The sequence below is a fragment of the Procambarus clarkii genome, chromosome 53 (assembly GCF_040958095.1).
Source record: "Procambarus clarkii isolate CNS0578487 chromosome 53, FALCON_Pclarkii_2.0, whole genome shotgun sequence".
Taxonomy (NCBI): Eukaryota; Metazoa; Arthropoda; class Malacostraca; order Decapoda; family Cambaridae; genus Procambarus; species Procambarus clarkii.
The window spans coordinates 15,468,345-15,539,330 of record NC_091202.1 but is presented as its reverse complement, the minus strand read 5'-3'; the positions used below and the strand labels follow the sequence as shown (position 1 = coordinate 15,539,330).

General features: G+C 48.1%; 1 protein-coding gene across 1 annotated transcript; it reads right to left on the bottom strand.

Annotated features, from left to right (window-relative positions):
* Positions 1 to 14,822: 14,822 nt before the first annotated feature.
* LOC138352394 (filaggrin-2-like) lies at positions 14,823 to 69,349 on the bottom strand. Its single transcript, XM_069304879.1, has 5 exons — positions 69,238 to 69,349; positions 64,315 to 65,288; positions 61,410 to 63,954; positions 17,859 to 18,097; positions 14,823 to 15,728 (listed from the first exon to the last, which is right to left on the bottom strand). Exons 1-5 carry the CDS (start codon positions 69,347 to 69,349, stop codon positions 14,823 to 14,825), a joined length of 4,776 nt encoding a protein of 1,591 aa, XP_069160980.1.
* Positions 69,350 to 70,986: the final 1,637 nt, after the last annotated feature.

Genomic DNA, 70,986 nt, shown 5'->3' with positions numbered 1-70,986 from the left:
AGAGGATTCGAACATTGCTTCTATATCTACTTTGTCAATCCCCAAAGAATCTTGAACATTGTTATCATGTCTGCCATATTCTTTCAACCAGTATAATGAGGGCCATTTCCCTCAATCTTTCTTCATAGCTAATTGCGCTTTTAAGTTTAATATCAAACAAACCTCACGTGAAATGGGACTCACGTGAAATGGGACTTGCATAGTGTTATGATCTCAGCCTGCAGGAGAAACGAGTCTCCCTCCTTGAGAATTATTCATCAAGCCTGACCTGATTAGAAGGTCTAGCAAATATTGAGGTGATAACCCATATGTAAAATAGTTGCTTGGATATATATAACAATTTAAGATTATGGGCAGTGAAGAAGGAAACAGATAAATGACTGGCTAGGAGATGTGGACATTTTGCTTGAGGCGTGAGGCTCGTTTCTGGAGGGCTGTGACCTCACTTGAGTGCCAGACATCGCAGGGGAAAGCCGCGCTCCGTTGAGCTCCCGTCAGAAGGGAACCCCTAGTGATATATCTCGAAGAGAAGAGAAGTGTGCAGACGTAGCAGCTGTGGAATCGAGCTGGGGACGTGTGGTCTCAAGTCCCAGGCGATGAGAAGTGTTTATTAAATCGCCCAGAGGTATTATCGTGGGCCGTGGCAGCGCCCTGACCAACTTCGTCAGAGGAAGGAGCGCCCTCGACCAGACAATCTGTGGTTTGTCTTTGGGGAAGAAGTTGCTGCGAACTTCGAAGCCAGCACAGATGAAGTAGTTGATGAGACTCCAAGGTAATGTAGCAGAGGACCTCGAGCTGTGAGGAGAAGTAGTGAAGAGGAGTGTCACGTGCTTCTGTAGAGGTGCTGAAGCACCATAGTTGCTCGAGGAAACTTCATGGTGTAGCAGCCAAGAGAGCTGTGGAGGAACCTAGCAGAAGTAGTAGAGCACCATAGTTGCTCAAGGAAAACTTCATGGTAGCAGCCTGGAGGAGCTGCAGAGGATCCTGGTAGTTAAACCCAGAAGAACCTGAAGATATCAGGGTAGTGAACTTCCAGAGGTGGAAGGGAAGTTCTGGTGGATTACTTGTAGGGAGTTGATAGTGTTTGGTTGTCATTAGCGTGCAAGACGCAGTGAGAGGTGAGTGACTGTTTGCCTTCTTATGTCAAGGAGTGTTTTACACTGAAGTTTAGAGATACAGTCGTAGGCTGGATTACCTACAGATATATGCGTTCTAGGACTGATAGAGTGATCGATTGATCATTGTTGTGTATCAAGGAACATTTATACTGATATATGTTATTGCATGCACATGCTGATTTTCTTTGTACACATTTATAGATACATATATATATTCTCTTGCTGATGGTGCAACAGTGTATGTAGACTTGATCTACTTGAGGAGGTTGATAGTATCAGGTGGTGAACCAAGAGATAGGATACCACTTGGTAAACTGATAATAGAGTTCTGATGGTGTTGGAGAGCAACCTGATTGTAATATTATAGAGTATAGGATTCATTATTATTATATGTGTGTATGTATCGTGTATGTGCTTTGTCCAGTAAATGTATTCAAATTTGCTGGTATTTGACCTTGTCCTAGTGAGGCTTCCCAGGAAATAGTAAAGAAAGAGAGAGAGAGAGAAAGAACCAAGAACCATCGCTGTGGACAGGGTAGGATGGAAGATTAGTAAGTTAAAGGGGATTAAGGAGATTATATCACATAAGGAGAGAGTGGGGAGTCACAGCGGCTCAAGTGGGTGTGTGCACGTGACAACGAGGCTGAGTGTTGGAGCCGCATTCCCTAAACGTGTGACGTTGAGCCCCTCTCCAGGAGCCAGAAGCGCCTAGTGTGATCTCCTAGTGAAGTATAAGCACTCTACCGAGTTGTGGGTTGGGTTGTCCGTAAAGGAGGAACACGACAACACCACCAACACACAATCTATAATAAATTGGGGGCCTGTCCGGGATAGTGAACTGACACACCCACACTCTGTCCAAGAGTGGATTTTTACACCCTTGTTGAAATAGATAAACTGTGTGACCGCAGGTGTATATTCTCTCTCTTGGGAAGACTCACAGGACAAGATGGATAAGGTGCAAGCGTTTGTGGAGTCAGGCAACCCTGAGGACTTGGAAGGTTGCACGAGGGATCAATTGAAACAAATAGCAGAAAAATGTGGCATCAGGTTGAGAGCATCTAAAGTAGCTGGGATGAAGGATGAGATCCTGAGGCAGTTAAGAGACAAAAATGAAGCGGCAGAACAAGGAGCCCAGAAAGGAACTGAAAGTGGAAAGGAGGATGATGGGCAGGATGAAGTGAGATCCCAGGGATCGAGTAGGAGCAGCAAGAGTAGGAGTAGCCGAAATAGGAGCTTGGAGAGATTCCAGTTAGAGCTCCAGATGCAGCAACAACGAGAGGACAAGGAGAGACAGTTCCAGCTGGAAAAGATGAAATTGGAACTCCAGATGAAAAATGAAGCCGAGAAGGAAAAAGAGAAAACCAGACTGGAAATAGAAAAAGAGAAAACCAGAGTAAGAGAACTGGAGTTGGAACAGGAGAAAGAAAAAGAAAAAGCCCAGGTCGAAAAAGAAAAAGCCCAGGTCGAAAAAGAAAAAGAGAGAACAAAACAAATGCAGATAGAAGCGAATAGAACCTTGGCTGAGCAAAGGATTGAACATGGGTTGCCAGAGAGCACCACCCAGGTATCACACCCACCAGATGTTAGGGTTAGGGAGAAGGACATTCCCTTGTTTGTTCCCGAAGAGGCGGAGAGCTTCTTCGAGCATTTTCAAAAAGTTGCCAGCATCAAGAAGTGGCCACAGGAGGAATGGGCCCAGCTGGTCCAGTTGAGATTGACCGGTGCAGCCAGGGAGGCGTACACCCAATTGTCACTGCAAGAGTGCCAGGATTATGCCACGGTAAAGAGCAGCATATTGCGCTCGTTTCAGTTAACCCCAGAAGCTTATAGAAAGCGCTTTAGAGAGATGATCAAAGTTGGAGCGTGTACGTTTGCTGAGACAGCAAGAGATCTGGAAAGACGATTCCAGAAGTGGATTGAGGCTGCTGGAGTTGGATCTTACGCTGACCTGAAGCAACTGATGGTCATGGAGAAGTTCTTGGAGATGATGCATCCCGAAACAAAGTTCAAGATCCAAGAAGCAGGGATAAAGGAGGTGAAAGATGCCGCAGATAGGGCGGATATGATTACCGAAGCATACAAGAGCTTGAGGGAGAACAGAGTGAGAAGCGAGGCGAGATGCAGCAATGGCAGATCCAGTGGAGTCTGGGGAGGAATAAATTATGAAAGACCCAGTGGAGTCTGGGGTGAGAAGAATTTTGAAAAATGGGCAGATAAAAATAAGTACCCTAAAACTCAGAAGAGTAGGTCGCGCACTTGATCTGAAAGTGAAGATGGAGGAGCTAAACAAGAAACTAATCGTTATCCAGGGAATCAAGAGTCCAGTAAAGCTCCACAGAGTACGAGTAGTACGTCTGGCCCGAGGAACTCCAATACGAGTGGGCAGAGTCAGAGCTACTCTGGTACATATAGAAGAGACTTTTCCCAGGTGAGGTGTTACAATTGTAACGGATTGGGTCACGTGATGCGAGATTGTCGGCAGGGCAAGAGAGTTGTGACCCTGGTCATGTGTGACCCCCGAGGTAAATATGCCAATGTGTTCCAAGACAAACCACAGAGAGCGAACTTAGTGAATGAGAGGTATAGGCCGTTCATGAGCAAAGGTTGGATCAGTATAGGAGGCCAACCTGAGGTAGAAGTTGGTATCTTAAGAGATACCGGAGCTAATCAGAGCTTGATTACGAGAAGCCTGATTGGGAATGGTCGACGATTAGCTGGCAGGAGTAAGATGAGGGTATATGGGTTATTGTCTGAGAGTGTCATGCCCGTATGTACTGTCCAGCTAAAGTCGGAATATGTGTCGGCAAAGGTGATGTTGGGAGTATGCCCCGACATACCTATTCCAGGAGTCGAAGTGATCCTGGGGAATGACTTGTGCGGGACAAAGGTGTTGCCAAGAGTCAGGGCAGAGACTGTGCCAGAGGAGTGCCCAGAAGGCCACGGCACGGGTGGGACACCTGAGAGTGTGAACCTGACTGACATCCGAGGAGATGAATCAGGAGACCGCCAAGCCATTGAGTACCCTGTCTCGGTAGTGACGAAGGCAGAGGTGGCCGACGAGGAAGACACTGGAGAAGGTGAGACAGTGTCGATTCAGCTGGTGGAAGATATCGACGTAGATATAGCATGGCTGTTTGATGAAGGTCCAGCCCAGGAAAATGAAGTCTCGGTGAGGTCAAAAGTGAAAATGGCCCAGCCGAAGAAGAATCATGTGAAGAGAGCGGACCTGAGTAGAGCCCAGACTGCTGAAATTAAGAGTCGGAAGGCGAATGCAACTGTGCTGAGTAGGAATGAGGAAGGATGTGGACATACTGAGGGTGGGAGTAGAGCGTCAAGTTGTCCACGAGCACAGAGGCATTTGGATAGTAGAGTTAAGTTGTTTGAGATGTCGAGAGTTGACATGTTTCACAGAAAACGTGGAGGAGAGATAGTGAAGAAGAGTGATAGCCGAGAAAATGAAAGGAGAAGAGACAGTATGTGTGGAGAGATGCTTACGAGCACTCTAGGAGAGGTAAAGAGGGAACGAAGAAGAGTTGACGGAGAAGAAATGGAGTTGTATAGAGGTGAAAAGTGTGGGAAGAGGAAGATGATACAAGCATGGAGGAATAGAGGGAAGCCGAGGACTTGGTGGGAGTCGAACAGGATGAGGTCTCAGATAAATGAGGAGACGAAAGGGAGGAGCGTCGGTGAAGACGAGGGAGTGAAGTATGATGACAGGAGACGAAAGTATAATGGCAGTAGATGGAAGTGTGAAGACGACAGAGGAGGTACAGAGAGTAGACGTCTGACTCTGGACGTGAAGAGAAGAAGACGAGGAAACGGAGGGTGGAGACAATAAGTAGAGTGGACCAATGGAGTGCAGGCGTCCAAGGAGGACAGCCTAGCTAAGAGGTGTCAGAGAGGTCAGATCGTGTATGAGAAGATCATGTTCTGGAGAGTTGTGAGCCAGATGTTGCAAGGAGCAACGAACTAGTTGTAGACTCCTAAGGGAGTATGTAAACAGACTAACCGGTCGAACCAATCGGTTGAAGAACGAGACAGTGTGGTGGCGGATGTATTATCCCGAGCTTTGCCACTGGAATAACTCTCAAAAATAAGGGGAGGGGAGTGTTATGATCTCAGCCTGCAGGAGAAACGAGTCTCCCTCCTTGAGAGTTATTCAACAAGCCTGACCTGATTAGAAGGTCTAGCAAATATTGAGGTGATAACCCATATGTAAAATAAGTGCTTGGATATATATAACAATTTAAGATTATGGGCAGTGAAGAAGGAAACAGATAAATGACTGGCTAGGAGATGTGGACATTTTGCTGGAGGCGTGAGGCTCGTTTCTGGAGGGCTGTGACCTCACTTGAGTGCCAGACATCGCAGGGGAAAGCCGCGCTCCGTTGAGCTCCCATCAGAAGGGAACCCCTAGTGATATATCTCGAAGAGAAGAGAAGTGTGCAGACGTACCAGCTGTGGAATCGAGCTGGGGACGTGTGGTCTCAAGTCCCAGGCGATGAGAAGTGTTTATTAAATCGCCCAGAGGTATTATCGTGGGCCGTGGCAGCGCCCTGACCAACTTCGTCAGAGGAAGGAGCGCCCTCGACCAGACAATCTGTGGTTTGTCTTTGGGGAAGAAGTTGCTGAGAACTTCGAAGCCAGCACAGATGAAGTAGTTGATGAGACTCCAAGGTAATGTAGCAGAGGACCTCGAGCTGTGAGGAGAAGCAGTGAAGAGGAGTGTCATGTGCTTCTGTAGAGGTGGTGAAGCACCATAGTTGCTCGAGGAAACTTCATGGTGTAGCAGCCAAGAGAGCTGTGGAGGAACCTAGCAGAAGTAGTAGAGCACCATAGTTGCTCAAGGAAAACTTCATGGTAGCAGCCTGGAGGAGCTGCAGAGGATCCTGGTAGTTAAACCCAGAAGAACCTGAAGATATCAGGGTAGTGAACTTCCAGAGGTGGAAGGGAAGTTCTGGTGGATTACTTGTAGGGAGTTGATAATGTTTGGTTGTCATTAGCGTGCAAGACGCAGTGAGAGGTGAGTGACTGTTTGCATTCTTATGTCAAGGAGTGTTTTACACTGAAGTTTAGAGTTACAGTCGTAGGCTGGATTACCTACAGATGTATGCGTTCTAGGACTGATAGAGTGATCGATTGATCATTGTTGTGTATCAAGGAACATTTATACTGATATATGTTATTGCATGCACATGCTGATTTTCTTTGTACACATTTATAGATACATATATATACTCTCTTGCTGATGGTGCAACAGTGTATGTAGACTTGATCTACTTGAGGAGGTTGATAGTATCAGGTGGTGAACCAGGAGATAGGATACCACTTGGTAAACTGATAATAGAGTTCTGATGGTGTTCGAGAGCAACCTGATTGTAATATTATAGAGTATAGGATTCATTATTATTATATGTGTGTATGTATCGTGTATGTGCTTTGTCCAGTAAATGTATTCAAATTTGCTGGTATTTGACCTTGTCCTAGTGAGGCTTCCCAGGAAATAGTAAAGAAAGAGAGAGAGAGAAAGAACCAAGAACCATCGCTGTGGACAGGGTAGGATGGAAGATTAGTAAGTTAAAGGGGATTAAGGAGATTATATCACATAAGGAGAGAGTGAGGAGTCACAGCGGCTCGAGTGGGTGTGTGCACGTGACAACGAGGCTAAGTGTTGGAGCGTCATTCCCTAAACGTGTGACGTTGAGCTCCTCTCCAGGAGCCAGAAGCGCCTAGTGTGATCTCCTAGTGAAGTATAAGCACTCTACCGAGTTGTGGGTTGGGTTGTCCGTAAAGGAGGAACACGACAACACCACCAACGCACAATCTATAATAATAGACAGTGAAAATAGTAACGCCACAGGAGGGAAGTGAATTCTATTATTTCTTTTGATTGTGAAATCAGACAAAATGTCTGATATGTCTTCTCGGTGTATATTCACTGAAAGTGCACAAATGATCCTGATCATAGTCCAATCACTTGGGCTGGACGGTAGACCGACGGCCTCGCTTCATGCAGGTCGGCATTCAATTCCCGACCGTCCAAAGGGTTGGGCAGCATTTCTTCAGTCTCATCCCAAAAACCTTATCCTGACCCTTTCACTGTGCTATATAGTCTAAATGGCATGGCGCTTCCTCCTGATAGTTCCCCTTCTTCATAGCTCTGGAAGGAGCCATGATGCATGCATATTTTCAGACCATTTCTCGTTTTTTGTCCTTTAGGTTGCGGGTTCCATGTTGGGATCTTCCTGAAATCTTTAACTGGGGGTTTCGCACCTTGTAAAAACTATTTTCTATAGACTAGTATTTAGTCTACAGATATGGATATATATTCTATAGATTTAGTTATATATATAATATATATATATTGTTTATATAGTTTCAATAGACTATAGATCTCTGTGTGGTCTATATTTTGAATCTTGTTTGTGGGTGGGTGTAAGAGAGTGAGGGTGAAGTGTTCTCAGTATGAGAGTGACGGTGAAGTGTTCTCAGTATGAGAGTGAGGGTGAAGTGTTCTCAGTGTGAGAGTGACTGAAGTGTTAGGTGTTCTCAGTGTCAAAGTGAGAGTCCAAGTGTATTGTACTCTCACACAGCGTGAGAGTGAGGGTGAAATGTTCTCATCGTAAGAGTGAGAGTGAAGTGTTCTCAGTGTGAGAGTGAGACACACACGTCACGCTCGTCCATTACCAGCGTAGCGCAAAACGTGACCTTCCTGGACGGGTTCCACTCTACCGCGGGTGTGAGGGGTAATTCATATGGATATAAATGCAATTGGAGTGTCGTTCTCCACGGGGAAACCATTAGTGTAGATAGTGATCCTGGTGATGGATAGCAGTGCCGAGTGCCACTTTCTGTTCAGTGCCAAATTTTACACCATGGCTGGTAACGTGAAATGGAACTTACATAGACAGTGAAAATAGTAACGCCACAGGAGGGAAGTGAATTCTATTATTTCTTTTGATAGTGAAATCAGATAAATCTCATGGGGAGAGTTAACACCAAATGGCACTTCCTATGGATGAGTGCATTTTACGACGGCCGAGTGCATTGTACAGCGGCTGAGTGTGTATATTGTATAACGGCTGAGAGCGTATAGGCAGACGTCTTCCGTGGGCAGGAATAACACGGCTGGCAGGGCGAGGAGTGACGCAGGGACCGGCTTGGTGGCAACAATATCGCGCTCTCACTTCCCTCTTTGGCTTCCCTCACGTTGAATTTTAATATATGGAGTCGGTATTGACAAGAGAATATACCATACGTGTGTGGCAGTGGACACATAGATGGGGGGTGAGGGAGTGGACACCGATAGGGAGAGGCGAGGGAGTGCAACCCATCCCCAAGGTATGTTCGCGCAAGCAGCAACCGACCGAGGTTGGGCTGCCCGAGCGGAGAGAATATAGATGCTAGCTCCAAGCTTTTTTAAATGAGAATCCAGCCCACTTCTATCAAGGGTCAGAACAGAGGTACGCTCCGCTTCTCGGTGTATATTCACTGTAAGTGTACAAGTGATCCTGATCATAGTTCATGACTAAACTCTAGGTGTGTATACACCGAGATGCTGGGTGTTCCTCTCGGTGAATATTCTGGGAACTTAGGTAGGCCATCACCCAGCAAAGAGAAAGGCGTAGCCTACTGCTAGTTTACCACACTAACGTGATTAACCTCCCCCCCCCATCCCCCATAATTTCTACACATGACCTAGAAAATGAATTATTCATGGAGCATTTTGGTGTCCACCAGCGAAACCTGTTCATCTTTTGTCTGTCATGGAGACTTACTCTGTACTTATGAAACAGTTACGGCATTCGAAACGCTGCGAGGTCATCAATATTGTGATGGACAGTTTCGTGGTTCATAGAATCATGGCCTATGATTCTACGAGAAATAGAATTTTCGTTGAATCATGGCACAGGGCCAGAGCAGTCATTATCTGGAGTGGTGACTAGTTGAAAAGTACTGAGTGTTTGTGTCATTGAATCTGCACCATTAGCCTAATCCCGCGGATTGCTTCCGTGACCGCTACCAAGAAAACATAATTCCTTTTTATGCTTAATGTATTCATAAAATGCCAGTGTAAAGCTTCTTAGTGCAAAGCTGAACACTGGCATGAACCGTAGCCTCATGGGAGTCTATATCGCTGCGCAAAAATTGCTTGTACATTATTAAGCGTAAGCTCAACAAAAGCATGAAGGCTTTGTTGACAGTATATTTGAAGTATATTTGTAATATAATTTAATATTTCTAATGCCATTCATGTGCTGGTGAACAGATTGACAAAAATTATTAGCTGTGAATTGATCACACATGTCACAATTCAGATTTAAGGTCTCAGTATCTGGAATATGAACGATAGGCTTCTATATGTATTGTCAAGGTAAGATTGACTGGGTTGCTTGACACCACTCCGCTGTTTCTTGGCACGTAGTTATGAAAAATGGTTTGGCTGGAGAGTGAATAATTGGCGTTGCCTCAGTGACGGTAGTAATCCAAAAGTATGATGGACAGAAGTTCTTTAGAAACTGAAGCGACATTCATAAAACATCTACCTTTAACTACACTGAGCAACGACACCCCCCACACCTCTGCCTATTAACCCCCCTGCCCTTTTGCCCCTTAACCCCCTACACCTCTTCCCCTTAACCCCCTACCCCTCTGCCCATTAACCCCTACCCATCCCCATCGCTCTACCCCTTCTCACCCACACAACAACCAACCACTGCTGCCCCAACCTATCACCAGTTGCAGAATCACCCATATCCCCATAAATCTTTCCTTTTCCCTATCCATCTACGCTCCTCACAATCCCCCTTGTTCCTTCCCTCTCACCAACCCCCCCCCCTTCCTTCCGTCTACACAACCCTTCCCTATTGCAGTAGGATACAAACTCCGCCAGCGAGCGACTGAACCATAAAAGAAAAAATGTCAACGCCCAGAGAAATACGCAGGTTGACATTTCGTCTCTTATAAAGGCCACGCGTTTGAAGATCATCACACCTCGTGGAAATGATATTTGACATGAAAAGGCAGTGATTGAATCGGTAAAAACTAAGTAATGGTAAAAAATAGCCTGCTCAAATTACTAATGGATCTTGCTCTCCAATCCAATCTGACAATCGCGATCAAATTTGAACTGACTTATAAGGTTCGTTTTATTGACGATGAGAAGAAATGGACTCATCAAATATAGAAAGAGAGAAGCGTCCCTTTTATGGCCGAGACATAAATATCATGGTCTAATGCCCTGAAAGATTTGACACAAACAAATATATTCGGTAGGAAAGTTATGTTCCTGAAGAAGGCGGCAATTTTACGGGCCCAAACGAATTAGACCACCACGTAGCCGAGACGCATTTCAATGTGTGTAAACAGCTTTTAATGAAACTAACTCGACAAACTCCCTGATGAAAAGCTTCAGCTGGGGGAAGAAAACACAGCAGGCCTCGGCGGTGCCAGAGGCTGAGGCACCATGATAGTGCCACAGTATGAAGACGGAGGCACCGTGACAGTGTCAGGTGACAGTGCTAACATGACACTGCCTCGCGATAAGAGGCTGGGGACACTACGACAGTACATTATGGAGGCGCCAGAGGAAAGGTACCGGAAGAAGGGGAATGAATGATACGGAAGGAGAGCCCGGGGGATTTGGGTGAAGTAAAAGAGATTAGGAAGGGGAGTGAGAGAGGGGGTAGAGAAGTTAGAGGGAGGAGGAGACTAGCACCAGGCAATAGAGGCAGTGTAGGCCATCAGCACCCTCGTCAGGTGAGCACATCGATTATGAATCAATCTTCACGGCTGGAGACTGCCACGACGACGCTTCGGCTAAATTGGTCATTCTTCCAGCTATACATTATTGCCACCTGCCTTCAGTCCAGCCCTAACGGCGCGTAAATGATGCTTCTTACTTGCTGCATTTGTTGCGTGATCGTATGGAGAGGATCGAGGAAAATGTTTGGGTCTTGATGGGAGACAAATGTTTCCGAGAAGCTGTTGGGAATCAGTGTTGGGATGGTGAGTAGCACCCCAGGTTGCCGCACCACACCGCGCGAGGGTTTGGAAGACTGAGGACAGACTGTTGCCGTGCCAAGCCACTGCCACACCCTAGTACCCTTGGCCACTCCATCTACCATAGCCACACCCCGGTACCCATGACCGCAAATGTGTCGAGGAAACGTAAGGAAATGCTCGTACTCTATATATGAGTTGTCAACAAGAGGAATGTACTTAAGAGAAGTTGTTGTAGAAGCCACCTCTATTCACAACTTTAAAGATAGGTTCGACAAAAAAATGTTGAACGTTAGAATAGTGAAGGGTTAACGCAACGGGAACAGGGAGTAATGTGGTATAAATAGCCTAAGCTACTGTATCCTTTTGAGGTGTATTTTACTGTCTCAATAAACGTACTTGAACTAATATATAGTAGGCGGAGCATAAAGAGGTAGACCTCACTCCACGTAGTCACTATTAAATATCCGGTAGTCTAGACTCACCGTACATAGTATTAGTTTACTCGAAGAGACAAATATGGTGCAGACGTCGAGTCACAATAACGTGGCTGATATAATGACTAAATCACACACCAGACAATGGAGAAACGATGACATTTCCGTCCGTCCTGAATGATTATAAAGTCGTATAATCGACTTGATAATGGTTCAGGGCGGACCGAAAACGTTGTTGTTTCTCCATTGTCTGATGTGTGGTTTGGTCAACACAAAAGTGTGGTGCGTTAATTATTATACCGCATTCAGTGTCCTCTTGCATGGGGGACGCAAATTACAGTATCACACTGAATCAAAATTTTCAACTCTTAAATAAAATCGTGAAATTTGTTCATATTAATCTGACTTTATAACAACCATTTCTAGGTAATATTTCCAGAATATTTTAATATTATTGTTAGAGATTCTGGCCAAAGAATTTAATATTGCTTGTTGTTAATGTGAATGGCTTGCTCTTGAGAGGTTCCGCGTGACAGCTCTCCGACCCTGGCCTGACTGGTAGTGAAGGTCGCCCCTGGCCTGACTGGTAGTGAAGGTCGACCCTGGCCTGACTGGTAGTGAAGGTCGCCCCTGCCTGACTGGTAGTGAAGGTCGACCCTGGCCTGACTGGTAGTGAAGGTCGCCCCTGGCCTGACTGGTAGTGAAGGTCGACCCTGGCCTGACTGAGTAGTGAAGGTCGCCCCTGGCCTGACTGGTAGTGAAGGTCGACCCTGGCCTGACTGGTAGTGAAGGTCGCCCCTGGCCTGACTGGTAGTGAAGGTCGACCCTGGCCTGACTGGTAAGTGAAGGTCGACCCTGGCCTGACTGGTAGTGAAGGTCGACCCTGGCCTGACTGGTAGTGAAGGTCGACCCTGTGCCTGACTGGTAGTGAAGGTCGCCCACCACTGGGGACGTTCACTCGCAAATTAATTAATTTATTTAGTACATACTAAGGAAATTTGTGTGCTCTTGTGTTTGTACATTAAAGGTGACGTTGTGTTTTTGTGTTCGGTCGGCCTGTCTGCCTGCCTGCCTGCCTGCCTGCCTGCCTGCCTGAACCCGCCCCGCCCGCCTGCCTGCCTGCCTGCCTGCCTGCCTGCCTGCCTGCCTGCCCGCCTGCCTGCCCGCCTGCCTGCCTGCCTGCCCGCCTGCCCGCCTGCCTGCCTGCCTGCCTGCCTGCCTGCCTGCCTGCCTGCCTGCCTGCCTGCCTGCCTGCCTGCCTTCCTGCCCGCCCCGCCCGCCCGCCCGCCCGCCCGCCCGCCCGCCCGCCTGCCTGCCTGCCCTGCCTGCCCGCCCGCCCGCCCGCCCGCCCGCCTGCCTGCCTGCCTGCCTGCTGCCTGCCTGCCTGCCCGCCCGCCCGCCCGCCCAACCTGCCTGCCTGCCTGCCTGCCTGCCTGCCTGCCTGCCTGCCTGCCCGCCGCCCATCCTGCCTGCCTGCCTGGCTGCCTGCCTGCCTGCCTGCCTGCCCGCCGCCGCCCGCCCGCCTGCCTGCCTGCCTGCCTGCCTGCCTGCCTGCCTGCCTGCCTGCCTGCCTGCCTGCCCGCCCGCCCAGCCTGCCTGCCTGCCTGCTGCCTGCCTGCCTGCCTTCCTGCCCGCCCGCCCGCCCGCCCGCCCGCCCGCCTGCCTGCCTGCCTGCCTGCCTGCCTGTCTGCCTACCTGCTTTTGTCGCTGCCCCCTGCCTTGCTGAGCCTGTCTGCCTTGCCTGCCAGCCTTGTCTGCCTTGTCTGCCTTGCCTGCTGGCCTTGTCTGCCAGCATTGTGTGATTGTGCCCAACCTGCTCTCCTACCTATGTATAGCCCCCTGAAGTACACTACACTAAATAGCCCAACACTAAGGATTATACAGAAAAAGGAACAAGGTATGACGCCATATAATCTACAAAGACATCAGTCGTTCATCAAAATAATTATGATAGTTTTCGTTTTTCCTTTAATCGTATAATTTGAATACAGACGTAACTATAACACTATCTTACGAGATCATTGTGTATACTGTTCTAGACGACTCAGTGGTCATTAAGGGCGTAATACTTTAGATGTCTCAAGACTTGGAAATATTATTTGCTCATGGTTAAAAGTGCCGTTTAAGGAGATATTCGAATGTGTATTATACATAGAGGGATGACCTTGGGCCAGATTCATGAAGGAGTTACGCAAGTACTTACGAACGTGTACATCTTCCTCAATCCTTGACGGCTTTGGTTACATTGATTAATCAGTTTACAAGCAGGAAAAGTTCCCAATCAACTGTTGGTATGGTTATAAACCGCCTCTTGGTGTTTCCGAACTCATTAACTGTTTAATAATTGTAACAAAGCTGCCAAAGATTGAGAAAAGATGTACATGTTCGTACAGTGCTTACGTAAGTACTTCGTGAATCTAGCCCCTTGTTAGCAGATCTAGGGTTGTTTATACATGCAGGAGTAGACTGAGCTGTTGTTTTAAGATTCGCTACCTGGAACAAAACGTTTCCAAGTAGCACAGGCTATGGTGAGCCCGTAGTAATTGTAGGACTGAGCATCTTGGAGACGCTGTCTTGGGGCGTGGGAAGCTCTTGCCTTTCTCTTCTTGTACCCTGCTCTTGTTTTCTGTCTTGCTCTATTTACCTTTTTTTTTTAATTCCCATCTGGGTCTCTTTCCTATTTCTTTTCTCCTTCTCTCACTCTCATCTCTCTTCCTTCCCCCCCCCTCTTTCTCAATCCGTAACCCCTCTGCTTTCCTCTCCCTTCCTCCCTCCCTTTTCCAGACAAGTAGAACATCCTTTGTTCTGAGCTTCTCTTTCTCTCCCTCCTCTCCTCCTCCTCTATCTCTCTCTCTTCCTCCCTCTCTTCTCCCCCTTCCCGTGTATTCAGGTATCCGGAAGCAGCAGCAGAAGACGGTGGTGTGGGGCTGCCACCAGTGTTATTGTATTCGTCACCTTTTGACTTGATTGGCCTCTGATGTACACATGACTTCGTCCGGATAGGAGGACGAGGGGGATTGTGGCCTTGGTCAAGAAAGATAATCAAGATAATTGGGTGACAAATGACGGGGAAAAATGACGCGTCTTTTCCCGAACGCAGTTTTGCTTGCCCTGGACGCAGTTTTGCTTGCCCTAGACGCAGTTTTGCATGCCCTAGACGCAGTTTGGCTTGCCCTGGACGCAGTTTTGCTTGCCCTGGGACGCAGTTTTGCTTGCCCTAGACGCAGTTTGTTGCTTGCACCTGGACGCAGTTTTGCTTGCCCTAGTACGCAGTTTTGCTTGCCCTGGACGCAGTTTTGCTTGCCCTAGACGCAGTTTGCTTGCCCTCGGACGCAGTTTTGCTTGCCTGGACGCAGTTTTTTGCTTGCCTCTGGACGCAGTTTTTGCTTGCCCTGGACGCAGTTTTGCTGCCCTGGACGCAGTTTTTGCTTGCCTTGGACGCAGTTTTGCTTTGCCCTGGACGCAGTTTTAGTTGCCTTGGACGCAGTTTTTGCTTGCTCTGGACGCAGTTTTGCTTGCCCTGGACGCAGTTTTGCTTGCCCTGACGCAGTTTTGCTTGCCCTGGACGCAGTTTTGCTTGCCTGGACGCAGTTTTGCTTGCCCTGGACGCAGTTTTGCTTGCCTTGGACGCGTTTTGCTTGCCCTGGACGCAGTTTTGCTTGCCCTGGACGCAGTTTTGCTTGCCCTGGACGCAGTTTTGCTTGCCCTGGACGCAGTTTTGCTTGCCCTGGACGCAGTTTTGCTTGCCTTGGACGCAGTATTGCTTGCCCTGGACGCAGTTTTGCTTGGCCCTGGACGCAGTTTTGCTTCCCCTGGACGCAGTTTTGCTTGCCTGGACGCAGTTTTGCTTGCCTTGGACGCAGTATTGCTTGCCCCTGGACGAAGTTTTGCTTGCCCTGGACGCAGTTTTGCTTGCCTTGGACGCAGTATTGCGTGCCCTGGACGCAGTTTTGCTTGCCCTGGACGCAGTTTTGCTTGCCCTGGACGCAGTTTTGCTTGCCTTGGACGCAGTATTGCGTGCCCTGGAGCAGTATTGCGTGCCCTGGACGCAGTTTTGCTTGCCTGGACGCAGTTTTGGCTTGCCCTGGGCGCAGTTTTGCTTGCCCTGGACGCAGTTTTGCTTGCCTTGGACGCAGTATTGCTTGCCCTGGACGCAGTTTTGCTTGCCCTAGACGCAGTTTTGCTTGCCCTGGACGCAGTTTGCTTGCCTGGACGCAGTTTTGCGTGCCTTGGACGCAGTATTGCGTGCCTTGGACGCAGTATTGCGTGCCTTGGACGTAGTATTGCGTTGTCATCTGCTTGTGTTTTGGCTCGCATATTTATTGCTTCTAGTTTTTTATTATTTTTAATATCTTCCCAATGTTTTTGTTCTTTGCCATTTTCCCTTTGCTTTTTCTCCCCGTGTGGCTAAAAATCGGGTCACCTTCTCCAGGTTTCCATTGTATTGATTCTTCCATATTGATCTGCCTATTGATCTGCTTTATTGATCTTCCTTATTGATCTGCCTTATTGATCTGCCTTATTGATCTGCCTTATTGATCATCCTTATTGATACTTCCTTATTGATCTGCCTTATTGATCTGCCTTATGATCTGCCTTATTGATCTGCCTTCTTGAGCTGCCTTATTGATCTGCCTTATTGACCTTCCTTATAGATCTGCCTTATTGATCTGCCTATTGATCTTCCTTATTGTATCTTCCTTATAGATCTGCCTTATTGATCTGCCTTATGATCTTCCTTATTGATCTGCCATATTTGTCAGCTTTATTTAGTTTGTCTTGTCTGTTTTGTACTTTTTATTTGACAAATATCCGGATATATTTCTCTAAGATATTAATATCTATATTTTTTTCTGCCATATTTTCCTTGTTCTCTCTGCCAAATTTTTATAAAATTCTTTTAATTGTTTTGTGTGTTTACCTGTCCATTGGCCTTGGTCTGCCTTCCTGTTTTGTTATACATGTATTTGTCCATTCCTATCTCCCGTCTCTTACGTTGCCTGATTGGTCCTGTTCATCTTTTGTTGTGTGTCCTCTCATTTAGCGCCGCTTCCCGTGACTATACAAGTTGTTTGTACTCACCTCCCTGGAAACACAAACCGAAACTGTCTCTATTTTCCGCTTGTTACAACTTGTAGTAAAGTTGTTTCATCTTGGCTTAACGTGTTTATGACGTATTAGAACGTTGTTACAACTTGCTATATTGGTTGTTTTAACTGTTAGGAGGTGTTAATACTTGTTCGAACGTTGTACCAACGTCGTAGTTTCGTGTGTGTTTGGCGGGCTAGTTGTGCTTGCGGGGGTTGTGGCTTGCGGAGGTTGAGCTTTGGCTCTTTGGTCCCGCCTCTCAACTGTCAGTCACTGGTAATCAACTTGTGTATGGCAGCCGGTCGGCGAGGGGACAGCACGTGGACTTGTATCCTGTGGTCCTGGTTCGATCCCAGGCGCCGGCGAGAAACATATGGGCAAAGTTCTTTCACCCTATGCCCCGTTACCTAGCAGTAAAATAGGTACCTGGGTGTTAATACATGTTAATACTGTCTCCTCTACGTGGATCATTTATGTATACTTTTGGGAATTTAGGTTAAGAATACTCTGGGAATTTAGGTTTGTGTATGAGGTTACATATGCTCTAATAATTTAGGTTATTTAATACAAATTAGAGTGTATTAATTAATACAACTCAACTCGGGTGGTTTGAGGTGAGGTGCACATTCACGAGCACATATGAGCGCGCACATTAGGGGGCATTTAGGGGGCCTCGTAGCCTGGTGGATAGCGCGCAGGACTCGTAATTCTGTGGCACGGGTTCGATTCCCGCACGAGGCAGAAACAAATGGGCAAGTTTCTTTCACCCTAAGTGCCCCTGTTACCTAGCAGTAAATAGTACCTGGGAGTTAGTCAGCTGTCACGGGCTGCTTCCTGGGGTGTGTGTGTGTGTGTGTGTGGTGTGGGGAAAAAATAGTAAGTTAGTAGTTAGTTAGTAAACAGTTGAGTGACAGTTGAGAGGGCGGGCCGAAAGAGCAAAGCTCAACCCCCGCAAAAACACAAACTATAAACACATGTGAGCATCCAACATATGTACCTGAGACTACTTACTCTGGAATTGTGGAGAGGCGCTGACACATGGTGTTTCTGTGAGCGGTGAGGGATGGTGCCATCTGCTCGCGGTGCAGGTGGGCTGTGTGTCATGCAGTGCAATATTATCTGCAAGATGTGGCTCGACCGCGGCTCGGCTCGGTCAAGCCAGGCTGGCAGCACTCAAATGCCGGTCAGAGCAGCACACTACAGTACATACAAATGTATAATTTCTGAAGGTGGTTAGCTGGTCAATGTGTCGGCTGGCTGTCTCTTGCTGGTCAATGTGTCGGCTGGCTGTCTCTTGCTGGTCGATGTGTCGGCTGGCTGTCTCTTGCTGGTCAATGTATCGGGTGGTTGTATCTTGCTGGGAAGATGACTGGGTCTGGCTGGGTGGCACGTAACTGGCACTTTGGATGGTTAATGAATCGTTAGATGACTTGTTAAGTACCTGGCTGGCTAGACGGATGGGTAGTTAGCTAGGTGATTATATGGTTGCCCAGGTGGTTGGCTGATTATATATTTTGACGGGGCAGAAAATTAAAAACAGATGAGAACACGAAAAATAAATAAATTACAGTTGAGACTGAGGGTCAATGGAAGTCTGTACGATAGTATTAAGATACGACAAAACAGCTATTCATAACAGGTAATGAGGAACTTAAAGGAAACAAAAGTCACTAAGAAGCCAAAAAACTGGAAACTATTTAGAAAAAAGTTAGAAAATAGAACAAAGAAATTGTTTAAAAAGCAAATGAGAATATTAAATATAAACACATGAAAATATTATAAGTGGTAAAGAAGGCATTAGAAACAAGCGAAAGGAAAACACCAAGAGGCCGGAATAGTAGAAATCAGGAAAGAAGTGGAAATGTGAACATTACTTCCTAGTTAGCGAGAAAAAAGGAAACTCTTATCAGCGTGAAAGATAAGATAATTGAATCTTCTTGTATTAATATGACACATACAGAAATAACGAAAAACCATTAGAGAAAATGTGTTGAATTTTATTTTCCGTCATAAATATATTATGATTGTCCAAGCTGAGTGAAATACTCGCTATGAAATGTAATTCAATTCTTGCATTTTGCATTAGTGCTCCAGGTTGCAACTTGTATCTGATATGACCCTTGGCGCAGTGTTGCGTGAGTGATGTGGGCTTTAGTGTGTGAGTGTGTGGAGAGGGAGAGGGGGGGCAAGTGTTGCAGTGTGTGGGGATGTTATGGCAAGTGTTGCAGTGTGTGGGGTGGTGGCAAGTGTTACAGTGTGTGGGGTTGTTATGGCAAGTGTTGCAGTGTGTGGGGTGGTGGTGACAAGTGTTGCAGTGTGTGGGGATGTTATGGCAAGTGTTGCAGTGTGTGGGGTGGTGGTGGCAAGTGTTACAGTGTGTGGGGTGGTGGTGACAAGTGTTGCAGTGCATGGGGTGATGGTGGTGGCAAGTGTTGCAGTATATGGGGTGGTGGTGGCAAGTGTTGCAGTGTGTGGGGTGGTGGTGGAGAGTGTTGCAGTGTATTGGGTGGGGGTGGCAAGTGTTGCAGTGTGTGAGGTGGTGGCAAGTGTTCCACTTTGTGGGGTGGTGGTGGCAAGTGTTGCAGTGTATGGGGTGGTGATGGCAAGTGTTGCAGAGCGTGAGTGGGGTGATGGTGGCAAATGTTACAATGTGTGGGGGTGGTGGTGGCAAATGTTGCAGTGTGTGGGGTGGTGATGGCAAGTGTTGCAGAGTGTGAGTGGGGTGGTGGTGGCAAGTGTTACAGTTTATGGGTGATGGTGGTGGCAAGTGTTACAGTGTGTGTGGGGTGGTGGTGGTGGTGGCAAGTGTTACAGTGTGTGTGGGATCGTTGTGGCAAGTGTTACAGTGTGTGGGGTGGCGGTGGCAAGTGTTACAGTGTATGGGGTGGTGGTGGCAACTGTTGCAGTGTATTGGGTGGTGGAGGTGGCAAGTGTTACAGTGTGTGGGGTGGTGGTGGTGGCAAGTGGTACAGTGTGTGGGGTGGTGGTGGCCAGTGGTGCAGTGTATGGGGTGGTGGTGGCGGCAAGTGTTACCGTGTGTGGGGTGATGGTGGCACAGGTTACCTTTTATGGGGTGGTGGTGGCAAGTGTTGCAGTGTATGGGGTGGTGGTGGCAAGTGTTGCAGTTCATGGGGTGGTGGTGGCAAGTGTTGCAGTGTATGCGGTGGTAGTGGCAGGTGTTGCAGTGCAGGTGGTGGTGGTGGCAAGTGTTGCAGTGTATGTGATGGTAGTGGCAGGTGTCGCAGTGCAGGTGGTGGTGGTGGCAAGTGTTGCAGTGTATGTGATGGTGGTGGCAAGTGTTGCAGTGCATGGGGTGGTGGTGGCAAGTGTTGCAGTGTGTAGGGTGGTGGCACGTGTTACAGTGTGTAGGGTGGTGGTGGCAAGTGTTGCAGTGTATGGGGTGGTGGTGGAAAGTGTTGAAGTGCATAGGGAGGTGGTGGCAAGTGTTGCAGTGTATGGGGTGGTAATGGCAGGTGTTACAGTGAGTGGGGTGGTGGTGGCAAGTGTTGCAGTGTATGGGGTGGTGGTGGCAAGTGTTTCAGTGCATTGGGTGGTGGTGGCAAATGTTGCAGTGTATGCGGTGGTGGTGGCAAGTGTTGCGGTACATGGGGTGGTGGTGGCAAGTGTTACAGTGTGTGGGGTGATGGTGGCAAGTGTTACAGTGTGTGGGGTGGTTGTGGCAAGTGTTACAGTGTGTGGGGTGGTGGTGGCAAGTGTTACAGTGTGTGGGGTGGTTGTGGCAAGTGTTACAGTGTGTGGGGTGGTGGTGGCAAGTGTTGCAGTGTGTGGGGTGGTGGTGGCAAGTGTTACAGTGAGTGGGTGGTGGTGGTGGTAAGTGTTGCCGTGTTTATAGGGTGCTGGTGGCTAGTGTTACAGTGTGTGGGGTAGTGGTGGCAAGTGTTGCAGTGTGTGTTGGGTGGTGGTTGCAAGTGTTACAGTGTGTGTAGGGTGGTGGTGGCAAGTGTTACAGTGCGTGGGGTGCGTTGTGGCAAGTGATTCAGTGTGTGGGGTGGTGGTGGTGGCAAGTGTTGCAGCATGTGTGGGGTTGTGGTGGCAAGTGTTACAATATGTGTGGGGTGGTGGTTGCGGCAAGTGTTACAGTGTGTGGGGTGGTGGTGGCAAGTGTTGCAGTGTATAGGGTGGTGGTGTAAGTAGTACAGTGTGTGAGGTGGTAGTGGCAAGTGTTGCAGTATGTGTGGGGTTGTGGTGGCAAGTGTTACAATATGTGTGGGGTGGTGGTTGCGGCAAGTGTTACAGTGTGTGGGGTGGTGGTGGCAAGTGTTGCAGTGTATAGGGTGCTGGTGCAAGTAGTACAGTGTGTGAGGTGGTAGTGGCAAGTGTTGCAGTGTGTGGGGTGGTGGCAAGTGTTGCAGTGTGTGTTGTCTGGTAATGAGAAGTGTTGTAGTCTATGGGGTGGTGGTGGCAAGTGTTACAGTGTCTGCGGTGGTGGTGGCAAGTATTACAGTGTGTGAGGTGGTGGTGGCAGCAAGTGTTACAGTGTGTGTGTGGGATGGTGGTGGCAGGTGTTGCAGTGTGTGGGATGGTGGCAAGTGTTGCAGTGTGTGGGGTTTTGATGGTAAGTGTTGCAGAGTGTGTGTGTGGGGTGGTGGCAAGTATTACAGTGTGTGTGGGGTGGTGTTGGCGGCAAGTGTTACAGTGTGTGGGGTGGTAGTGGCAAGTGTTGTAGTGTGTGTGGGGTAGTGGTGGCAAGTGTTACATGTGTGGGGTGATGGTGGCAAGTGTTGCAGTGTGTGGGGTGGTGATAGCAAGTGTTGCAGAGTGTGTGTGGAGTGGTGGTGGCAAGTGTTACCGTGTGTGTGGGGTGGTTGTGGCAAGTGTTACAGTGTTTGTGAGGTGGTGGTGGTGGTGGCAAGTGTTACAGTGTGTATGGGGTGGTTGTGGCTGGTGTTACAGTGTGTGAGGTGGTGGTGGCAAGTGTTGCAGTGTGTGGGGTGGTGATGGCAAGTGTTACAGTGAGTGGGTGGTGGTGGTGGTAAGTGATGCAGTGTGTGGGGTGGTGGTGGCAAGTGTTACAGTGAGTGGGGTGTGGTGGTGGAAATTGTTGCAGTGTTTATAGGGTGCTGGTGGCCAGTGTTACAGTGTGTGGGGTAGTAGTGGCAAGTGTTGCAGTGTGTGTTGGGTGGTGGTTGCAAGTGTTACAGTGTGTGTGGGGTGGTGGTGGCAAGTGTAACAGTGTGTGGGGTGCGTGGTGGCAAGTGTTGCAGTGTGTGTGGGGTTGTGGTGGCAAGTGTTACAATGTGTGTGGGGTGGTGGTTGCTGCAAGTGTTACAGTGTGTGTGGGCAGGTAATGGCCAGTGTTGCAGTCTATGGGGTGGTAGTGGCAAGTGTTACAGTGTGTGCGGTGGTGGTGACAAGTGTTAGAGTGTGTGAGGTGGTGGTGGCAGCAAGTGTTACAGTGTGTGTGTGGGATGATGGTGGCAAGTGTTGCAGTGTGTGGGGTTTTGATGGTAAGTGTTGCAGAGTGTGTGTAGGGGTGGTGGCAAGTGTTACAGTGTGTGTGGGGTGGTGTTGGCGGCAAGTGTTACAGTGTGTGGGGTGGTAGTGGCAATTGTTGCAGTGTGTGTGGGGTAGTGGTGGCAAGTGTTACAGTGTGTTTGGGGTGATGGTGGCAAGTGTTACAGTGTGTGGGTGGTGGTGGTGGCAAGTGTTACAGTGTGTGGGGTGGTGGCAAGTGTTATCGTGTGTGGGGTGATGGTGGCACAGGTTACAGTGTGTGGAGTGGTGGTGGCAAGTGTTGCAGTGTTGGGGTGGTGGTAGCAAGTGTTGCAGTTCATGGGGTGATGGTGGCAAGTGTTGCAGTGTATGGGGTGGTGGTGGCAAGTGTTGCAGTGTATGCGGTAGTGGTGGCTGGCAAGTGTTGCAGTTGTGACGGTAACGCGTTGGTGTTCGGCTGTTCAAAGCTAGGGGTATGGCCTCGTCACATAGAAACAAAAAAAATAGAAAATCTGGAACTTCGTCTGTGGTAAGGTAAGGAGAAGACACACAAAACACAAGTAAATTTTAACAATGAAATTTTAATTACGTTAAAGAAAGCAAAACATGAATAAAATGGACATACAAATTCGTATAATAAAATCAATCAAAGTAATAAGAATAATCAAATGGCAAAATGAAAAGTTACGTTAAGACAAGTGAGCAAATAACAAGTTTATGGCAAACAAAGTAAATAGGTGTTGGAATATTGGCTTCAAGCTGCCACCTCTCTTAGTACACTTAAGCCTGGGGCTTAGTCTACCAACGAGACGTGTTAACTTGTCGAAAGCACGGGATATTCTGAGGACTGAGGTCGTGGCGGCCCCAGACATCAAGTAGTATGGTGGGTGGAGTGCAGTTGCAGCTGGACCCCGCAGCCAATCAGCGATGAGCAGGCGACAAGACAGGTAGTTTGGCGGTTTGAGGTGGAGCAGGTGTTCCTGGCTGCATACGTTTTGCTCTCTGGCAAACCTTGGAGATGTTGTTGTCGTTGTTGGATATTTCTTCCATAGTAGTTTTATATATTTGTAGCGACGTATTTTTGGAGGGAAGAGCAGGCTCAATCTCTTGAAGGAGATTATCGTCACACTGTGTATGGGGTGGTGGTGGCAAGTGTTACAGTGTTTGGGGGGGTGGCAAGTGTTACCGTGTGTGGGGTGATGGTGGCACAGGTTACAGTGTGTGGGGTGGTCGTGGCAAGTGTTGCAGTGTTGGGGTGGTGGTGGCAAGTGTTGCAGTTCATGGGGTGATGGTGGCAAGTGTTGCAGTGTATGGGGTGGTGGTGGCAAGTGTTGCAGTGTATGCGGTGGTGGTGGCAAGTGTTGCAGTGTATGGGGTGGTGGTGACAAGTGTTGCAGTGTATGGGGTGATAATGGTAGCAAGTGTTGCAGTGTGTAGGGTGGTGGCACATGTTACAGTGTGTAGGGTGGTTGTGGAGAGTGTTGCAGAGTATGGGGAGGTGGGGGCAAGTGTTGCAGTGTATGGGGTGCTAATGGCAGGTGTTGCAGTGCATTGCGTGGTGGTGGCAAATGTTGCAGTGCATGCGGTGGTGGTGGCAAGTGTTGCGGTACATGGGGTGGTTGTGGCAAGTGTTGCAGTGTGTAGGGTGGTGGCAAGTGTTACAGTGTGTGGGGTGATGGTGGCACGTGTTATAGTGTGTGGGGTGGTGGTGGCAAGTATTGCAATGTATGGGGTGGTGGTGGCAAGTGTTACAGTGTGTGGGGTGGTGGTGGCAAGTGTTGCAGTGTGTCGGTGGTGGTGGCAAGTGTTACAGTGTGTGAGGGGTGGTGGTGGTAAGTGATGCAGAGTATGGGGTGATGGTGGCAAGTGTTACAGTGTGTGGGGTGGTGGTGGCAAGTGTTGCAGTGCGTGGGGTGGTGGCAAGTGTTCCAGTTTGTGGGGTGGTGGTGACAAGTGTTACAGTGTGTGTGTTGGGTGGTGGTTGCAAGGGATACAGTGTGTGTGGGGAGGTGGTGGCAAGTGTTACAGTGTGTGGGGTGCATGGTAGCAAGTGTTCCAGTGTGTGGGGTTGTGGTGGTGGCAAGTGTTGCAGTATGTGTGGGGTTGTGGTGGCAAGTGTTACAATGTGTGTGGGGGGTGGTTGTTGCAGCAAGTGTTACAGTGTGTGTGGGCTGGTAATGGCAAGTGTTGCATTCTTTGGGGTAGTGGTGGCAAGTGTTACAGTGTGTGCGGTGGTGGTAGCAAGTGTTACAGTGTGTGAGGTGGTGGTGGCAGCAAGTGTTAGTGTTTGTGTGGGATGATGGTGGCAAGTGTTGCAGTGTGTGGGGTTTTGATGGTAAGTGTTGCAAAGTGTGTGTGGGGTGGTGGCAAGTGTTACAGTGTGTGTGGGGTGGTGGCAAGTGTTACAGTGTGTGTGTGTGGGGTGGTGTTGGCGGCAAGTGTTACAGTGTGTGGGGTTGTAGTGGCAAGTGTTGTAGTGTGTATGGGGTAGTGGTGGCAAGTGTTACAGTGTGTGGGGTGATGGAGGCATATGTTACAGTGTGTGGGGTGGTGGTGGTGGTGGCAAGTGTTACAGTGTGTGTGGGGTAGTGGTGGTTGTGGCAAGTGTTACAGTGTGTGTGGGGTGATGGTGGCAAGTGTTGCAGTGTATGGGGTGGTGGTGGTGGCAAGTGTTACAATGTGTGGGGTGGTGGTGGTGGCAAGTGTTAATGTGTGTGGGGTGGTGAAGTGAATGGGGTGGTGGTGGCAAGTGTTTCAGTGTGTGGGGTGGTAGTGGCAAGTGTTGTAGTGTGTGTGGGGTTGTGGTGGCAAGTGTTACAGTGTGTTGGGTGGTGGTGGCAAGTGTTACAGTGTGTGGGGTGGTGGTCGCCAGTGTTGCAGTGTATGGGGTGGTGGTGGCAAGTGTTACAGTGTGTGGGGTGGAGGCAAGTGTTACCGAGTGTGGAGTGATGGTGGCAAGTGTTACCGAGTGTGGAGTGATGGTGGCAAATGTTGCAGTGTGTGTGTAGGTGTGGTGGTGGCAAGTATTGCAGTGTATAGGGTGGTGGTGGGAAGTGTTACAGTGTGTGGGGTGGTGGTGTGAAGTCTTACAGTGTGTGGGGGGGTGGAGGCAAGTATTACAGTGTGTAGGGTGGTGGTGGCAAGTGTTACAATGTGTGTGGGGTGGTGGTGACAGCAAGTGTTATAGTGTGTGGGGTAGTGGTGGCAAGTGTTGCAGTGTATAGGTGGTGATGCAAGTGTTACAGTGTATGGGGTGGTGGTGGCAAGTGTTACAGTGTGTGCGGTGGTTATTGCAAGTGTTGCAGTGTTTGGGGGGTTGTGGTGGCAAGAGTTGCAGTGTGTGTGGTGGTGGCAAGTTTTGCAGTGTGTGGGGTGGTGATGGCAAGTGTTGCAGAGTGTGTGTGGGGTGGTGGTGGCAAGTGTTGCAGTGTATGGGGTGGTGGTGGCAAGTGTTACAGTGTGTGGGGTGATGGTGGCAAGTGTTACAGTGTTTGGGGTAATGGTGGTGGTGGTTGCAAGTGTTACACTGTGTGTGGGGTGTTGGTGGTAGTGGCAAGTGTTGTAGTGCGTTTGGGGTGGTTGTGGAAAGGGTCACAGTTTGTGGAGTGGTGGTGGCAAGTGTTGCAGTGTATGGGGTGGTGGTTGCAAGTGTTACATTGTGTGGAGTGGTGGCAAGTGTTACCGAGTGTGGGGTGATAGTGGCAAGTGTTGCAGTGTGTATGGGTGTGGTGGTGGCAAGTGTTGCAGTATATGTGATGGTGGTGGCAAGTGTTGCAGTGTATGGGGTGGTGGCGGTGGCAAGTGTTGCAGAGTGTGTGTGGGGTGGTGGTGGCAATTGTTACAGTGTGTGGGGTGGTGGTGGCAAGTGTTGCAGTGTGCGGGGTGGTGGCAAGTGTTGCAATGTGTGTGGGGTGGTGGTGGCAATTGTTGCAGTGTATGGGGTGGTGAAGGCAAGTGTTACAGTGTTTGCGGTGGTTATGGCAAGTGTTGCAGTGTTTGTGGGGTTGTGGTGGCAAGTGTTGCAGTGTGTGGGGTGGTGGCAAGTTTTGCAGTGTGTGGGGTGGTGATGACAAGTGTTGCAGAGTGTGTGTGGGGTGGTGGTGGCAAGTGTTACAGTGTGTGGGGTGGTGGTGGCAAGTGTTGCAGTGTTTGGGGTGGTGGTGGCAAGTGTTGCAGTGTGTGGAGTGGTGGTGGCAAGTGTTGCAGTGTATGGGGTGGTGGTGGCAAGTGTTACAGTGTGTGGGGTGATGGTGGCAAGTGTTAGTGTGTGTGGGGTGATGGTGGTGGTGATTGCAAGTGTTATACTGTGTGTGGGGTGTTAGTGGTAGTGGCAAGTGTTGTAGTGTGTGTGGGGTGGTGGTGGAAAGGGTCACAGTGTGTGGAGTGGTGGTGGCAAGTGTTACAGTGTGTGGGGTGGTGGCAAGTGTTACCGAGTGTGGGGTGATGGCGGCAAGTGTTGCAGTGTGTATGGGTGTGGTGGTGGCAAGTGTTGCAGTGTATGGGATGGTGGTGGCAAGTGTTGCAGTGTATGGGGTGGTGGCGGTGGCAAGTGTTTCAGTGTGTAGGGAGGTGGCAAGTGTTTCAGTGTGTGGGGTGATGGTGGCACGTGTTACAGTGTGTGGGGTGGTTGTGGCAAGTGTTGCAGTATATGGGGTGGTGGTGGCAAGTGTTACTGTGTGTGCGGTGGTCGTGGCAAGTTTTGTAGTGTGTGTGGGGTGTTGGTTGCTGCAAGAGGTACAATGTGAGAGGTACGTGGTGGCAAGTGTTGCAGTGTGTGTGGGGGCGGGGGTGGTGGTGGCAAGTGTTGCAGTGTGTGTGGGGTTGTGGTGGCAAGTGTTACAATGTGTGTGGGGTGGTGGTGGCAAGTGTTGCAGTATATTGGGTACTGGTGCAAGTGTTACAGTGTTTGGGGTGGTGGTGGCAAGTGTTGCAGTGTGTTTGGGGTTGTGGTGGTAAGTGTTAGTGTGTGTTGGGTGGTGGTTGCAGCAAGTGTTACAATTCGTGTGGAGTGGTGGTGGCAAGTGTTGCAGTGTGTGGGGTGGTGGCAAGTGTTATAGTGTGTGGGGGTGGTAGAAAGTGTTACTGTGTGTGTGGGGGGGGGGCTGGTGGCAAGTGTTGCAGTGTGTGGGATGTGTTGGTGGCAAGTGTTGCAGTGTGTGGGTGGTGGTGGTGGTGGTGGTGGCAAGTGTTACAGTGTGGGGTGGTGGTGGTGGCAAGTGTTACAGTTTGTGTGGGGTGGTGGTGGCAAGTGTTGCTGTGTGTGGGATGGTGGTGGCAAGTGTTATAGTGTCTGGGGATGGTGGTGGCAAGTGTTACAGTGTGTGTGGGGGGGGTTGGTGGGAAGTGCTTCAGTGTGTAGGGTGGTAGTGGCAAGTGTTACAGTGTGTGGGAGTGGTAGGAAGTGTTACAGAGTGGAGGGTGGTGGTGGCAAGCGTTACAGTGTGTGGGTTAGTGGTGGCAAGTGTTGCAGTGTATGTGGGGGGGAAGGTGGTGGCAAGTTTTGCACTGTGTGGGGGATGGTGACAAGTGTTGCAGTGAGTGGGGTGTGGTGGCAAGTATTGCAGTGTGTGGGGTGATGGTGGCAAGTGTTGCAGTGTGTGTGGGGTGGTGGCAAGTGAAGAAGTGTGTGGGGGATGGTGGCAAGTGTTGCAGTGTGTAGGGTATTGTTTGCAAGTGTTGCAGTGTGTGGGGTAGTGGTGGAAGTGTTGCAGTGTATCGGGTGATGGTGGCAAGATTTGCAGTGTGTGGGGTGGTGGCAAGTGTTGCAGTGTGTGGGTTGGTGGCAAGGTGTTACAGTGTTTGGGGGATGGTGGCAAGTGTTGAAGTGTGTGGGATATTGGTGGCAAGAGTAGCAATGTGTGAAGGAGGTAGCAAGTGTTGCAGTGTGTGAGGGTGGTGGCAAGTGTTGCAATGTGTGGGGGATGGTGGCAAGTGTTGCAGTGTTTGGGTGATGGTGGCAGGTGTTGCAGTGTGTGATGGTAGTGGCAAGTGTTGCATTGTGTGTGGGATGGCGGCAAGTGTTACTGTGTGTGGGGGATGGTGGCAAGTGTTACAGTGCCTGGAGGTGGTGGTGGCAAGTGTTGCAGTGTATGGGTTGAGGTGGCAAGTGTTGCAGTGTGTGTGGGGTGGTGGCAAGTGTTACAGTTTGTGGGGGTAGAAGTTGCAAGTGATGCAGTGTGTGGGGTGGTGGTGGCAAGTGTTGCAGTGTATGGGATGGTGGTGGCAAGTGTTGCAGTGTATGGGGTGGTGGTGGCAAGTGTTACAGTGTATAGGGTAGTGGTGGCAAGTGTTTAAGTGTGTGTGGGGGTGTTGGTAGCAAGTGTTACTTTGTGTGGGGTGGTGGTGAGAAGTGTTGCAGTGTATAGGGTGGTGGTGGCAAGTGTTACCGAGTGTGGGGTGGTGGTGGAAATTTTGCAGTGTGTGTGGGGGTGTTGGTAGCAAGTGTTGCAATGTATGGGGTGGTGGTGGCGGCAAGTGTTACAGTGTGTGGGGTGATAGTGGAAAGTTTTGCAGTGTGTGTGGGTGTGGTGGTGGCAAGTGTTGCAGTGTATGGGGTGGTGGTGGCAGGTGTTCCAATGGCTGGGGTAGTGGTGGCAAGGTGATACAGTGCGTGGGGTGGTGGTGGCAAGTGTTGTAGTGTATGGGATGGTGGTGGCAAGTTTTGCATTGTACGGGGTAGTGGTGGCTAGTGTTACAGTGTGTGGGGTGGTGGTGGCAAATGTTACAGTGTGTGGGTTGGAGGTGGCAAATGTTGCTGTGTATGGGGTGTTGGTGGCAAGTGTTACAGTGTGTGGGGTAGTGGTAGCAAGTGTTGCAGTGTGTGGGGCGGTGGCAAGCTTTGCAGTGTATGGGGTAGTGGTGGCTAGTGTTTCAGTGTGTGGGGTGGTGGTGGCAAGTGTTGCAGTGTGCGGTGTGGTGGCAAGTGTTGCAGTGGGGTGGTGGTGGCAAATGGTAAAGTGTGTGTGGGGTGGTGGTGGTGGCGGCAAGTTTTACAGTGTGTGTGGTGATGTGCCAAGTGTTACAGTGTGTGGGGTGATGTGCCAAGTGTTACAGTGTGTGGGGTGATTATGGCAAGTGTTGCAGTGTGTGGGGGTGTTGGTGGAGAGTGTAACAGTGTGTGAGGTGATGGTGGCAAGTGTTACAGTGTGAAGGGTGATTTTGGCAAGTGTTGCAGTGTGTGGGGTGGTGGTGGTGGCAAGTGTTACAGTGTGTGTGTGGGGGGTTGGTGGCAAGTGTTTCAGTGTGTTGGGTGGTGGTGGCAAGTGTTACAGTGTGTGGGAGTGGTAGGAAGTGTTACAGAGTGGAGGGTGGTGGTGGCAAGTGTTACAGTGTGTGGGTTAGTGGTGGCAAGTGTTGCAGTGTGTGTGGGGGGGAAGGTGGTGGCAAGTGTTGCACTGTTTGGGGGATGGTGACAAGTGTTGCAGTGAGTGGGGTGTGGTGGCAAGTATTGCAGTGTGTGTGGTGATGGTGGCAAGTGTTGCAGTGTGTGTGGGGTGGTGGCAAGTGAAGAAGTGTGTGGGGGATGGTGGCAAGTGTTGCAGTGTGTAGGGTATTGTTTGCAAGTGTTGCAGTGTGTGGGGTAGTGGTGGCAAGTGTTGCAGTGTATCGGGTGGTGGTGGCAAGTTTTGCAGTGTGTGGGGTGGTGGCAAGTGTTGCAGTGTGTGGGTTGGTGGCAAGGTGTTACAGTGTTTGGGGGATGGTGGCAAGTGTTGAAGTGTGTGGGATAGTGGTGGCAAGAGTTGCAATGTGTGAAGGAGGTAGCAAGTGTTGCAGTGTGTGAGGGTGGTGGCAAGTGTTTCAGTATGGGTGGTGGTGGAAAGTGTTGCAGTGTGTGGTGATCGTTGGCAAGTGTTGCAGTGTGTGGGGTAGTGGTGGCAAGTGTTACAGTGTGTGGGGAATGGTGGCAAGTGTTGCAGTGTGAGAGGATGGTGGCAAGTGTTGCAGTGTGTTGGGGATGGTGGCAACTGTTGCAGTGTGTGGGGTAGTGGTGGCAAGTGTTGCAGTGTGGGGGTGGTAGTGGCATATGTTTAGTGTGTAGGGGACGGTGGCAAGTGTTGCAGTGTGTTGGGTAGTGGTGGCAAGTGTTGCCGTGTGTGAGGGTGGTGGCAAGTGTTGCAATGTGTGGGGGATGGTGGCAAGTGTTGCAGTGTTTGGGTGATGGTGGCATGTGTTGCAGTGTGTGATGGTGGTGGCAAGTGTTGCATTGTGTGTGGGATAGCGGCAAGTGTTACTGTGTGTGGGGGATGCTGGCAAGTGTTACAGTGCCTGGAGGTGGTGGTGGCAAGTGTTGCAGTGTATGGGTTGAGGTGGCAAGTGTTGCAGTGTGTGTGGGGTGGTGGCAAGTGTTACAGTTTGTGGGGGTAGAAGTTGCAAGTGATGCAGTGTGTGGGGTGGTGGTGGCAAGTGTTGCAGTGTATGAGATGGTGGTGGCAAGTGTTGCAGTGTATGGGGTGGTGGTGGCAAGTGTTACAGTGTATAGGGTAGTGGTAGCAAGTGTTTAAGTGTGTGTGGGGGTGTTGGTAGCAAGTGTTTCTTTGTGTGGGATGGTGGTGAGAAGTGTTGCAGTGTATAGGGTGGTGGTGGCAAGTGTTACCGAGTGTGGGGTGGTGGTGGAAAGTTTTGCAGTGTGTGTGGGGGTGTTGGTAGCAAGTGTTGCAATGTATGGGGTGGTGGTGGCGGCAAGTGTTACAGTGTGTGGGGTGATAGTGGAAAGTTTTGCAGTGTGTGTGGGTGTGGTGGTGGCAAGTGTTGCAGTGTATGGGGTGGTGGTGGCAGGTGTTCCAATGGCTGGGGTAGTGGTGGCAAGGTGATACAGTGCGTGGGGTGGTGGTGGCAAGTGTTGTAGTGTATGGGATGGTGGTGGCAAGTTTTGCATTGTACGGGGTAGTGGTGGCTAGTGTTACAGTGTGGGGTGGTGGTGGCAAATGTTGCTGTGTATGGGGTGTTGGTGGCAAGTGTTAAAGTGTGTCGGGTAGTGGTAGCAAGTGTTGCAGTGTGTGGGGCGGTGGCAAGCTTTGCAGTGTATGGGGTAGTGGTGGCTAGTGTTACAGTGTGTGGGGTGGAGGTGGCAAGTGTTGCAGTGTGCGGTGTGGTGGCAAGTGTTGCAGTGGGGTGGTAGTGGCAAATGGTAAAGTGTGTGTAGGGTGGTGGTGGTGGCGGCAAGTTTTACAGTGTGTGTGGTGATGTGCCAAGTGTTACAGTGTGTGGTGTGAATGGCCAAATGTTACAGTGTGTGGGGTGATTATGGCAAGTGTTGCAGTGTGTGGGGGTGTTGTTGGAGAGTGTAACAGTGTGTGAGGTGATGGTGGCAAGTGTTACAGTGTGAAGGGTGATTTTGGCAAGTGTTGCAGTGTGTGGGGTGGTGGTGGTGGCAAGTGTTGCAGTGTGTGTGGGGTGTGGTGGCAAGTGTTACAATGAGTGTGGGATGGTAGTGTCGGCAAGTGTTGCAGTGTGTGGGGTGGTGGTGGCAAGGGTTGCAGTGTATTGGGTGGTGGTGCAAGTGTTACAGTGTGTGGGGTGGTGGTGGCAAGTGTTGCTTTGTGTGGGGTGGTAGCAAGTGTTGCATTGTGTGTGCGGTGGTGGTGGTGGCAAGTGTTACAGTGTGTGTGCGGTGATGGTGGTGGCAAGTGTTGCAGTGTGTGCTGGGTTGTGGTGGCAAGTGTTGCAGTGTGTGGGGTGGTGGCAAGTGTTGCAGAGTGTGGGGTGGTGGTGGCAAATGTTACAATGTGTGTGAGGTGTTGGTAGCGGCACGTGGTACAGTGTGTGGGGTGGTAGTGGTAAGTGTTGTAGTGTGAGGGGTAGAGGTGGCAAGGGTTACAGTGTGTGGGTTGATGGTGGCAAGTGTTACAGTGTGTGGGGTGGTGGTGGTGGTGGTGGTGGCAAGTGTTATACTGTGTGTGGGGTGGTGGTGGTGGCAGCAAGTATTACAGAGTGTGTGTGGGGTTGTGGTGGCAAGTGTTGCAGTGTGTGGGGTGGTGGCAAGTGTTGCAGTGTGTGGGATGGTGGTGGCAAGTGTTACAGTGTGTGCGGTGGTGTGGCAAGTGTTACAGGGTGTGGGGTGTTGGTGAAAATGTGTTACAGTGTATGGGGTGGTGGTGGCAAGTGTTACAGTGTGGTGGGGGTGGTAAGTGTTGCAGTGTATGGATTGGTGGTCGTGGCAAGTGTTAAAGTGTGTGGGGTTCTAGTGGCAAGTCTTGCAGTGTGTGGGGTAGTGGTGGCAAGTGGAGCCGTGTGTGTGGGATGGTGGTGGCAAGTGTTACAGTGTGTTGGGGTTGTGGCAAGTGTTTCAGTGCACGGGGTGGTGGTGGCAAGTATGGCAAAGATTCGGGTGTTGGCAAGTGTTACTCTCTGTGGGGGAGTGATGGCAAGTGTTAAAGTGTGTGGGGTGGTGCTGGCAAGAGTTGCAGTGTATGGGGTGGTGGTGGCAAGTGTTACAGTTTGTGGGGTGGTGGTGGCAAATGTTGCAGTGTATGGAGTGGTGGTGGCAAGTGTTGCAGTGTGTGGGGTGTTAGCAAGTTTTGCAGTGTATGGGGTAGTGGTGGCTAGTGGTACAATGTGTGGGGTGGTGGTGGCAAGTGTAGCCGTGTGTGGGGGTGGTGGCAGTGTTGCAGTGTGTGGGGTGGTGGTGGCAAGTGTTGAAGTGTGTGGGAGGCTGGTGGCAAGTGTTGCCGTGTGTAGGGTGGTGGTGGCAAGTGTTGTAGTGTATAGGGTGGTGTTGGCAAGTGTTGTAGTGTATGATGTGGTGATGGTAAGTGTTGCAGTGTATGGGGGTGGTGGTGGCAAGTGTTACATTGTGTAAGGTAATGGTGACACGTATTACAGTGTGTGAGTGTGGTGGTGGCAAGAGTTGCAGTGAATGGTGAGGTGGTGGCATGTGTTACAATTTGTGGGTGATGGTGGTAAGTGTTACAGTGTGTGGGGTGGTGGTGGTAAGTGTTGCCGTGTGTGTGGGGTTGAGGTGGCATGTGCTACAATGTGTGTGGGGTGGTGGTGGCGGCAAGTGTTGCAGTGTATGGGGTGGTGGTGGCAAGTGTTACAGTGTATGCGGTGGTGGTGGCAAGTGTTGCAGTGTATGGGATGGTGGTGGCAAGTGTTGCAGTGTATGGGGTGGTGGTGGCAAGTGTTACAGTGTATAGGGTAGTGGTGGCAAATGTTTAAGTGTGTGTGGGGGTGTTGGTAGCAAGTGTTACGTTGTGTGGGATGGTGGTGAGAAGTGTTGCAGTGTTTAGGGTGGTGGTGGCAAGTGTTACCGAGTGTGGGGTGGTGGTGGAAAGTTTTGCAGTGTGTGTGGGTGTGGTGGTGGCAAGTGTTGCAGTGTATGGGGTGGTGGTGGCAGGTGTTCCAATGGCTGGGGTAGTGGTGGCAAGGTGATACAGTGCGTGGGGTGGTGGTGGCAAGTGTTGTAGTGTATGGGATGGTGGTGGCAAGGTGATACAGTGCGTGGGGTGGTGGTGGCAAGTGTTGTAGTGTATGGGATGGTGGTGGCAAGTTTTGCATTGTACGGGGTAGTGGTGGCTAGTGTTACAGTGTGTGGGGTGGTGGTGGCAAATGTTACAGTGTGTGGGTTGGAGGTGGCAAATGTTGCTGTGTATGGGGTGTTGGTGGCAAGTGTTACAGTGTGTGGGGTAGTGGTAGCAAGTGTTGCAGTGTGTGGGGCGGTGGCAAGCTTTGCAGTGTATGGGGTAGTGGTGGCTAGTGTTACAGTGTGTGGGGTGGTGGTGGCAAGTGTTGCAGTGTGCGGTGTGGTGGCAAGTGTTGCAGTGGGGTGGTGGTGGCAAATGGTAAAGTGTGTGTGGGGTGGTGGTGGTGGCGGCAAGTTTTACAGTGTGTGTGGTGATGTGCCAAGTGTTACAGTGTGTGGTGTGAATGGCCAAGTGTTACAGTGTGTGGGGTGATTATGACAAGTGTTGCAGTGTGTGGGGGTGTTGTTGGAGAGTGTAACAGTGTGTGAGGTGATGGTGGCAAGTGTTACAGCGTGAAGGGTGATTTTGGCAAGTGTTGCAGTGTGTGGGGTAGTGGTGGTGGCAAGTGTTGCAGTGTGTGTGGGGTGTGGTGGCAAGTGTTACAATGTGTGTGGGATGGTAGTGTCGGCAAGTGTTGCAGTGTGTGGGGTGTTGGTGGCAAGGGTTGCAGTGTATTGGGTGGTGGTGCAAGTGTTACAGTGTGTGGGGTGGTGGTGGCAAGTGTTGCTTTGTGTGGGGTGGTAGCAAGTGTTACATTGTGTGTGCGGTGGTGGTGGTGGCAAGTGTTACAGTGTGTGTGCGGTGATGGTGGTGGCAAGTGTTGCAGTGTGTGCTGGGTTGTGGTGGCAAGTGTTGCAGTGTGTGGGGTGGTGGCAAGTGTTGCAGAGTGTGGGGTGGTGGTGTCAAGTGTTACAATGTGTGTGGGGGGTTGGTAGCGGCACGTGGTACAGTGTGTGGGGTGGTAGTGGTAAGTGTTGTAGTGTGAGGGGTAGAGATGGCAAGGGTTACAGTGTGTGGGTTGATGGTGGCAAGTGTTACAGTGTGTGGGGTGGTGGTGGTGGTGGCAAGTGTTATACTGTGTGTGGGGTGGTGGTGGTGGCAGCAAGTATTACAGAGTGTGTGTGGGGTTGTGGTGGCAAGTGTTGCAGTGTGTGGGGTGGTGGCAAGTGTTGCAGTGTGTGGGATGGTGGTGGCAAGTGTTACAATGTGTGCGGTGGTGTGGCAAGTGTTACAGGGTGTGGGGTGTTGGTGAAAAAGTGTTACAGTGTATGGGGTGGTGGTGGCAAGTGTTACAGTGTGGTGGGGGTGGTAAGTGTTGCAGTGTATGGATTGGTGGTCGTGGCAAGTGTGGCAACGTTTCGGGTGTTGGCAAGTGTTACTCTGTGTGGGGGAGTGATGGCAAGTGTTAAAGTGTGTGGGGTGGTGCTGGCAAGAGTTGCAGTGTATGGGGTGGTGGTGGCAAGTGTTACAGTTTGTGGGGTGGTGGTGGCAAATGTTGCAGTGTATGGAGTGGTGGTGGCAAGTGTTGCAGTGTGTGGGGTGTTAGCAAGTTTTGCAGTGTATGGGGTAGTGGTGGCTAGTGTTACAATGTGTGGGGTGGTGTTGGCAAGTGTAGCCGTGTGTGGGGGTGGTGGCAGTGTTGCAGTGTGTGGGGTGGTGGTGGCAAGTGTTGAACTGTGTGGGAGGCTGGTGGCAAGTGTTGCCGTGTGTAGGGTGGTGGTGGCAAGTGTTGTAGTGTATAGGGTTGTTACGAACCCGGATCCAGCGTCCGAGCACGGAGCAGTAACGATCACGCCATCTGTGGGTCAGCTCCCGAAACCCCTTCCAAAAGGACGACGACACCTGGTGAAGGCAACGTGTACTAGCTACGAGGGCCAGTTTCCAGTCTGGTTCAGCGCTCAACACAGCCGCTGCTGACCTCTGGTGAGGTGGTGCTCAGACACCAGCGCCATCTATGGAGTGGATAGGTGGGCGTTTGTGTCTGAGCCTGTAAGTGAGGTGTCTTAGTGTGTCCCAGTTATTGATGACGTGTCTGCTTACAGAGTCGACCTGGGACTGCTGTGATGGGAGTTGAGTCAGTCTACCCGAGGCAGCCAGTCTCCATACCTTGTACTCTGCTGTAGCCGTTGTGAAGTCGTCCCCCCCGGAAGAACACTGTGGTGTGTTAGCCTGCCAGTGGAGTGGCAGTTAAAGGATTACCTGGGACCGACTGTTGGAGACGATTATCCACTGGGGTATTGAGAACAGGAGGGTGATTTGTGATATCACACGAGACTCCTGTCCAGGGTGTTTACCCTAATATCGTTCGTGGAGTGGCCTGACCAGCGTTGTGGGTCCGGAACCTGCCAGCAGACCGGCTGGATTTGTGGTTGACAGCCTCCACGGCGGTGCCCCCAGTGGACCTGTGTTTTGGCTGACCTGTGGCCAGGGTAGGCTCAGCATTCTCAGAGGACACGTTGTGAGGCCACGAAGAAAGCACCGAGGACTCAGCACCTAGCTTCTGGATCCAGAGTCTTCAGCAGAAGACTATATTGTGAATAATCCCCTTGTATAGTGTTAATACCCCTCCCCCTTGTGTACTCTTTTTATATATTTAATTGGTGATGGTGATAAGTATAATAATAAGTTCTGAACTTTCTTTCCCTACTCCCTTTAAGTTACTTGCGTCACGGATCACATCCCTTGATAGCCACTACTGGCTTGGGAACGGATATATAGATCTTCCTCTAACAACATCAGTTAGAACCCCGTTGCGTCCCGAGAGGGCCGTAACAAGGGTGGTGGTGGCAAGTGTTGCAGTGTATGATGTGGTGATGGTAAGTGTTGCAGTGTATGGGGGTGGTGGTGGCAAGTGTTACATTGTGTAAGGTAATGGTGACACGTATAGCAGTGTGTGAGTGTGGTGGTGGCAAGGGTTGCAGTGAATGGTGAGGTGGTGGCAAGTGTTACAATTTGTGGGTGATGGTGGTAAGTGTTACAGTGTGTGGGGTGGTGGTGGTAAGTGTTGCCGTGTGTGTGGGGTTGAGGTGGCATGTGCTACAATGTGTGTGGGGTGGTGGTGGCGGCGGCAAGTGTTGCAGTGTATGGGGTGGTGGTGGCAAGTGTTGCAGTGTATGGGGAGGGAGGTGGCATGTGTTACAGTGTGTGGGGTGGTGGTGGTAAGTGTTGCCGTGTGTGGGGTGGTGGAAAGTGTTGCAGTGTGTGTGGGGTGGTGGTGGCAAGTGTTACAGTGTGTGTGGGGTGGTGGTGGTGGCAAGTGTTACGGTGTGTGAGGTGGTGGTGGCTAGTATTGCAGTGTGTATGGGGTGGTGGTGGCAAGTGTTGCAGTGTGTGTGGGTTGGTGGTGGCAAGTGTTACAATATGTGTGTGGTGGTGGTTGCAAGTGATACAATATGTGTGTGGTGGTGGTGGTAAGTGTTACAATATGTGTTTGGTGGTGGTGGTGGCAAGTGTTACAGTTTTTGGGGTGGTGTGCCAAGTGTTGCAGTGTGTGAGGTGATGGTGGCAAGTGTTAAAGTGTGTGGGGTGATAATGGCAAGTGTTACAGTGTAAAGGGTGTTGGTGGCAAGTGTTACAGTGTGTGGGTTGGTGGTGGCAAGTGTTACAGTGTGTGAGGGTGGTGGCAAGTGTTACAGTGTGTAGGGTGGTGGCAAGTTTTACAGTGTGTGGGTTGGTGGTGGTGGTGTCGGCAAGTGTTACAGTGTGGGGTGGTGGTGGCAAGTGTTACACTGTGTGGGGTGGAGGTGGTGGCAAGTGTTACAGTGTGGGGTGGTAGTGGCAAGTATTAGTGTGTGGGGTGGTGGTGGCAAGAGTTAGTGTAGAGTGGCGGTGGCAAGTGTTAGTGTGTATGGGGTGATGGTGGCAAGTGTTAGTGTGTGGGGTGATGGTGGCAAGTGTTACAATGTGTGGGGGTGGTGGTGGCAAGTGTTACAGTTTGTGGTGGATGGTGTTAAGTGTTGCAGTGTGTACGGTGGTGGTGCCAAGTGTGGCAATGTGTGTGGGGTGGTGGTGGTGGCAAATGTTACAATGTGTGGGGTGATGTGTCAAGAGTTACAGAGTGTGGGGTGAGGGTGGCAAGTGTTACAGTGTGTGGGGTGATGGTTTCAAGTGTTACAGTGTGTGGGGGTGTTGGTGATAAATGTTGTAGTGTGTGGGGTATGGTGGCAAGTTGTACAGTGTGTGTGTAGGGTGATGGTGACAAGTCTTACAGTGTGTGGGGGATGGTGGCAAGTGTTACAGTGTGTGGGGTGGTGAAGGCAAGTATTACAGTGTGTGGGAGGGTGGTTTCAAGTGTTACAGTGCGGGGTGGTGGTGGCAAGTGTTACAGTGTGTAGGGTGGTGGTGATGGCAAGTTGTACAGTGTAGGGGGTGGTGGTGGCAAGTGTTACAGTGAGTGGGGGGTATTGGCAAATGTTTCTGTGTGTGTGGGGTGGTGGTGGCAAGTGTTGTAGTGTGTCGGGTGGTGGTGACAAGTGTTACAGTGTGTGGGGTGGTGGTGGCAAGTGTTATAGTGTGTGGGGTGGTGGTGGCAAGTGTTGTAGTGTGTGGGGGGGTGGTGGTGGCAAGTGTTATAGTGTGTGGGGGTGGCGGAAAGTGTTACTGTGTGTGTGGGGGGCTGGTGGCATGTGTTACAGTGTGGGGTAGTGGTAGTGGCAAGTGTTAAAGTTTGTGTGGGGTGGTGGTGGCAAATGTTGCATGTGTGTTGGTCGTTGGCAAGTGTTGCAGTGTATGGGGTAGTGGTGGCAAGTGTTGCCGTGTGTGAGGGAGGTGGCAAGTGTTGCAGTGTGTGGGGGATGGTGGCAAGTGTTGCATTGTGTGGGGGATGGTGGCAAGTGTTGCAGTGTGTGGGGGAAGGTGGCAAGTGTTGCAGTGTGTGGGGGATGGTGGCAAGTGTTGCAGTGTGTGGGGGATGGTGGAAAGTGTTGCATTGTGTGGGGGATGGTGGCAAGTGTTGCAGTGTGTGGGGGATGGTGGCAAGTGTTGCAGTGTGTGGGGGATGGTGGCAAGTGTTGCAGTGTGTGGGGGATGGTGGCAGGTGTTACAGTGTGTGGGGGATGGTGGCAGGTGTTGCAGTGTGTGGGGGATGGTGGCAAGTGTTACTGTGTGTGGGGGATGGTGGCAGGTGTTGCAGTGTGTGGGGGATCGTGGCAAGTGTTGCAGTGTGTGCGGGATGGTGGCAAGTGTTACTGTGTGTGGGGGATGGTGGCAAGTGTTGCAGTGTGTGGGGGGATGGTGGCAAGTGTTGCAGTGTGTGGGGGATGGTGGCAAGTGTTGCAGTGTGTGGGGGATGGTGGCAAGTGTTGCAGTGTGTGGGGGATGGTGGCAAGTGTTGCAGTGTGTGGGGGATGGTGGCAAGTGTTGCAGTGTGTGGGGAATAGTGGCAAGTGTTACTGTGTGTGGGGGATGGTGGCAGGTGTTGCAGTGTGTGGGGGATGGTGGCAAGTGTTGCAGTGTGTGGGGGATGGTGGCAAGTGTTGCAGTGTGTGGGGGATGGTGGCAAGTGTTGCAGTGTGTGGGGGATGGTGGCAAGTGTTACTGTGTGTGGGGGATGGTGCCAAGTGTTGCAGTGTGTGGGGGATGGTGGCAAGTGTTACTGTGTGTGGGGGATGGTGGCAAGTGTTGCAGTGTGTGGGGGATGGTGGCAAGTGTTACTGTGTGGGGGGGATGGTGGCAAGTGTTACAGTGTGTGGGGGATGGTGGCAAGTGTTACAGTGTGTGGGGGGATGGTGGCAAGTGTTACAGTGTGTGGGGGATGGTGGCAAGTGTTACTGTGTGTGCGGGATGGTGGCAAGTGTTGCAGTGTGTGAGGGATGGTGGCAAGTGTTACAGTGAGTGGGGGATGGTGGCAAGTGTTACAGTGTGTGGGGGATGGTGGCAAGTGTTACAGTGTGTGGGGGATGGTGGCAAGTGTTACTGTGTGGGGAGATGGTGGCAAGTGTTACTGTGTGTGGGGGATGGTGGCAAGTGTTACAGTGAGTGGGGGATGGTGGCAAGTGTTACAGTGTGTGGGGGATGGTGGCAAGTGTTACTGTGTGGGGAGATGGTGGCAAGTGTTACTGTGTGTGGGGGATGGTGGCAAGTGTTACAGTGAGTGGGGGATGGTGGCAAGTGTTACAGTGTGTGGGGGATGGTGGCAAGTGTTACAGTGTGTGGGGGATGGTGGCAAGTGTTACAGTGTGTGGGGGATGGTGGCAAGTGTTGCAGTGTGTGGGGGATGGTGGCAAGTGTTACTGTGTGTGGGGGATGGTGGCAAGTGTTACTGTGTGTGGGGGATGGTGGCAAGTGTTACTGTGTGTGGGGGATGGTGGCAAGTGTTGCAGTGTGTGGGGAATAGTGGCAAGTGTTACTGTGTGTGGGGGATGGTGGCAGGTGTTGCAGTGTGTGGGGGATGGTGGCAAGTGTTGCAGTGTGTGGAGGATGGTGGCAAGTGTTGCAGGGTGTGGGGGATGGTGGCAAGTGTTGTAGTGTGTGGGGGGGTGGTGGTGGCAAGTGTTATAGTGTGTGGGGGTGGCGGAAAGTGTTACTGTGTGTGTGGGGGGCTGGTGGCATGTGTTACAGTATGGGGTAGTGGTAGTGGCAAGTGTTAAAGTTTGTGTGGGGTGGTGGTGGCAAATGTTGCATGTGTGTTGGTCGTTGGCAAGTGTTGCAGTGTATGGGGTAGTGGTGGCAAGTGTTGCCGTGTGTGAGGGAGGTGGCAAGTGTTGCAGTGTGTGGGGGATGGTGGCAAGTGTTGCATTGTGTGGGGGATGGTGGCAAGTGTTGCAGTGTGTGGGGGAAGGTGGCAAGTGTTGCAGTGTGTGGGGGATGGTGGCAAGTGTTGCAGTGTGTGGGGGATGGTGGAAAGTGTTGCATTGTGTGGGGGATGGTGGCAAGTGTTGCAGTGTGTGGGGGATGGTGGCAAGTGTTGCAGTGTGTGGGGGATGGTGGCAAGTGTTGCAGTGTGTGGGGGATGGTGGCAGGTGTTACAGTGTGTGGGGGATGGTGGCAGGTGTTGCAGTGTGTGGGGGATGGTGGCAAGTGTTACTGTGTGTGGGGGATGGTGGCAGGTGTTGCAGTGTGTGGGGGATCGTGGCAAGTGTTGCAGTGTGTGCGGGATGGTGGCAAGTGTTACTGTGTGTGGGGGATGGTGGCAAGTGTTGCAGTGTGTGGGGGGATGGTGGCAAGTGTTGCAGTGTGTGGGGGATGGTGGCAAGTGTTGCAGTGTGTGGGGGATGGTGGCAAGTGTTGCAGTGTGTGGGGGATGGTGGCAAGTGTTGCAGTGTGTGGGGGATGGTGGCAAGTGTTGCAGTGTGTGGGGAATAGTGGCAAGTGTTACTGTGTGTGGGGGATGGTGGCAGGTGTTGCAGTGTGTGGGGGATGGTGGCAAGTGTTGCAGTGTGTGGAGGATGGTGGCAAGTGTTGCAGTGTGTGGGGGATGGTGGCAAGTGTTGCAGTGTGTGGGGGATGGTGGCAAGTGTTACTGTGTGTGGGGGGATGGTGCCAAGTGTTGCAGTGTGTGGGGGATGGTGGCAAGTGTTACTGTGTGTGGGGGATGGTGGCAAGTGTTGCAGTGTGTGGGGGATGGTGGCAAGTGTTACTGTGTGGGGGGGATGGTGGCAAGTGTTACAGTGTGTGGGGGATGGTGGCAAGTGTTACAGTGTGTGGGGGGATGGTGGCAAGTGTTACAGTGTGTGGGGGATGGTGGCAAGTGTTACTGTGTGTGCGGGATGGTGGCAAGTGTTGCAGTGTGTGGGGGATGGTGGCAAGTGTTACAGTGAGTGGGGGATGGTGGCAAGTGTTACAGTGTGTGGGGGATGGTGGCAAGTGTTACAGTGTGTGGGGGATGGTGGCAAGTGTTACTGTGTGGGGGAGATGGTGGCAAGTGTTACTGTGTGTGGGGGATGGTGGCAAGTGTTACAGTGAGTGGGGGATGGTGGCAAGTGTTACAGTGTGTGGGGGATGGTGGCAAGTGTTACAGTGTGTGGGGGATGGTGGCAAGTGTTACAGTGTGTGGGGGATGGTGGCAAGTGTTGCAGTGTGTGGGGGATGGTGGCAAGTGTTACTGTGTGTGGGGGATGGTGGCAAGTGTTACTGTGTGTGGGGGATGGTGGCAAGTGTTACTGTGTGTGGGGGATGGTGGCAAGTGTTGCAGTGTGTGGGGAATAGTGGCAAGTGTTACTGTGTGTGGGGGATGGTGGCAGGTGTTGCAGTGTGTGGGGGATGGTGGCAAGTGTTGCAGTGTGTGGAGGATGGTGGCAAGTGTTGCAGGGTGTGGGGGATGGTGGCAAGTGTTGCAGTGTGTGTGGGGGATGGTGGCAAGTGTTACTGTGTGTGGGGGGATGGTGCCAAGTGTTGCAGTGTGTGGGGGATGGTGGCAAGTGTTACTGTGTGTGGGGGATGGTGGCAAGTGTTGCAGTGTGTGGGGGATGGTGGCAAGTGTTACTGTGTGGGGGGGGGATGGTGGCAAGTGTTACAGTGTGTGGGGGATGGTGGCAGGTGTTGCAGTGTGTGGGGGATGGTGGCAAGTGTTACTGTGTGTTGGGGATGGTGGCAAGTGTTACAGGGTGTGGGGGGATGGTGGCAAGTGTTACAGTGTGTGGGGGATGGTGGCAAGTGTTACTGTGTGTGCGGGATGGTTGCAAGTGTTACAGTGTGTGGGGATGGTGGCAAGTGTTACAGTGAGTGGGGGATGGTGGCAAGTGTTACAGTGAGTGGGGGATGGTGGCAAGTGTTACAGTGTGTGGGGGATGGTGGCAAGTGTTACAGTGTGTGGGGGATGGTGGCAAGTGTTACTGTGTGGGGGAGATGGTGGCAAGTGTTACTGTGTGTGGGGGATGGTGGCAAGTGTTACAGTGAGTGGGGGATGGTGGCAAGTGTTACAGTGTGTGGGGGATGGTGGCAAGTGTTACAGTGTGTGGGGGATGGTGGCAAGTGTTACAGTGTGTGGGGGATGGTGGCAAGTGTTGCAGTGTGTGGGGGATGGTGGCAAGTGTTACTGTGTGTGGGGGATGGTGGCAAGTGTTACTGTGTGTGGGGGATGGTGGCAAGTGTTACTGTGTGTGGGGGATGGTGGCAAGTGTTACTGTGTGTGGGGGATGGTGGCAAGTGTTACAGTGTGTGGGGGATGGTGGCAAGTGTTACTGTGTGGGGGAGATGGTGGCAAGTGTTACTGTGTGTGGGGGATGGTGGCAAGTGTTACAGTGAGTGGGGGATGGTGGCAAGTGTTACAGTGTGTGGGGGATGGTGGCAAGTGTTACAGTGTGTGGGGGATGGTGGCAAGTGTTACAGTGTGTGGGGGATGGTGGCAAGTGTTGCAGTGTGTGGGGGATGGTGGCAAGTGTTACTGTGTGTGGGGGATGGTGGCAAGTGTTACTGTGTGTGGGGGATGGTGGCAAGTGTTACTGTGTGTGGGGGATGGTGGCAAGTGTTACAGTGTGTGGGGGATGGTGGCAAGTGTTACAGTGTGTGGGGGATGGTGGCAAGTGTGTTAGTTGACCTGTATGATCGGTATAGATGTCATGAAACTGTTAATGTCAAAACTGATCCGCTTAATGTCATACAGTGTATAGTGCTTACGAAACTTGACGTGTATTAAATAGAGGGTGTTAGGTAATATTGGAGAGGGTGTAGTGGTCCTATTGAATTGACACTCACATTTTACTTTAAAAGTAATCTGAGGTAGTCGGTATTGCCAGATAATCATGTTTCAACGCCTTACTCCATCCAAGTACATGGTACATGGGCGGAATGGTACATGGTGTCTGACAGCTGAGTAGACAGCGCTTCGGAGTCGTAGTCTTGAAGTTCCGGGTTCGAAACGAATACACAAACGAATGCACACACACACACACACACACACATCTGGGGGCCTCGCGGCTGAGTGGACAGCGCTCTTGGGTTGTAGTCCTAAGGGCCCGGGTTCGATCCCCGGCAGAGAGAGAAACAAATTGGCAAAGTTTCTTTCCCCCTGATGCACCTATTCACCTAGCAGTAACTAGGTACTTGGGAGTTAGTCAACTGCTACGGGCTGCTTCCTGGGGGTGTGTAACAAAAACGAGGACTGGTCGAGGACCGGGCCGCGTGGACCCTAATCATCTCAAGATAACCTCAAGATTAGATAATGGTATGTGAATAAGTACCCTCATGCTTACCTATCATCACATACCCATCATATCCGAGCCCTTGTGTTCCCGTGTGATGTTCCACCCCAGTTAAATCCACGGTGAATCTGAGCCGTATTTCATTACTTGTCTTCTGGGTCCTTCAGCTCTATTAACTAGCAAGAGAATATGCCAAGCTCCATTATATGTATCCGTTAGGCACTATCCGTTATATATATTTTACATATATAGCCACAATGTTTTTGGTTGACAGGTCGGCAACCTGTCAACTCATTCTCGCATGAAACCAAAATTATTTCTGTACATTGGTTAGTCGGTCTCAACACCATAACCGGATATATATTGTAGATTACCGAGAGCTTCACAAAACAAATTATACGGATACATCCGGATGAAAGCATTTACCCATTAACCTTTCCAGGTTATTTCTAAATAATTATAAAGTTACTCTTCTTTCAATTTAACAAATTTTCTATAAAATACTAAAAGCAATTTAATTCACTATCCATGTATTACCACCACAATATTGCATGAGAATTCATTACATTCGTAATATTAACTAAATGTATATTGTGGTAAATATACATACTTCTATATTAATATGCATTTAACTCATAAGAAATTATTACACAAATTAATTTATATTAATACTCACACGTACGAACAAACACACACACACACACACACACACATACACACACACATACACACACACATACACACACACATACACACACACATACACACACACATACACACACACGTATATATATATATATATATATATATATATATATATATATATAATATAATATATATATATATATATATATATATATATATATATATATATATATATATATATATATATATATATATATATATATATATATTAAATATGACCAAAAAAGTAAGATTAATAATTCTAACACGAATTTTCTCTATCTTTCTTACGTTTCTTTTCACTGTTGATGGTAATTCAAAGATCAATTCTCCAAAATTCATTTTTATTTCTAGTCTGACGCGACACTTGAGCGCGTTTCGTAAAACTTATTACATTTTCAAGACACACGGCCCGGAAAGTGGAGTTGGAGATTCTGTTGGACGACATATTCGACCTCGAAGCACAAAAGAAGGTCACCATCAAAGATACCTTACAAGCAGAACTTATTGCGGAAGGAGGAAAGAATCGAGGCAACTACAGAAGCACCATACTGTCCCCTGAACTCAAAGTGGCAGCTAAGAGCCTTTCTTATCTTGAGGTTATCTTTAGATGATTTCGGGGCTTTAGTGTCACCGCGGCCCGGTCCTCGACCAGGCCTCCACCCCCAAGATGCAGCCCGTGACAGCTGACTAACTCAAAGGTACCTATTTACTGCTAGGTAACAGAGGCATTCAGGGTGAAAGAAACTTTTCCCATTTGTTTCTGCCTCGTGCGGGAATCGAACCCGCGCCACAGAATTACGAGTCCTGTACGCTATCCACCAGGCTACAAGGCCCCTTTGTGAGAACAAGGAGATAGTTGTCAGGAGAGGCGACAAGTCGCCAATATACGTCATTCTTTAAAAAAGACGAATATCTGGCGAAAATGAACCTCATACTCTCTGACCAAACTTAATTCCAAAGGGTAACGAAGGACACTACAGCCGAACTGAAAGCAAAGGTCAACAAATTGATCGAAACTGTGAACGCCAAGAAATCTGGACTCCACCTGCCAAAGATTATTGGGGAATATAAACCTGGATATGCGTATGGAAATGTCAAAACATACAAGCCTGGAAACCCACTTCGGCCAATCATCAGCCAGATACCCACACCCACGTACAGACTGGCGAAACGACTCAACGGTTTGCTGACTCCTTATGTTCCTTGCGCCTTCAGCCTGAAGTCTCCAAAGGAATTTGTTGACTTGCTGCGGGGCACACGGGCCACAGGGATAAGAGCCTCGTTGGACGTAGAATCTCTGTTTACCAACGTACCTGTGGATGAAACAATCGGGATGATAGCCGACAGAGTGTACCGTGATCAGGCCTGTACTCCTCTTGACATACCAGAAAACTGTCCAAGGAAACTACTCCAAGCTTGTGCTAAAGAGGCACACTTCTTGAGCCCGGATGGACACATGTATAAGCAAGTAGATGGGGTCGCCATGGGTTCTCCATTAGGTGTCCTGTTTGCAAACTTCTACATGGGTACCATCGAGCAAAAAGTCTTAGTCGACATGAACTTGAAAACGGCCATATACTGCAGGTATGTTGACGACATTTTTACACAGGTACCTGATGTCAGACATCTGCAGGAGCTGAAGGAGGCATTTGAGCAGAATTCTGTGTTGCATTTCACTTACGAGATGAAGAAGGATGGGAAGCTGCCCTTTCTAGATGTAACAGTCATGGAAAGAAGCGGAGTTTTCCACACTGCAGTCGGAAAACAAACATAGGAATGTGCCTGAATGCCAACAGTGACTGCCCAGACAGGTACAAGAGGAGTGTTGTTAACGCTTATGTCGACCGTGCCCTCAGCCACAGCTCAGAATGGAAGCAAGTCGACGAAGAACTCTGTAGGGTAAGGCAGGTCCTAGTCAACAACGGCTTCTCCAATGGTTTCGTGGAAGACATCATAAGAAGGAAAGTGAAACGCCATGCAACCTCTGAAGAGACAACTAACACAACACCTGTACCCCCTATTAGACTATTTTACAGGAACTTCTTTTCCACAGCCCATAAAACGGAGGAAAGGGTCCTGAAAGATATTGTCAGTAGAAACGTTATCCCTACAGACAAAAATCAGAAGATACAACTGACGATTTACTATAAAACCAGAAAAACGGCCAGCCTACTCATGAGAAATTCTCCGGACACAAAACAGAACGCTTTAAAAGAGACCAACGTCGTCTATGGCTTCAAATGCCCTCTTGGGGACTGTAAGCCTAAAAAAACCCAGTATATAGGCAAGACAACAACATCTCGTTCCAGGCGTTTAACGATGCATAAGCAACAGGGCTCCATTAAGGAACATACAGCGATAGCAGGCGGCTTGACGTCTGCGAGGCATTACACATCAAGAAGTCAACACCAGCAATCAACAGCCAATTAATGCACAACTATATTCTACCCACTTCAAGACTCCGCTCCAATATAGAAGCATCAAGAAATATGGACCAATAGGCTTTCTACAATTACTTCCATTTAATACCCATTGTTTCGTGTTTTGTCTTGAGTTTGAATTTAATACCCATTCAATACCCATTGTTGAAAGTTTGTTTTCACCTCATCCACCTCACCCAAATGTAGATATAAACTCAAAGATGTGTAAGCTCTATTCAGTTTCAGTTGTGTTTGTAAACTAAAGTCTTTGAAAATGTAATAAGTTTTACGAAACGCGCTCAAGTGTCGAGTCAGACTTGAAATAAAAATGAATTTTGGAGAATTGATTTTTGAATTACCACCAACAGTGAAGAGAAATGTACGAAAGATTGAGAAAATTCGTGTTAGAATTATTAATCTTACTTTTTCTGTCATATTTAATAATTTAAATATCGGTCATATTTAATATATGTCTACAGGAAAGACTGCTACCAAAATATACTAATATTATATATATATATATATATATATATATATATATATATATATATATATATATATATATATATATATATATATATATATATATATATATATATATTATAGTATTATATATATATATATATTATATATATATTATATATATATATATATATATTATATATATATATATATATATATATATATATATATATATATATATATTATATATATATTATATATATATTATATATATATTATATATATATATATATTATATATATATACATATATATATATATATATATATATATATATATATATATATATATATATATATATATATATATATATATATATGTGTGTGTGTGTGTGTGTGTGTGTGTGTTATTGAATATGAGAGAAATGGTAAAATCAATAATTCTGATACGAATCTTCTCTACTTCTTCGCATGATTTAAGTGATTCAGTCAACATTTTCAAAGCCTAAGTACAAGTGAATAAAATTTGTTGTTGTTTTAGATTCAGCAACGCAAAACAAAAAGTTCGAAGTAGCACGGGCTATGGTGAGCCCGTAGTGGACTTACCTGGCACAGAAACGGGGCTGTAACTGAGCTTTCAAGGTTGTTGTTGATTTGGATTTAGCTACCTAGATCGAAATGTCCATGTAGCATGGGCAAGAGTGAGCCTGTAATTGAGTTCGGTTATTCACTATCACTTTGTTGCTCTATATTTGGGTCAAAGTTTTAAATGGAGGTGGGGTTTCCTCCTTTTCCCCTGTTTCTTTTCCGCTCCTGTTTTAGCGCACTGGTTTTAGTCTTGTTCTAATAACATTATATTGGGGACGAATGTAGATGCTCAGTGTTCACTAGTGAGTCCCATTCTTCAACTGCTTTTCTAATCATTGTAGTGGCTGTGGAATGTGCATTAAATACAGCTGCTGTCGTTGGTTTAATGTTGAGTTTGATGCGCAGGGCTTCAGTTGCTTCACATTCCAATAAGTAATGCATGTTATTGTTGTTTTAGATTTAGCTACTCAGAACAAAATGTCCATGTAGCATGGGCTGTAGTGAGCCCGTAATGGAAAAGTAATTATTGAAGATGATTAAAGTAAAATTACTAGCAAAAGCAATGCAATAGTGGTGAATGTATACACGACAGTGAGGTGATAGTGAGCTGAGAGTGAGGTGAGGTGTCTGGTGGGTCAGGGGCCCACACTGCAACTCACCAATCCCCCATGTTTGCAACGATGGCTGTGGCGACATGTTGCAAGGTCCGTCTTGGTCTCCATGATGGCAATTAAGGTGTTGGTAAGCGGCTGGGTTTGTGTGATGTTGAGAGCCTCCCCCATGACCTTATATTGTGGCTGTTGTTCTCTATTACTTCAGTGTTGATTTTCAGAATATCTCTGGGGATGATCCGGGTTTAACTTTGGTCGTAAATATTGCTGTTATTCAAAGCTTGGGAAATGTTCCATGCAGACGCTGTGTACAAAACGGAAATTTGCAAACCCTTAATAAAGGAGGGACATAAGAGGTAATTCAGAATTAATGTCAAATAGTATATGTGATTAAATCTTACTTAAATAGCATTAGTAATATTATAAATATTACTTTAGTTAAATGAACAAATCCACAAGGACCGAGACGAGGGTTCGAACGTCTGGGATGCTCGGACGTAAGTTCGAACCCTCGTCACGGCCCTTGTTGATTAGTTAATTTGATGCATCACGCTGTTGTGATGTCTGTGTGTAATTACTTGAGTTAACAATTTCCACATCTATACACAATATTCCTGTATGTTTCAGTATGAGAAGCTTTTCCAAGGATATCAGGCTTCATGCACAAAGTATTACTTAAAATCCGATTTTACACAAAATTGACTACAATACGCGGGCTCGTTTTATAAAGTAAACCACTATGATTATCCTGGAAAGGAGGTATCGCCTTTAGGGGCATTAATAGATCAACAAGATTATCAAACCATGAACCGCTTGGGGCATATATATTGCCTACATTTGTGGAGGCAATTCCCGTTCTTGCCCGGAAACAAGCGCTTGATCTGGACGACACAAAAATCTTTATATTGAAGCTTTTTCATTCGTTTTATGGAACTTTACCACGACGTACTTTTGAGTATACCTATTCAAGTGAGACGTAAAACCTGTAGTTCAAGAAGGCAGGTAAAGCTTCATTCACGTATCAAAAGAATCGTAAGTGAACCTCGCATCTAAAGTATATAACGAAAGATGAGATGAACCTATTATAGAGTGTTCAACGCAAAAGGACCACTGTAGGTGGTGATATCTGCGACATAAAATATGGCATCCATCGTTAGAAGCCGTGAAATGTTGACTTTCTCAATATTATGCTTTCCTACCAATACATTCAAGAACACCCAATTAGCTTTAATTGGATGATATCCAAAATGATATCATTTAAAGTCAAGACACACAATAATGGTCCATGATGGAACGAAACGTCGTCGTCTCCCCATCTTCTGGTGTGTAGTTTGGTCATATCTCCAGCCACGTTATTGTGACTCATCGTCTGCATAAATCATTTAAACACCTCATCATAAATATAAGTCATGAATTCCAAACCTTTATTAAAAAATCACCCCATTTCCCCAAATGGAGAAGAAAATATGGCGATTTCCTTTCAGTATTAACGAAAATATCGGTAACTTTCTAACAATACTTATTCCTTACAAGGTGAACTATGGGTTTCTTAATATGTTATTTATTTCTTAATGTGTTATTTATTTCTTAGTGTGTTATCTATTTATTAATGAGTTATCTATATGCAGGCGTCAGATTCACAAGAGTGAATCTGGCTTCAGTGTGCATGATAGGTAAGGGTTCAGTTGAAACTGTGGAGACCTTTGGAGAGGTGAGGTCACATTGGTCCATTTGCATCCGGTAAGAATATAATTGTGTTATCTTATGTTGGGGTTATATTAAGCTGGATCTGGGCATGATTATTTCACTGGAGATAAACAACGCATAAATGGGGTTAATGTGAGGGTGGGAAACGGTTGCAAGAGTCACAGATACAGACACGTGTAAGGTTCAAATCAAAGGAAATAACAATAGGTTTACCGGCTATCAGTCAATGTTGATATTGCAAAATCTGAGTGCAAGAGGGATCTGGGTGTTATGATTAGCATAAATCATATGCTAAGCAATCGGTATAAACGAAATTAGACAAATATACTGAGGATCACATCGAGATGTTAAACATACTTCGGCTCTATTTTGCCCCTTTTTTAGGACCCAGATGGGTTACGTAGTGCTGTTTTGGACCCCATATTATAGAACGGAAAAATTATATTTAAATTGTTAATCCCAAGTTAATCCTGGGGATTTGAAACTTCCCTCGCGAAGAGGGATTTATGAGGCTTAATTTACATTCTGTAGAATGGGGAAGAATAAAGGAGGACATTATTAAAGTAAACAATTGAATGAAAGGGTATTTAATGGGGGGGGGGGAGTCTATTAATGTGATAAATATAAACACAAAATAGAGCACGAAACAATGGGGACAAATTCCGAATTTTTTTATTTAGAAAAGACTAAATATTACAAATAAGGTTGTTGATACATGGAATAGTTTGCCGGGTAATAGGCGCGGGAGAGCTGCATTGTTTCAAGCGAAGGCCATACATATCTACGAGTCTGGCTCGGTATTAATGGTATCATATAGGCCTTCTTAATTTTCCTCGATTCTTATGTCTGTTTTATTTTTTATGCAGCCGTCACAAGCCTCGAGATATCCTTCATATCTGACGTTTATATCACAAGTTCATATCTGACATATCATGCCAATATCAATATTTGTCAACCTATGTAGGCTTCAACTCGATGAATGTGAATGGTACATGCAATTAGCTATCAATACTGTAACTTGCTTAGACAAATGAATTTTATGGTTCAGTTCTTGAGCCCATTATTAACCTCTGTAACCTTTTCACTACCACCCACAGGACGGGTATGGGGTCCGCTACCACCCACAGGATGCGTATGGGGTCCACTACCACCCACAGGACGGGTATGGGGTCCACTACCACCCACAGGATGGGTATGGGGTCCACTACCCCCCCACAGGACGGGTATGGGGTCCACTACTACCCACAGGATGCGTATGGGGTCCACTACCACCCACAGGACGGGTATGGGGTCCACTACCACCCACAGGATGCGTATGGGGTCCACTATCAGCCACAAGACGGGTATAGGGTCCACTTCCACCCACAGGATTAGTATGGGGCCCACTACCACCCACTGGATGAGTTAGTGTGAACTATTTACTGCGTTGCAATTTGAAAAAAGGTCGTCAGTGAAGCTCTTTTTGAGAAATGCTCGAACATGATCTATTATTAGTCATGTGTAAAGCGGGTTTACTTAAAAAACACGGGGTTTGGCGACTGGATTAACGAGCATTCGGCCTTTGTTGATGTGGATGGGCTGTTATACTTATTGAACGCGCGTGATTCGAACACACAAAGAGAGCAAAGCAATGTTCGAGAAAAGTTTGAGCATCATCAGTCGAGTCGTGTGTAAAGTGTTATTACCAAACAGGGAATTTTGTGGATAAATTAACGAGCACTTGTCCCTCTGGGGCCAGATTCACGAAGCAGTTACGCAAGTACTTATGAACGTGTACATCTTTCCTCAATCTTTGACGACTTTGGTTACATTTATTAAACAGTTTACAAACACGAAAACTTCCCAATCAACTGTTGATATTGTTATAAACAGTCTTCTGGTGCTTCGGAGCTCATTAATGGTTTAATAATTGTAAACAAAGCCGCCAAAGATTGAAAAAAGATGTACAGCTTCGTAAGTGCTTGCGTAACTGCTTCGTGAATCTGGCCTCTGAAGACTGGCTGCGGTGGAACGGTAGCCTTGTCCTATATAAGGTTAGCAGTGTGTCTATGATGATTCAAGTGGTTGAGAACCGATCCCTCACTCCGTTCTCCTATCCCAGCTCCTTGTCCTCACATCCCCCTGGAACTCCGTTCTCCTATCCCAGCTCCTTGTCCTCACATCCCCCTGGAACTCCGTTCTCCTATCCCAGCTCCTTGTCCTCACATCCCCCTGGAACTCCGTTCTCCTATCCCAGCTCCTTGTCCTCACATCCCCCTGGAACTCCGTTCTCCTATCCCAGCTCCTTGTCCTCACATCCCTTGGAAATGAGTCGTATACTGGCTTAGTGCTTTCTCCTCATAGCTGTAATTACTATACTTTAATACCCGTCTCGTCATAACTTACAGTGAAACCTCGTTAGTTATGAGATATGCAACACTACACTTAAAGCCAAGTAATGTGAGTAATTCTTCACTAGGTGCATGCACCATCCTCGCTACAGCTGCTGTAGTGAACGTAAAACATTGAACCATCCTCATTACAAATGTGAGTAGCATCATTGTTGTGTTCATGTTGTAACTGTTATGGATACCATGTATACTTTCAACGCTTATCTGTTATGCTCATGTCGGCTTCAAAACCTTTTGACACAAGCATACATTGTGTAGTGTACGCTGCTGGATAAAAATATTCTTCTCAATATTGCAATATCTCGATCCTGTAAAGCTGGGCGTCAATATTTCTCTATTGCGGTGTTTCTTTTGAAGATAAACCATTATGTTGGATTTAACAAGATTTGTCCCAGTCATTTTTTGCTGATGTTGCTCTGTTATGGCTGATGTTGCTCTGTTATGGCTGATGTTGCTCTGTTATGGCTGATGTTGCTCTGTTATTGCTGATGTTTCTCTGTTTTGGCTGATGTTGCTCTGTTATGGCTGATGTTGCTCTGTTATGGCTGATGTTGCTCTGTTATGGCTGATGTTGCTCTGTTATGGCTGATGTTGCTCTGTTATGGCTGATGTTGCTCTGTTTTGGCTGATGTTGATCTGTTATGGCTGATGTTGCTCTGTTTTGGCTGATGTTGCTCTGTTATGGCTGATGTTGCTCTGTTATGGCTGATGTTGCTCTGTTATGGCTGATGTTGCTCTGTTTTGGCTGATGTTGCTCTGTTATGGCTGATGTTGCTCTGTTATGGCTGATGTTGCTCTGTTTTGGCTGATGTTGCTCTGTTATGGCTGATGTTGCTCTGTTTTGGCTGATGTTGCTCTGTTATGGCTGATGTTGCTCTGTTTTGGCTGATGTTGCTCTGCTTTGGCTGATGTTGCTCTGTTATGGCTGATGTTGCTCTGTTATGGCTGATGTTGCTCTGTTATGGCTGATGTTGCTCTGTTATGGCTGATGTTGCTCTGCTTTGGCTGATGTTGCTCTGTTATGGCTGATGTTGCTCTGTTATGGCTGATGTTGCTCTGTTATGGCTGATGTTGCTCTGTTTTGGCTGATGTTGCTCTGCTTTGGCTGATGTTGCTCTGTTATGGCTGATGTTGCTCTGTTTTGGCTGATGTTGCTCTGTTATGGCTGATGTTGCTCTGTTATGGCTGATGTTGCTCTGTTATGGCTGATGTTGCTCTGTTATGGCTGATGTTGCTCTGTTATGGCTGATGTTGCTCTGTTATGGCTAATGTTGCTCTGTTATGGCTGATGTTGCTCTGTCATGGCTGATGTTGCTCTGTTATGGCTAATGTTGCCATAGTAACCTTAGATACTATGCCATGGACACGCAGATACTAAGCTGCTTTACTGACGTGGCATAACCATTCATCTCTGTTATATATGTATATATATATATTTCATATATATATATAATATATATATATATGTGTGTGTGTGTGTGTGTATATTATATAAATTGTCAACCACCCTATCGTGGAAATAAACATTTCATTCATTTAGGCACTAGGAGACTCGAACCGCTGATCCTACGATGTGGCGGAAGCTCTTCCACGGAGCTTTTGGGAGGCCCAATAGGAAAGATCTGAGAGGCAGGAAACCGCTGCCCAACTGAGATTTGAGATATGACAAATGAGATATTTATGACATATGCTTGGATCACTATTTTACTATTTGCTCAAGAGGGAGGCGGGGAAAGTATAAAATCCAGTATATATAGTGAAAGAAAGCATAAATATAATTATGCCACTTACAGTTTTTGACTATGTATATATAATATAATAAAGTATACCCCCAATCATACACCCTCCACCTTTCTCCTTCCACTGCATCATACACCCCTGCTTTCTCCCTTCTTCCTTCTCCCTTCTGTCCCCACCTCTCAGAGAAATGATGTGATGAAGAACAGAAATGTCAAAGTAAGTCTAAGGACAGTACAACCAACATATGAGACTTGACTCAAGAAAATCCCTCACCCGAGGGATTAGTTATGGGATGGTGTAACGATGACTGCTGTCACAAATGTAACGAATCAAGATGAACTGGGAGTCAGATGAACAAGTCAAGATGAACAGTTCTCCCAGATGAACTGGGAGAACGGAACTAGCCAGTTCGAAGCATAGAGAGAGAGAGAGAGAGAGAGAGAGAGAGAGAGAGAGAGAGAGAGAGAGAGAGAGAGAGAGAGAGAGAGAGAGAGAGAGAGAGAGAGAGAGAGAGAGAGGTGGAAAGAAAGAGAGGAAGAGTTATGGGAAAGAAGAGAGGGAACTGGGAGAAGGACAATTGGAATTGGATGTCATTTACTGCTAGAAGGTGGACACGACTAAATGGTAAAAGAATCATAATCCTTTAACTCGAATAATCCTAAAACCACTTAGTTTTCACAATACTGGTGTAGAGTACACTGGTGTAGAGTACACTGGTGTAGAGTACACTGGAGTAGAGTACACTGGTGTAGAGTACACTGGAGTAGAGTACACTGGAGTAGAGTACACTGGAGTAGAGTACACTGGTGTAGAGTACACTGGTGTAGAGTACACTGGAGTAGAGTACACTGGAGTAGAGTACACTGGAGTAGAGTACACTGGAGTAGAGTACACTGGAGTAGAGTACACTGGTGTAGAGCACACTGGAGTAGAGTACACAGGTGTAGAGTACACTGGTGTAGAGTACACAGGTGTAGAGTACACTGGTGTAGAGTACACTGGTGTAGAGTACACTGGAGTAGAGTACACAAGTGTAGAGTACTCTGGTGTAGAGTACACTGGTGTAGAGTACACTGGAGTAGAGTACACAGGTGTAGAGTACACTGGTGTAGAGTACACAGGTGTAGAGTACACTGTTGTAGAGTACACTGGTGTAGAGTACACTGGTGTAGAGTACACAGGTGTAAAGTACACTGGTGTAGAGCACACTGGTGTAGAGTACACTGGTGTAGAGTACACTGGTGTAGAGTACACTGGAGTAGAGCACACTGGTGTAGAGTACACAGGTGTAGAGTACACTGGTGTAGAGTACACTGGTGTAGAGTGCACAGGTGTAGAGTACACTGGTGTAGAGTACACTGGTGTAGAGTACACTGGTGTAGAGTACATTGGAGTAGAGTACACAGGTGTAGAGTACACTGGTGTAGAGTACACAGGTGTAGAGTACACTGGAGTAGAGTACACAGGTGTAGAGTACACTGGTATAGAGTACTCCCTACACACCCAAGCACCAATATCTAGGGCCTGGAGGAGGGGACACCTGACACAGGCAATAATAGGTCAGTAGGTCAAGGGGTGACAAGACCAGCACAACTCACACACGAACAATTACCACACAAGACAGTTAATAGTTTAGGTAATTGCTTAAGTAAATCTTTGTACCCAGGTGAGTACAGGGACTAATGACTGCTGGCTCCTGTTAGCAGGTTGAGAACTTTCCCATTCCATAGCTCAAGGTAAACCTTGCTCTCTATACTCTTCCTAGGATATGATCCACCAATAATATTACAACCAGGTACACACACACGTACGCACACGCGCGCACACACACACACGGCCTCGCGGCTGAGTGGAAAGCGCCCGGGAGTCGTAGTCCATTGGGCCCAAACTTCGATTCCCAGCCGAGGCAGAGACTCATAGGCAGTTTGTTTCACCCTGATTCTCCTATTACCTAGCAGTAAATAGGTACCTGTGTGTTAGACAGCTGCTACGGGCTGCTTCCTGAGTATGTAGGTGTGTGTGTGTGTGTGTGTGTGTGTGTGTGTGTGTGTGTGTGTGTGTGTGTGTGTGTGTGTGTGTGTGTGTGTGTATGTGTGTGTTAGAGACAAATATATGTAGAATATATAATAGAGGAAAAATAGATTAGTTAGAAAGGATTGTCAGAAAGCCTTTGATACAGTACCACACAAGAGGCTAGTGAAAAAGCAGGAGATGCAGGCTGGAGTGAAAGGGAAAGTACTCCGTTGGATAGAGGAGTACCTAAGCAACAGGAGACAACGAGTCAGTGTGAGGGGTGAGGTCTCAGATTGGCGAGACGTTACAAGTGGAGTCCCGCAGAGGTCAGTTCTTGGCCCTATACTGTTTCTGATATATGTAAATGGTCTCCCAGAGGGTATAGACTCGTTTCTCTCAATGTTTGCTGATGATGCCAAAATTATGTGGAGGATTGAAACTGAGGATGATAGTAGGAGGCTACAAGATGACCTAGACAAACTGAGTGAATGGTTCAACAAATGGCTGTTGAAGTTCAACCCGAGTAAATGCAAAGTAATGAAACTAGGCAGTGGAAACAAGAGGTCAGACACAGGATACAGAATAGGAGATGAAGTACTTAATGAAACGGACAGAGAGAAAGATCTAGGAGTTGATATCACACCAAACCTGTCTCCTGAAGCCCACATAAAAAGAATAACGTCTGCGGCATATGCGAGGCTGGCTAACATCAGAACAGCGTTCAAGAACCTGTGTAAGGAATCATTCAGATACCTGTACACAACATATGTAAGACCAATCCTGGAGTATGTGGCCCCAGCATGGAGCCCGTACCATGCCAAGCACAAGACGAAGCTGGAAAAAGTGCAAAGGTAGGCCACTAGACTAGTCCCAGAACTAAGAGGCATGAGTTACGAGAAAAGGCTGCGGGAAATGCACCTTACGACACAAACAGACAGAAGAGTAAGGGGAGACATGATCTCAACCTACAAAATCCTCAGGGGAATTGACCGGGTAAGCAAAGACAAAACTATTCAACACTGGTGGTACGCGAACAAGGGGACGCAGGTGGAAACTGAGTACCCACATGAGCCACATAGACGTTAGAAGGAACTTTTTCAGTGTCAGAGTAGTTAACGGACGAAATGCATTAGGCAGTGATTTGGTGGAGGCTGACTCCATACACAGTTTCAAATGTGGATATGATAGAGCCCAGTAAACTAAGGAATCTGTACACCAGTTGATTGACAGTTGAGAGGCGGGACCAAAGAGCCAAAACTCAACCCCCGCAAGCACAAATAGGTGAGTACAAATAGGTGAGTACACACACACACACACACACACACACACACACACACACACACACACACACACACACACACACACACACACACACACACGCACACGCACACAGTTAACCAACAAGACGAGTATGGACAGGCAAATTAATGTAAATACAGACGTCATCATTTTTCTGTAAACTCCTCCAGCTAGCTACTGAGTACAGCGAAGATATGTTCCTTTACATATTTGGTCGGTAATTGTAGCATTTCTCAGTCTAAATACTCGCTCTCTGGGCCTCTAACCCCGCTCTCTGGGCCTCAGCTTTACTCTCATCGACTTTCTTTTGTTCTGAGAAAATTGGAATCTTGATTGTGTAATTGATTTTGGTCAAGCAAACAGTCAAAGGATTAGACTCGAGGGCAAATTCTGGTGTTTCGATTAATTCTGGCTCCTACAAGCAGCCGACCGCGGTACTGGCCAGGTGAAGGGGGGGTGTTGTGGTGGTGGTGGTGGTGGTGTGATGGTGGTGTGATGGTGGTGGTGGTGGTGTGATGGTGGTGTGATGGTGGTGGTGGTGTGATGGTGGTGGTCGTGTGGTGGTATTGGTTGTGTTGTGGTAGTGGTTGTGTGGTGGTAGTGGTTGTGTGGTGGTAGTGGTGGTGTGATGGAGGTCATGGTGTGGTTTAGATCGGGTGATGGAGGGTGGGGGAGAGGGTCGTGAGTTGAATAACCCCCCTTACGTACAACAAACACCTTGAGGTGTGGTGGACACTCGTTTGTCTTGGTCAGCCCATATCTCTTACCTCCGTGTGGAATGCTCTGAGGCCCTTGGTGTTGTCCCATACTTCTTGGGGAGCGGATAGGCGCACGCTCCTCTATTTGCATTCCTCTCTCGTCCTGTCTAAGCTCGATTATGGTTGCCCTGCATACTCTTCTGCTTCTCCTTCTACTCTTCGCCGTCTTGTCCTTTGCACCATACTGGGTTGCGCCTCAGCTCTGGTGCTTTTCGTTCAACTCCTGCCCCTCAGCTTGTACGCTGACACTGGCTTTCTGTCTCTCCAGGATCGCCGTGATCGCTACAATCTTCGCTATCTTGCGCAATCCTTACAGCATCCTCGCTCTCGCCTCTATCGTGCTATGAATTTTACCCCTCCTGTTGTTCCTGTTCCTCTTCACCACCTTCCTCTTTCTGTCCGTTTGTCTCGCTTACAGGATTCTCTTTCGGTTCGTCTTACTAATGTTTCTCTTCGTATTGTTCCCTCCTTGCCCCCGTGGAGGGTCCCCCTTCCCAAATTTTGTACTTCTCTGACCCGCATCACCAAAGCATTTACCCCTCCTACAGTTCTGAAACGCCTCTTCCTTGAGCACTTTTCTTCTTACTCCCACTCCGTTCCCATCTTCATCGACGGGTCTAAGTCTGCTGACGGTGTGGGCTACTCTGTTGTTTTTCCTGACCACCCTTATGTGTCGCCTTCCTCCAGAGGCTAGCATCTTCACAGCAGAACTTTATGCTATTCTCTATGTTCTTCGTCTCCTGCTTTCCCGGGGGCAGTCCTCCTTCGTGGTAGTAGTTGACTCTCATAGTGCCCTCATGGTTTTAGGGTCCTTTAATCCAGTCCACCCTGTGGTCATCGAGATTTAACATTGGCTGTTTCTTATCTCCAGTAAATTTAAGTCAGTTGCGTTTTGCTGGGTTCCCAGCCATGTTGGTGTCTCTTTAAATGAGCGTGCGGATGCTGCCGCTAAGGACGCTATCCGCACTTGTCCCATCTCCCATAAAGGTGTTCCTTATTCCGACTTTTACCCAGTTATTCATGCCTCCATCCTTGCCCGTTGGCAGCGTTGTTGGTCTTCTGTTATTGGTAACAAACTGCGTACTCTCAAAAGTCGTGTGTCCCAGTGGCCTTCCTCCTGCCACTGTAACCGACGGTGGGAAACGACTCTGGCTAGGTTACGTATTGGCCATACCCGTTTAACTGACGGTCACTTAATGGAGCGCCGCCCTGCTCCTTATTGTCCATGTTGCATTGTCCCTCTTACGGTCGTACATATCCTTGTTGAATGTCCTGACTTCCAGGACGAGCGTATGTCTTGTTTTCCGACTGTCCCCCGCGGTCACTTGTCCCTCGATAGAATTCTTGGCGACTCTGATACTTTTGATATCGTTCGCCTTATGCGTTTCTGTTCTCGTATTGGCATCCTTGGTGATATTTAGCGCCCTCTGATTATCCCGCACATTTGATGGTGCTACATAGCCTTCCCGGTTTGGTGTCTTCTATTGATAATTACCTACTTGAGGTGTGGTGGTGGAGCTGGAACACCACTTAAAACACACAACAACAGTTCATTGGGGCCTACAAATCCCATTTTCTGTCCCAAGATGACAGAGGCAGACTTAACCATTTAAGTTGATTTAATATCATCCATGTCTGCTGCACATGGAGACCCCATATAATTCCCCGCTTGTATTCATCTGGATGTTAGGTCTACAACACAGCTGCGAGTCCTCAGGGAAGTGGGAATCACCGGAATACGCCATAGAGCAGGAGTGAGACGTGGGGTTGAGTCCAGTGGATGAATCAATTGGTTCTTCATTTCTGACGAGGGTCAAGTCTCTCCCCCAGCCTCTGTAGCGACACTATCCAGTGTTTAGCTGTGTATGCTTCCATGTTAACCCTGGGGCCTCTAGTGCCTCTGTAACTCCCATGTTAACCCAGTGGCCTCTAGCGGTTCTGTAACTCTCATGTTATCCCTGGGGCCCTCTAGTGCCTCTGTAACTCCCATGTTAACCCAGTGGCCTCTAGCGTCTCTGTAACTCTCATGTTAACCCTGGGGCCTCTAGTGTCTCTGTAACTCCCATGTTAACCCTGGGGCCTCTAGTGCCCCTGTAACTCCCATGTTAACCCTGGGGCCTCTAGCGCCCCTGTAACTCCCATGTTAACCCTGGGGCCTCTAGTGCCCCTGTAACTCCCATGTTAACCCTGGGGCCTCTAGTGCCCCTGTAACTCCCATGTTAACCCTGGGGCCTCTAGTGCCCCTGTAACTCCCATGTTAACCCTGGGGCCTCTAGTGCCCCAGTAACTCCTATGTTAACCCTGGAGCCTCTAGTGTCTCTGTAACTCTCATGTTAACCCTGGGACCTCTAGTGCCTCTATAACTCCCATGTTAACTCTGGGGCCTCTAGTGCCTCTGTAGCTCCACTGTAGAGCTTCGTTGTGAGTCTGGGTGCAAGGGAGGTCAAGTTGAATTAGAGTTTGTGCTTGTAGGCCCTCTGCCGAGGAATTAATTTTACGTGTATTTGTTCATTGTAATTTCTATTTCGTAACTTGTTTAATGACAGTTAAAGATCATAGTGGAAATTTTCAAAGCAACTGCTTCCGTTTTTTACGTATGTCAGCACTTGCGTTATTAGTGCAAATACAACAAATCTGAGTTTGTTTGTTTGCCAGAGTTTCAAATAGCCAGGAGAAATTGTCATTGATGAGAGATAAAAAGAGGTAGTGTCGATGCCCTGTGTTGATGATGCCCCGTGTTGATGATGCCCTGTGTTGATGATGATCTGTGTTGATGATGCCCTGTGTTGATGATGATCTGTGTTGATGATGACCTGTGTTGATGATGCACTGTGTTGATGATCTTGAGGTTATCTTGAGATGATTTCGGGGCTTTTTAGTGTCCCCGCGGCCCGGTCCTCGACCAGGCCTCCACCCCCAGGAAGCAGCCCGTGACAGCTAACTAACACCCAGGTACCTATTTACTGCTAGGTATCAGGGGCATAGGGTAAAAGAAACTCTGCCCATTGTTTCTTGCCGGCGCCTGGGATCGAACCCAGGACCACAGGATCACAAATCCAGCGTGCTGTCCGCTCGGCCGTCCGGCTCCCTGACCTGTGTTGATGATGCACTTTGTTGATGATGCACTTTGTTGATGATGTACTGTGTTGATGATGGCCTGTGTTGATGATGATCTGTGTTGATGATGACCTGTGTTGATGATGCACGGTGTTGATGAAGACCTGTGTTGATGATGACCTGTGTTGATGATGCACTTTGTTGATGATGCACTGAGTTGATGATGCACTGTGTTGATGATGATCTGTGTTGATGCACTGTGTTGATGATGCCCCGTGTTGATGATGCACTGTGTTGATGATGCCCTGTGTTGATGATGCACTGTGTTGATGATGATCTGTGTTGATGATGCCCTGTGTTGATGATGCACTGTGTTGATGATGCCCCGTGTTGATGATGCCCCGTGTTGATGATGCACTGTGTTGATGATGATATGTGTTGATGATGCCCTGTGTTGATGATGACCTGTGTTGATGATGCACTGTGTTGATGATGCACTGTGTTGATGATGCCCCGTGTTGATGATGCCCCGTGTTGATGATGCCCCGTGTTGATGATGCCCTGTGTTGATGATGCCCCGTGTTGATGATGCACTGTGTTGATGATGCCCCGTGTTGATGATGCCCCGTGTTGATGATGCACTGTGTTGATGATGATCTGTGTTGATGATGCCCTGTGTTGATGATGCCCCGTGTTGATGATGCACTGTGTTGATGCACTGTGTTGATGATGACCTGTGTTGATGATGCCCCGTGTTGATGATGCACTGTGTTGATGCACTGTGTTGATCATGACCTGTGTTGATGATGCCCCGTGTTGATGATGCCCCGTGTTGATGATGATCTGTGTTGATGATGCCCTGTGTTGATGATGCACGGTGTTGATGATGCCCCGTGTTGATGATGCCCTGTGTTGATGATGATCTGTGTTGATGATGACCTGTGTTGATGATGCACTGTGTTGATGATGATCTGTGTTGATGATGCCCTGTGTTGATGATGCCCCGTGTTGATGATGCCCCGTGTTGATGATGATCTGTGTTGATGATGCCCCGTGTTGATGATTCCCCGTGTTGATGATTCCCCGTGTTGATGATGCACTGTGTTGATGATGATCTGTGTTGATGATGCCCTGTGTTGATGATGACCTGTGTTGATGATGCACTGTGTTGATGATGCACTGTGTTGATGATGGCCCGTGTTGATGATGCCCTGTGTTGATGATGCACTGTGTTGATGATGCACTGTGTTGATGATGATCTGTGTTGATGATGCCCTGTGTTGATGATGCACTGTGTTGATGATGCCCCGTGTTGATGATGCCCCGTGTTGATGATGCCCCGTGTTGATGATGCCCTGTGTTGATGTTGGCCCGTGTTTTTGATGCCCCGTGTTGATGATGCCCTGTGTTGATAATGCCCCGTGTTGATGATGCACTGTGTTGATGATGCCCCGTGTTGATGATCCCCCGTGTTGATGATGCACTGTGTTGATGATGATCTGTGTTGATGATGCCCCGTGTTGATGATGCACTGTGTTGATGATGCCCCGTGTTGATGATGCCCTGTGTTGATAATGCCCCGTGTTGATGATGCACTGTGTTGATGATGCCCCGTGTTGATGATGCCCTGTGTTGATGATGCCCTGTGTTGATGATGCACTGTGTTGATGATGCCCCGTGTTGATGATGCCCTGTGTTGATGATGGCCCGTGTTTTTGATGCCCCGTGTTGATGATGCCCTGTGTTGATAATGCCCCGTGTTGATGATGCACTGTGTTGATGATGCCCCGTGTTGATGATGCCCTGTGTTGATGATGATCTGTGTTGATGATGCCCTGTGTTGATGATACACTGTGTTGATGATGCCCCGTGTTGATGATGCCCTGTGTTGATGATGATCTGTGTTGATGATGACCTGTGTTGATGATGCACTGTGTTGATGATGATCTGTGTTGATGATGCCCTGTGTTGATGATGCCCTGTGTTGATAATGCCCCGTGTTGATGATGATCTGTGTTGATGATGCCCTGTGTTGATGATGCACTGTGTTGATGATGCACTGTGTTGATGATGACCTGTGTTGGTGATGCCTCGTGTTGATGATGCCCCGTGTTGATGATGATCTGTGTTGATGCACTGTGTTGATCATGACCTGTGTTGATGATGCCCCGTGTTGATGATGCCCCGTGTTGATGATGATCTGTGTTGATGATGCCCTGTGTTGATGATGATCTGTGTTGATGATGCACTGTGTTGATGCACTGTGTTGATCATGACCTGTGTTGATGATGCCCCGTGTTGATGATGCCCCGTGTTGATGATGATCTGTGTTGATGATGCCCTGTGTTGATGATGATCTGTGTTGATGATGCCCCGTGTTGATGATGCCCTGTGTTGATGATGATCTGTGTTGATGATGACCTGTGTTGATGATGCACTGTGTTGATGATGATCTGTGTTGATGATGCCCTGTGTTGATGATGATCTGTGTTGATGATGCCCCGTGTTGATGATGCCCCGTGTTGATGATGATCTGTGTTGATGATGCCCCGTGTTGATGATTCCCCGTGTTGATGATGCACTGTGTTGATGATGCCCAGTGTTTACTAGTTGTGTTTTTACGGGGGTTGAGCTTTGCTCTTTCGGCCCGCCTCTCAACTGTCAATCAACTGTTTACTAACTACTTTTTTTTTTTTTTTTTTTTTTTTTTTTTTTTTTTTTTTTTTTTTTTTTCCACACCACACACACACACCCCAGGAAGCAGCCCGTGACAGCTGACTAACTCCCAGGTACCTATTTACTGCTAGGTAACAGGGGCACTTAGGGTGAAAGACACTTTGCCCATTTGTTTCTGCCTCGTGCGGGAATCGAACCCGCGCCACAGAATTACGAGTCCTGCGCGCTATCCACCAGGCTACGAGGCCCTGTGTTGATGATGCACTGTGTTGATGATGCCCCGTGTTGATGATGCCTTGTGTTGATGATGCCCTGTGTTGATGATGCACTGTGTTGATGATGCACTGTGTTGATGATGCCCCGTGTTGATGATGCCCCGTGTTGATGATGCCCCGTGTTGATGATGCACTGTGTTGATGATGCACTGTGTTGATGATGCCCCGTGTTGATGATGCCTCGTGTTGATGATGCCCCGTGTTGATGATGCCCCGTGTTGATGATGCACTGTGTTGATGATGCCCCGTGTTGATGATGCCCCGTGTTGATGATGCCCCGTGTTGATGATGCACTGTGTTGATGATGCACTGTGTTGATGATGCCCTGTGTTGATGATGCCCCATGTTGATGATGCACTGTGTTGATGATGCCCCGTGTTGATGATGCCCTGTGTTGATGATGCGCTGTGTTGATGATGCCCTGTGTTGATGATGCGCTGTGTTGATGATGCACTGTGTTGATGATGCCCTGTGTTGATGATGCCCCATGTTGATGATGCACTGTGTTGATGATGCCCCGTGTTGACGATGCCCCGTGTTGATGATGCCCCGTGTTGATGATGCACTGTGTTGATGATGCACTGTGTTGATGATGCCCTGTGTTGATGATGCCCCATGTTGATGATGCACTGTGTTGATGATGCCCCATGTTGATGATGCCCTGTGTTGATGATGCGCTGTGTTGATGATGCCCTGTGTTGATGATGCGCTGTGTTGATGATGCACTGTGTTGATGATGCGCTGTGTTGATGATGCCCTGTGTTGATGATGCGCTGTGTTGATGATGCACTGTGTTGATGATGCCCCGTGTTGATGATGACCTGTGTTGATGATGCCCCGTGTTGATGATGACCTGTGTTGATGATGCCCCGTGTTGATGATGACCTGTGTTGATGATGCCCCGTGTTGATGATGCACTGTGTTGATGATGCTGTGACAGTGAAAGTGGGGGAAGTCTTTGTACCTTTCGATAAAAACTCTGCAAGTAGTGAGTTGCGTGCAACCGCGCCCCTTAAGATGGAGTAAAGTGATTAAAATCCATAATCGATACCATCAGGGATTTTCGAACTATCAATGTCAATTGTTCCCCTGTCCTGTACGTTGTTAGTCTTGTTCACTCCGCTGTATGCGGTGTGAACAACACTAACAACTTCAATCTTCCACTCTGATCTTCCACTGTGTCCAGAGCAGCAAGGTGTGGAATACCTCAGACATATTAAATTTCCCACTATTTACACGCCATAAAGACACGTAGACCAAGTTTCGTGAAAGTTTTCCCCCCTTTAACCCCGACTGTTCTGGAGGAATGAAATATAGAAGGAAGTAATCTCTCCAACTTTCATCTTTATTCATACACACTCAAGTTTTGCCACTTATAACAATGACCCAAGTTGTGGAAGTGGTTGTAAACCCTCACAACCACTCACTTTGTGAGTTGTAGTTGTAAGGGAGGTGTGAGGGAGAGGACCATGGTAGAGGCGATGTTGGTGGAGATGGTATGAGATGTGAGTATGTTCTCACTGGAGGTGATTAACTCCATCAAGATGGAGTTAATGTGATGGAGATGGTTGTGAAGGAGGAGCGTAGTGGTGTGTTGGGTGGGGAGATACAGCCATATAAGAGCGGTGTGTTTGTCAATTTGAATCTTAGCGTCGAAATATGACGTATATATATTGACCAAACCACACACTAGAAAGTAAAGAGACGACGACGACGTTTCGGTCCGTCCTGGACCATTATCAAGTCGACTGTGATAATCGACTTGATAGTGGTCCAGGACGGACCGAAACGTCGTCGTCTCTTCACTTTCTAGTGTGTGGTTTGGTCAATATTTTTCAGTCACGTTATTGTGACTCTTCGTCTGCATGACGTATATAAGTGTAGGCGAGATTGATGTTGTAATGGACATAAGAATAACGTTATGGGAGACGGCTCCTACACCCACATGAGGCTGCTTGGACTGCTTGAGGCTTCAAGAAGACCTGGACAAGCTGATGGAATGGTCGAACAAATAGTTGTTAGAGTTTAACCCAAGCAAATGTAACATAATGAAGATAGTTGTAGGGAGCAGGAGGCCAGATACTAGGTATCATCTGGGAGATGAAATTCTTCAAGAGACAGAGAGAGAAAAAGACTTGGGGGTTGATATCACGCCAGACCTGTCTCCTGCAGCACATATCAAGAGGATAACAGCAGCAGCATATGCCAGGCTGGCCAACATAAGAACGGCATTCAGAAACTTGTGTAAGGAATCATTCAGAACTTTGTATACCACATATGTCAGGCCAATCCTGGAGTATGCAGCCCCAGCATGAAGTCCATATCTAGTCAAGGATAAGACTAAACTGGAAAAGGTTCAAAGGTTTGCCACCAGACTAGTATCCGAGCTGAGAGGTATGAGCTACGAGGAGAGACAACGGGAATTGAACCTCACTTTGTTGGAAGACAGAAGAGTTAGGGGGGACATGATCACCACTTTCAAGATTCTCAAGGGAATTGATAGGGTAGATAAAGACAGGTTATTTAACGCAAGGGGCACCCGCACTAGGGGACACAGGTGGAAAGTGAGTGGCCAAATGAGCCACAGAGATATTAGAAAGAACTTTTTTAGTGTCAGAGCCCAATAGGCTCAGGAACCTGTACACCTGTTGATTGACGGTTGAGAGGCGGGACCAAAGAGCCAGAGCTCAATCCCCACAAGCACAATTAGGCGAGTACAATTAGGTGAGTACACATGTATCGAGCTACAGATATTCAAACCGTCCTCCTAATAGCACGTTGCATTTCGACGTATAGTTTACGGGGCCAAAAACTGTCGTTCAAGAGAATGGCAGCGGCTCGCGAAATTTACATAACGTCCCGTTTTCTGTTCGTGGGTTCCCTGGTAGGTTAGGATAAGGGCACTTTAGTACGACCGTTTCTTGACGTTCTTGACGCCAATCTTTTCTGAATCTAATCTTAACCAGTTTGTATCTATTGTTTAATGTTTTATTTTACATTGATAGTTGTTACTGTTCCTTATTAATGTTGCCTTTGTTATTCCCCTTCAATCATTTATATATAGTAATTATGCTCCCCCTTATTCTTTGCCTTTCTACTGAATGTATATTAAGAATTTTATTCACCCTTCAGTCTGGAGGTTCTTACCAGGAGACCAAAACTGAGCAGCATAATTTAAAAGACATTTAACAGGTTATCTTGAGATGATTTCGGGGCTTAAAAAGGAGACCTGGTTCTCCACCAGGCCTCATTTTTGTTACACCCCCTCCCCCCCCCCGGAAGCAGCCCGTAGCAGCTGTATAACTCCCAGGGGTATCAGGGTGAAAGACACATTTTGCCAATATGTCTCCGCCTCCACCGGGGATCGAACCCGGAACCTCAGGACTACGAATCCGAAGTGCTGTCCATCCAGCTGTCAAGCGGAGGAAGAAAAAGGAAGGAGGAAGATGAAGCTGAATAAAGCATTTTCTCTTATTACTAAGGTTATATTTATTCATGACTTTATGTGGAGGGGGGGGGCTTAAAACAATGCTAATCATCTATAGTCCGTTCTCTTGATTTGCTTCAACGTACAAAATAATGTGATGATAATCTCTTTCAAGAGAGATTGAGCCTGCTCTTCCCTACTTAAAGTTACGTCAGTTCTATAAGTACAAGATGCTACATTCAAGATACGTCACCGGTAGCACAAAACGTTTTGACCAGGAGGCAAAACGTACCCAAGATCCCCCCTACTCCACACACCCTCCGTGCCGGCTCGTCGTCAACCAGCAAACTACCCATACCAGCCTGCCTGCTCCTGATTGGTGACTCGCCGACCGTGCACCTGCACACTGCACCTTAGCGCCATCTACCTGAGTCGACGTCTGAGCCTGACCAGCCATCAACTTCAGAATATTCTTTGTTCTCTTAGAGTTGACATCTCTCTCTGGCATACTAAGCTCTCTGGCTTTGTTACGGCCCTATTGGGTCGCAACTGAGTTCTTTCTCTGATGTTATTAGAGTTTGGGTATCCGGCCCCAAGTTAGTAGTGGCTTTCAAGGGGTGTGTTCTGTAACGCAAGTAAATTAAAGGGGAAGGGATACAAATTCACTAAATTAAATATATATTCACCACCACCAATAAATAAATATATAAACAGTCACACGCGGTTACTATGACTACACTTATGTACACAGAATGGTCTTCCTCTGAAGACTCAGGACGTTTCACGGTGCTCAAGACGAGTAGCCCTGGTTTTCTTCTTGTGGCCTCACGATGAATCCTTCGGTTCCCTAGGCGAGTCTACCCTGGCCACAGGCCAGCCAAATCACAGTCCCACTGGGTGCACCATCGTGGAGGCCTTCAACCACAAATCCAGCCTGTAGCTGGCAGGTTCCAATCAGCTCTACTGCGTAGGCCACTCCACGACCGATACTAGGGTTGTAAGCCCTAGGCAGGAGCCTCGTGTGATTCCGCTGATCACTCTCCTCACCACAACACCCCAGTGGCTAGTCTTCTCCACCAGTCAGCCCCGGGTACGACAATTCCTGGTTCTGCCACCTCACAGGCAGGCTAACACAACAGTGTTCATCCGGGGGATGACTTACAGCTTCTGCAGCAAACATGTGGAGATACTATGGCTGCCTTGGGTAGACTGATCCACCGTCCGATTCAGCAGTCCCAGGTCGACTCTGTAATCAGACACGTCATCAGTACTAGTTACACTCTAGGGTACCTCACTTACCGGCTTAGACACAAATGCCCACCTATCCACTCCATAGATGGCGTTGCTGTCTAAGCGTCACCTCACCAGAGGTCAGCAGCGGCTATGTCACGAGCTGATTAAGACGGGGAAACCAGCCCCCTGTGGTCGGTATATCCCGCCCTCGCTAGATGGCGTCGTCCATTTGGAGGGGGTTTCAGGAGCTGACCCACAGATGGCGCGGTCATCATTGCTCCGTGCTCGGACGCTGGGCTCGGGTCCGTAACAGGCTTTCGTATACTAAGGGAAGTCTCAGCTAAAGCCGATATTCTCAGTACCATTTCTCCATTATAATATTTAATCTATTGTGTTTTTGCATTTATCTTTGTCATTTTATTGCACTAGTCATTTACCCGAGATTTGTCTTTATTTTCATTTATGTTTAAAGTAAATATATTAAAGTTTCATTGTTCATACTTTGTGTTTTACGTGTTCCTCCCTCTAACTTACCACAGACAACAGGCAAGCAGTCTATCTTTTTTTTGTAAGTGTGACCAGGCATTGACACCTGCCATTGGAGGACTGCCGAACATCTATACTCCAACACTTTCCCGTCACAGCTTCAACGTAAAAAATAAGGGGTATTAAAATGCACGAATCCTAACCAATCCTATTCTAACCTAACCAAGCAACACATAGAAAACGTGGGTTTGTGTGAGCCGCTTCTTTTTATAGTACCCCTTGTTTTGAGCGTTGGGGACGATAACGCACAAAATAAGACGCATTATGAATTTCAAGATATCCAGTTGATATCTGGTGAGATACAACTTTGTCATATCCACATCTTAAAACTCACACAAGCACTAGTTCAACTTAAGATAATCTCCACATGCACTAGTCCAACTTAAGATAACCTCCACATGCACTAGTCCAACTTAAGATAATCTCACACAAGCACTAGTCCAACTTATGATAACATGGATGAATTGTTGATACCAAACCCACAAATCCGAAAATGAAGACCGACAACGTTTCGGTCCGTCCTGGACCATTACACGACTTGGTAATGGTCCAGGACGGACCGAAACGTCGTCAGTTACCACAATGTTTTTCCTCGTGTACCTTGTACCACAGTTTTTTCTACGTGTACCTTGTACCAGTCTTTTCTACGTGTACCTCGTACCAAACCTCTTCTATGTGTACCTTGTACCAAAGATTTTTCTACGTGTACCTTGAATCAGTCTTTTCCTCGTGTACCTTGTACCTGTCTTTTCTACGTGTACCTTGTACCACAGTCTTTTCCTTCCTTCCCTGGAAGGAAGGAAGGAAGGAAGGAAGGAAGGAAGGAAGGAAGGAAGGAAGGAAGGAAGGAAGGAAGGAAGGAAGGAAGTGAAATTGTCATAACATGTTGTGAAGTCTTTTTTTTAAATACATTTTGTTTTTTCAAATTAATGGTATTTGCTATCTTTGATTACAAAAATATCCGACAATAGATGTTAAGCTAATAGGCTGATAGATCGACGCACGTGATCTATTTCCTAATATTAAAACAGAGCCATCATATTCCCAACCATTCTCGATTCTTTCACAACTTAACTCCCACAAAGTTAGTCAAGATATCGGGTGATAGCTTGTTATATTAAATCAAAGGCAGTGGGTTAACTTGATGTTGGAGAATGTTATTTAGTGGTAATGGCTCGTATGTCGACGAACGATATTAACTCACGTTGATATCGTCTGTTTTCGACTGTCGAGGACAGATTCCCGGGACAGAATGGTTTGACGGACTCTTTCAGGATCTCGGCAGTGTATGTTGAGGTCCAAGCACTCAGGATTGTGAATTAAGCAATGGAAATTGGGCTCTTTGTCCCCCTCCCCAATCGTGTAGATCTACACATGTCTGCTAGACAGTGTGAAATAGAAATAGAAACATCTGCTAGACAGTTTGAAAGAAATAGAAACATCTGCTAGACAGTTT

What these genes read in the sequence shown, in the direction of transcription:
- LOC138352394 (XM_069304879.1), bottom strand. Translation starts at nt 69,349, where the DNA reads ATGGTACTGAGAATATCGGCTTTAGCTGAGACTTCCCTTAGTATACGA. An exon ending in AAAGTGCATCATCAACACAG is followed by an intron (nt 18,098 to 61,409) that starts GTCAGGGAGCCG and finishes CCATCCGTCTAG; the next exon opens with CCAGCCAGGTACTTAACAAG. An exon ending in CCTTCAGAAATTATACATTT is followed by an intron (nt 15,729 to 17,858) that starts GTATGTACTGTA and finishes AACTGCGTCTAG; the next exon opens with GGCAAGCAAAACTGCGTCCA.